The sequence below is a fragment of the Castanea sativa genome, chromosome 10, assembly GCF_040712315.1.
Source record: "Castanea sativa cultivar Marrone di Chiusa Pesio chromosome 10, ASM4071231v1".
Classification (NCBI taxonomy): domain Eukaryota; kingdom Viridiplantae; phylum Streptophyta; class Magnoliopsida; order Fagales; family Fagaceae; genus Castanea; species Castanea sativa.
This window is the reverse complement of record NC_134022.1, coordinates 637,677-709,765: the sequence shown is the minus strand read 5'-3', so window position 1 is coordinate 709,765 and position 72,089 is coordinate 637,677. Positions and strand designations below refer to the sequence as shown.

Sequence of the window (72,089 nt, the reverse complement as noted above, 5' to 3'; positions counted from 1 at the left end):
ATTACATTAAAATTTTTACAATGATTGAGTTGACAAATTATTAATATTAATTATTATTGTAAGAACTCAAAAATTGATGACCTAAGTCCACTGAGAATAGTGAGGCCCATTCCTTCAAATTAAGCCCCAAAAGATAGAATTTGTATAGAGAATGGGAAAATGATTCTGATGTAGGTTTAATTAAGTTTAGGTCTAAGGCCGAAGATTCAAATAAGAAGGGAAGAGATTGATTTGAAGAGTAATTGATATTAATACTTTCCTCAGGTTAGTTCAAGGATGAGTTCTTATACAAAGATCTACATAAGTCTTAAGCTATCACCCTCACCACCGTACCAGTTCTTATCTTTTAATCTTGATCTCTTACAAAAATTACCATCCCTTTAGCTGGGGAGTTCCCATCCCTTATATACTCTTTTTTCTTTGCATCCTAACCCTCCACTTGTATACTTCAAGGTTTTCCTAAGGATACTTGTCCCATCAAAGTTCTGTTAAAGGTGGTAGAAATGGCTATTTAGCTGTAAATCTACTATTTAGGTGTCATTTATTTATTAATGCAACTGATTAGGTTTTTGTTATTTATTCAATGCAGAGGTAGTAGGAAAGCTTATACAGTAAACTTTTTCCAGCTTCCTTGGCCTTCACCCAGAGGGCTACTTTGCCCACTCGGGTGCTTATGTAACATTGTGCACCTTCCTCGTCCTCTTCCCAAGTAACGCCACTTCTCAAATCAAAATTGCTCTACAAATGAATCAATGAAAGAAATATTGCTCCTTATCCTCAGTTATCGAACCCTCACAACTATATAGGCTCATGCACCCGTCACTGACAATATTGTGTTTAACTTATTTTAAAAATGATATAATCAAAATACTTATTATAAAAAATTTAATAAGCATTTTGTCACTTGTGGAGTACTCTAGAAAAGACAACAACTTAAAAAGGCTACAACTTCACGTGGGTGGGGTACTCCGGAAAAAAAAATAATGGAGAGAAAGTTCTTTGTATTTTTTGAAGAAAAAAACAAAGGAGACATTGCAAGCTCTATATTTTTCCCTATTATAGACCATTGATATATAAATTTTTGTATATTTATAAATATTTTATTTAGAGAGTTTTGACTTATAATATCCGCTTCTGGTAATAATTCTTTATCATTAGATAAAAAATCTCAATTTTTAGTGTCATTAAATTAGAGATTTTATTAGTTGATACATGAAATACTAGTAGTATCTCAAGTGTTAACGGATAAAATCTCTTATCATTAAATAAGAGATATTGAAATCAAATCTTATTTACAATAAAAACCAACTACCATGATTCTATTGTGTCTATAAAAAAGTGTTATTAAATTTATAAATATTGATTAAAATTATAAATTTATATCAACCTAATATGGCAATCCCTACTTTAGCGTATTAGCTTATCCAATAATAAAATTATTATTATTATTTTGGTTTTGCGAAGGGAATCATGAAAAGATATTATGAATTATTATTACATTAAAATTATGTTGTGTTTGACTAATACGTCTTTTCATAAAAAATTAAAAAGGCAACAGCTTCACGTGGGTGGTGTACTCCGGATAAAAATAATGGAGAGAAAGTTCTTTTTTTGGAAGAAAAAAACAAAGGAGACATTGCAAGCTCTGTAATTTGGTACCGCCGGTCAGTTTCAACTTTCAATTTATATTGCCTCGTATCTGGAGTGATAAATTTGACAGGGACCCATACAATAAATTCCGATGAGAAAGGCTATAACATTCCACTATGGCGGTGACATTTCACTTTAGCAATAAGGATTTTCAGTACAAACGTACATTTTTAATTTTTAAATAAAATTAAACGTATATTTAAATATTCTTTTATTTATATGTATTTTTACATATATTTTTAAACAACAAAATATATATACTAAATATCCCAAAACACCAAATATATATGCTACAGAAGAAAAAGAAAAAAATAAAACTAAAATTTTTTGAGTCATCGCTACAGCGGACTATAACAATGGCTATTAGCCGATAACAGTTTTGATAACTTTTCCAGAAGTTTGGATTAGGTAGTTTACCATGGTTAGTGGGTAACCTTTACAACAATTTAACGGTTACGTTGTCTTCAAAGTTAAGGTAATTTTTTAAATATTAATTACTATTGTATTTTTTTTTTTTAATTAAGGATATTATAAATCAAAAGGAAGAGAGGGGTAGGGCTCAAACATGCAATAATGTGGACGAAGAAATTAATATGTCTCTTTATAATACAAAAATCCCAACATGCAAGGGTACCTCAAGAAGCCAGAACATTAGGCAGAAAAGACATAAGAAAGTCAGGTGTGTTGGTGGGAGGTTGATGAAGAGTTTAAATATATAACATACTTGGAGTCTCCTTCAAACATATATAACAAAAGAAACTTGATGATGAGCCACTAGTTTTAGGGCAAAAGGAGTGGCCCTTACTTCATGCAATGCATAACTTAATCCAGAATAATATATATCTGAACTAATATTTTTTTACTGCTTTTAGTTAAAAAAGAAATCATATATAAACTAACAAAATTAAATTTTAAGTTATATCATTATATGATGAATGGATATCATCTAAGACCTAGATTTCTTTTTTTTTTTTTTTTTTTGTGTGCGCTGAAAGATTTTACTGAATAAAAGAAAAAAAAAATTACAAAGCTATAGGCAATAGGCCGCCTCCCTGAGAACATCACTCAAACAGAGGGCAACAACCAAAATCAAAAGAGCCTACATGATACCAATGATCTCAAAAGTCTATTAGGTTAAATTGTGGGCTGCTTTTTTTGCTTCTCTCGCAACCCATCTGAAGGGAGGATTGGGAACATGATAATATCAATAATTATGTTCTTAATTTTCCATTGTTGTCATAAATATATATATATATATAATATTATAAAATAGTTTTAAATTAAATAATGTAACTCCTTTATTTTTTTAAATTTTTTGTAATTGAGTTTTAATGGGAGTAGTATTGTAATTTTTATTAGTATTTTTTATTAGAGTTTCGATATTTGAACTAGACAACAATTTTAGTCAAGTTTTCAATTTTGTTCCAATGCCTGTTTCGACTTGTCTATTGAAACACAATATTTTTATATTATTTTAGGATTACGTATACACACAAAAATATATATTCAATGCTCAAATTTACTCATTGTCAAGGAAATAATAAGAATAAAGTCAAAACAACATGCTTTCGGTGTTTTTTTTTTTAATTTTTTTATTTTAGTTTTTTTAAGGAGCAAACCAAATGACAAACTAGAATTAAAGAGATCCTACATTTGATTCTCAAAAAAATAAAAATAAAAAAATAAATAAAAGAGATCCTACATTTCAACACTAATATAGAGATCCCACGTACATTTCAACAAACTTGATGAACTTTAAACAATGAAAATGAGAAGTCGGCTACATACGTAATGCATTTAGTTGACTTTGATGCAATTGCTCCATCGATCAAAAAGCATGTTTTTTAAAAATCGAAATCATACTTGCTTTTCATTCTTTGACTCATGCTGCAATAAAAGCCGTCAAGAAACGTGTAGGGTGTAGATGACCACTACACCTAATAAAGAACCATGCTAGCTGAACTACCATTATTATGTGAGAATTGACTTGTCCTTCAGAACTAGATGTAAACGACATATAACTACCAAAGGTTGATATTTTTAATTAGTTCATTAAAGTATCTCAGTATCGACGTTTTGATTTGTAATGCTGACCTCAGTTGTTTCGGCCTTCTCATTCATGCACACATACAAACATTTTTAAAACCAAAATTATTTTGTTTAATTCTTCGGAGCCAAATTTCAACTTACTTATTTGTGATTTTATTGAAATTTAAGTTCTCTACTTATGATTTAAAATTTGACACTTTATTCCACTTGAAGTTTGACTAAAATGTAAGTTGATTGTCTGTAATTTGAAATTTTATGATGTAAATGTTTTGATTAATAGTTTTTTGATCTTGTATTTTTATGTTTTTTGTGTTTTTAGAGGAAAGACATAAAAGTGAAGCAAAATTACATATTTAGTTCTGTTTTTAATAGATGTAGGTTATACAAATCTAACTAAGCTAACATTAAGTGAGTAGAGTATCAAATTTTAGGTTACATGTAGACAACTTAAATTTAAGTCAAACCACATAACTGGGTAAATTATAATTTCCCCATTCTTTCAAGTTACTAATATGATATATTGATATGAGTTAAGGCCCTAAAGCTGTTTTTATCCCTCTAACCCTAAAGCTGTTTAGGGTTTTTTTTTTTTTTTTTTTTTAAATTTGTTTGAATCGTTCAATCAAACAATCCATTGCCTTATTTCTGATCATACTCCTACATAAGGCAGATTTTCAGTTAAATTTTTTAGTTAATTTTAGACACGTGACGTAGGACTCGAGAAATTATTAGTTTTTAGTTTATTAAGTTTATGCATGATTCCCTTTTACATTTTTATTACATGAATCACTCTTTCTTATTTAAATAATATAATAAGACTTGAAGTCTATTTTCTAATTTAAAAAGGAAATTTTTTGTCAACAAACCAAAACTGAGGTCGACAAAATAGAGCTTTGGACAGTTTCAAAAAAGGACTTTTTTATTAAATTTTTTTTTTTTTTTGGGGTTCAAAGTGGATGATGCGATCATGTATCCATTTGAATATTCACAAATGCGAACAAGCTTCTTCTCTTGCTTTAGAAAGTCAAAAGATACAACCGCTTTTTTGCCACTAGCTATACCATCAATTACTCTTGCAGATTATATGTTCATCACAGAAAGTAAAATACTTTAATTGTATTTTCCTTTTTCTTTTTCTTTTTTTCCTTTAAGAGAATGAGTTAATCCATGTATAAGCTTTACATATCTTTGTAAAAACAACAACAACAACAACCACCTATATATCTTTAGATTGGTTCATACGACATTTGTCAGACCTACAGAATCTTGGTTAGTGTAGCTTCTTTTCTGTCGGAGGCTATGTGCCGGTTATTGAATATATAAATCATGTTAGATTTAGATGGTTGTTGGTGGCAACCCTTACCTTTTAAATTTTGAGAGAAGAGTTATTATTGGAACCACCCAACTTCTTACTATTATTTTATGTGATAGATTGTTTATCACTTAAATATATACTTTTTTTTTTTTTACTACTTATAATCTGTCAAATTAAAGTTATAACAAAATTGTGGCTGTCATGTTAGATTTTCTCTTTGAAGTAAGTATATATTTATTTTTGAAGAAGATTTGAAGAAAGTATATAGAAACAATAATTTCACCCTTTTTTAAATTATTTATAGAATTACACTTTTTTTTTTTTGGAAAAAATTATAGAATTACCATTGTGCTGTGGTGGCAAGATGAAATTATATATGAGGGGGTGTGAAAAATCCGGTGTCTCTACCACCTCTCTTAAACTTGCGAAGGCAACATATATATATATATATATATAGATTTGAAGAAAGTATATAGGAACAATAATTTCACCTTTTTTTAATTATTTATAGAATTACACTTTTTTTTTTTGAAAAAATTATAGAATTACCCTTGTTCTGTGGTGGCAAGATGAAATTATATATGAGGGGGTGTGAAAAATCCGGTGTCTCTAGCACCTCTCTTAAACTTGCGAAGGCAACATATATATATATATATATATATATATATATATATATATATATATATATATATATAATATGTTGTTAGAGGCAATTTTTGGGACAACAAATTAACATGGGTTGAGACCCACAAAATCAGCCCAAAGCACATCAATAAAAAGTAAAAACCCATGTACATCTGAAATTAATTTAATTTGAGCCCTCAAAATGACTCCAAGAAGAACCCTTGAAAGAACCTTGAGTTATGAAGCATGGTCCACAAAGTTAGCCAACAAGGCCCACGAAAAAGCAGCTTCAACCACGCAAGGTGCAAAGCATAACTGAACCAAGAATATTATTACATTTCGTCAAATTTTTCCCTCTCATTGATCACGTGGACCAATCTAACATAAGACTTCTCAAAAGCAAAAAATGCAACCATTATTTCGTCTTTCCCTACACAAAATAAGATGACCAGTGATCCCTTTTTTTTTTTTTTTTTTTCTTTATCACACATTCACTCTCCTCATGGAGAGACACTGCTTTAGAGTAATCATATCAGCATGTGTATAGTCTTCTAAAATAGAAAAAGGTACTCATTTTATATATTTTGAGCAAAAAACACTCACATCAGTAGGTGTAAAATGTGTAAATATACACATTAGTTACCGTAACCGTCTGTGTATTTAATATTTTATTAATATTTTGCTTTTAGTTTTACTTTTCTCTCGCCTCTAAGCAAACCAAGTCTCTCTCTATCCTTTTCTTTGTTCTCTCTTGCTTCTCTTCTCCCTCATTGGTGACCAAGGTCTGGGAGAGCTTGGGCTCATTTGGATTTTTTGGTGGTGGTAAGGAGGTTGTCGAGTAAGAATGGGTGCAAATTTGTTTCAGGTCAAGCCGAAGATGGGTTTCTTTTGGTGGGTTTTGGAAGTTTCGTTGAGATTCATTGATGACTGTATTTGCAAAGGTAGAGGAACAATGGTGGCTAATTGATTTTCTGTTGGGGTTGATCGGTGGTAGGATGGCTGATTTTGGGTAGTCACTTTAGTGGGTTGAATCGAGTTTCTCGTTGATCAATGGGTTTCTTCCTCTCTCTCTTCCTCTAGCTTCCATTCGGGTTGAATGGGGTTGATCAGCGCTCAGTGCTCAGGCCGGAGCACTGATTAGTGGGTTTTGAGACATTTTTTATTGTTGATCATTGTTTGTTTTGATCCATTTTTTATTCTTAGTTTGATTAGTGGGTTTTGGGATTTCATACGGCTGGGTTGATGATGGTGGCTGTGTGGTTTGTGTTGGTTTTGTGAGAGAGATGACAGTATTACAGAAATGAATATTTTATTGAATAAATGTGTAGTATAAATAAACTGATGTGGGTGTTTTGTAAAAATGGACGTGTAAAATAGAAAAAGTATGTTTTTTCTTGCAAAATAGAAGGAAATTTTGCACTAATTGATGTGAATGCTCTTAGTCAAGAAAAGAAGTCGTATCTGCCATGACGATTTTTTTACTTTACTTTATTTCTTTGATGATTAAAATGATAACCACTCTCTCTCTCTCTCTCTCTCTCTCTCTCTCTCTCTCTCTCTCTCTCTCTCTCTCTCTCTCTCTCTCTCTCTCTCTCTCTCTCTCTCTCTCGTTTAGATATAGAGCCGACTCTATGGTATAAGCTAATGAGGTGGTTGTCTAAGGCCCTCAAGTATAAAAAGACCCCAAATTTTACCAATAGGTTTATTTCTTTCATTGTAATAGTATTAATTAAACCCAATTACTAGCTAATAAATAAAATAATACTTTTTATCAAATGAAAAAAAAAGAAAGAGAAATCCTAATATTTATCAAATTGGAATTAGTTACAACTTAACACTTAATATTTATTATGAAAATGTTGTGGATGTAGCATTTCTCAAAAAAAAAAAAAAAAGCAATACACAAAAAATTTTACAACTTTTTTTACAACAATTGAGTTGGCAAACTTTTACTAATTCTCATATAGGTCCACCACTAACATCACATTTTACTTACCACTTCAATTTGGCATATTAAAAGTTGTGAAAAGTTTTGTCAGATTTTTTTTGTTTCTATAAGCTTTTTCAACCCAAAAAAAATCTACATAGTAGTAATTTTGTATCTAAAACAAGATAATAGAATTCAAGTAATATTAAAAAAAATCATATTTAAATATATAAAAAGTCTCTATTTACTTTTCATCTAAGACCCTCAAATAAATCAAACCGTCCCTATTTAGATGGAGATTCCATTCAACCATTACAGCCGAGATTTTAGCAGTTCAGGAATTGGAAGCGTGGATAGATATTTTATAGGAATAATTATAAGACCACATATTATTCCATGTTATTTCACTCTTCATAATTGTTGATATGATAATATCTAGTGTAGTTGTTTTTCAATAAGTCTAATCAATAATCTCCCAACAAATTTCACAATGGTTGATGTGATATATTATGAATGGTGTATAATAGAAGTGATGTAAAGGTGGACTCATGAGAAATTAATGTTGTTTTGATCACAATATGTCACCTCAACAAATTGTAAAATAAAATGCTAAATTTATTGTGTTTGTGTCATTTTCAATTTGTTTTTTTTTTTTTTTGGTGGAATATAAATTATCTAGCACAGTTCTTGGGTTGTTGGATTTACAAAGAAAATTCTTTAAGAGCATTCTCATCATTTTAACATGCCATTTTACAATTTACCATACATCACATCTTCTATTTTTCAATTCTATACATTAAAATAATATATTAAAATAACATTAAAAAACCACCAATATAAAAAAAAAATACAAAACAAAAACCCACCACCCTACACGAATACAAGCATAGAACTGTAACAAACCCACCACCATACACAAGCACAGTCCGCTACCACCACCCATAGGTACAACCCGCCACCACCAACAACAATTGACCAGCTGCCGCTAACACCCAATACTACTTTAAAAAAAAATCCTCAAAATAAACACAAAACTCTCCCAAAAAAAAAAATGAAGAGATGAATCAACTCCATTAATACAACCCAAATCACATGGAATCAACCCAACTCCACCACCACCCACAATCACATGTAATCCACAACTAGAAAGAAAAAAAAAAAAAAAAACCCTACCCAAACTCACATATGATCTCCACCATTTGACCTCATTGGTGAGGCCGAACTCCACAATGATGGCCGATCTCAATGGCATCAGCCTAGGTGGAGAGAGAGAGAGAGAGAGAGAGAGTGGCGCAAAGAAAGTGACAGAAAAAATAAAAATAAAAAGGAAAAAGAAAAAGGGAGAGGTGAAGATTTTGGAGAAGAAAAAAGAAAGAGAGAGAAGAAAGAAAGTCATAAAAGAAGAGAGGAAATAAATAAATTTTTTTAGCATTTTTGTCCATACCGTTTCAAAGATGGAATGTTATTGTTCATGTGTGCCAAATATTATAGCATTTAAAACATCTCATGTGAGGGGTTTTTTGGTGTTTGATGTGCCAAATATTTGACATTACCTAATGAGAATGCTCTAATACTACTCAACTACCAATCAAATATAGAAAGGGACAGGTGGGCAAGAGTGTTTTTTTTTTTTTTTTGTTGATAAGATGTATTTTTTTAATTAAACATGATTAGTTCGAAGAGTGAAATTAAACATTATTAAACCTCATTGCTTAGTTATCCAAGCGTAGACTTTTGATAAATTAATTCACATTTTGTTGAAGAGTGAAACATGCTTAGTTTTGTTAACCCATGCATTATTCTTGATTTTCCACCAATGATATTTAAAATGGATTTAACTAATATATGTTCTAAGGGGTATATCGTTTTTGAAAAAAAAAAAATTATTGAAAATTGGAAAAATTTTACAATTTTTCATAAAATATTTTAAAAAATAAATAGCTTAATATGTGTCCTAAAAACACACATTAATTAGACTCATTTAAAATTTCTGCATATATTAGAGTAGTGACGTATTTATGATTTCTCATAGATTGAAATAAAATAAATAAATAAATTCAACTAACCTTTTTTTTTTTTTTTTTTGAGAATGCAATTCAACTAACTTTGTTTCCAACCAGCAGTTAAAAGTCTGGTTGGTCTTTTCAAAAAGAAGAAAGTCTGGTTATGCTTTTCATATGATTCACCAATTTTTCTACCAATCATAATCAGACATGTAAATAATTACTAGAAAAGTTGTAGATTTATTAATTTGTGGCATTATTAATTCCATTTTGAAACAAGAGATGTTATACGCTAAATCCGGGACCGACTGACAGAACATTACCTACCACGAATGCCGCTGAAACTTGATACGAAAGATAATGTTTTCTCAACTATATATAGCATTTGTCTTCTCAAGAAAACATTTGTCAGAAGCTTCAGCCACCAACTATATCTCTAACTTCTACGGCAAGTCGGTAACCGAAGTCATGCGTTGGGAAAAATAAAAAGAAGACGTTTCATAATTTTTATTTTTATTATTATTGTTTTTTGTGTGAGTATCGCACCAACTCTCGAGTCTCGACCCCTCCATACCTCTATGTTTCTTTTCTAGAAACTTGCTTCAAACAAATTGTTTCTTTTTCAATCAAATCATCCTTTAGATAAATTATTAATTGATAGAAGAAAAAAAAAAACCCTTATATTTAATGATAATGCAACTTGCAATAAGGAATATTGAACTTTCGGAACTTGGCCATTGGTCCCCCACCGTCCTAATCCTAAGCTGAAAATTAAGTCCGAGCATATATCATAGTCTAGGAATTTGAAAATTCAAAGCCAGCTAATTTACTTTCATCTTTCAAAGTTCAAGAGTTGACTCCACAGCCTCGGACTTGCAAAGTGTTGGGATACAAAGGCTTCCTAGTTCCTACCATTAAGCCACTTCCTCAAGTGGTAAGAATGGCTAAATATGTTGTTATAAGGCACTCGAGATCACCCGCATCGATGGTTGGATACAACATGAATATTCAATCAGGAACACTGATTGTACGACTTCATTATTTTCAAAAAAAAAAAAATAGAACTCATTTACCCACACTAGTTTATGGGAATATCCGCAATTGGCATGCAACTATTCACATTTCAAAAAGTGAAATAAAAGTCCACCTTTAAAACATGAAAGTGAGTGTAGAAAAAAAAAAAAATTGTTTAAGTTGGGTTAATTTGGGATCTATTTGTGTTTGGTTTTATGGTATGAGTGGGTCTTCTACCTTTTATCTCAAAATATGGTGTGAGTGGATCTATGGTGGTGTTAGGGCCATTCACGGGTCGAGTCACATCGGGTTTGGAGTTGACCCGTACTCAACCCAATTGAGTCGGGTGACTAAGAATTAGACTTGTACTCGACCAAACAGAAGGGTCGGACCCGGCATTTTGGGTGGGTAGTTTGGCAAGTCGAAATCATCGGTTTGGCGGGTCTGGGCTACAAATTAGGCAAAAAAAAAAAAAAGAATCAAACAAATAATCAATAAAATACAAAATAGATAAACAAAATAAAAAAAGTGTTAGGGTCTCAATTTTTTAAAGTTTGGGTTTCAATTTTTTAAGTTAATGTTTCGAGTTTGATAAGGGAAAACTCAAATTTATAACCAAACAAATCAAACCAATAACTATAGATATTTGCGTTTTAAGTGATTTGATCAAATGATAAACTCATATCTCAAAATAGATCAAACAAAAGATGAGAAAGGAAGAAAATATACTAATACTCAACTCATTTTGACCGTGGTGGGTGGAAAGAAAGTGAGGTAGCGATGTTGGTGGTGATGACTAATGACAGAGGCAACTGGACAGGAGTGTGGAGACTGGAGAGCTTGAAAAGGGAAAAATAAAAACTAAAGAAAGGGAGAGAAAGAGATCCAAATTTTTTATTTTGATTTTGAGTATAAGGCTGCGTTTGGTTGGACAGTAAATGAGTTCCAGAAAATATTTTACGCATTTGTGGGTATTTGGCAACAATTAAAAATTTGGTCAAATTGAAAATCACTTCCCATTGACCATAAAATACCCATTCCCAGACTGAATATCACTTTCGTTTCTATTTTACCTTCAAATAGAATTTTCCATTGGAAAACAGAGAAGGAGAGGGAGAGAGCAACGACCCACACCAGAAGAGAGAGAGAGAGAGAGAGAGAGAGCTAGAGGGAGATCGCCAAATCGGTCAAATCACGCTGGTGAAGCCAAGATCGTCGTCCTCAACCCAAAGCCCGGCCTTGATCTCGCCCAGCGCGAGCTTGAAGGCGCGAGATTGCGCCTCGATCTCTCCCTGCGTGAGCTCGACGGCGCGATCTGGCGTCGTTGAGCTCGCGTCGGGTGAGATTGACGCGCGTGATCGCGCCAGCGAGATCAGTGACCCACCGATCTCTCTCTTCCTCCTCCCTGTCTCACTTCCCTCTCTCAGTTTGACCGAATGATTTGGCCATGGTGTTGTTTTGATTTTTGTTTGTTTAGAAGTTGATGGATTGTAATTTTCTATTATAAAATTTGTTTGGAATATGAGAAAATGACTGAGAAAATATGAGAAATCAGTAAAAAATTTGCATTTTCAGAATGTTACCAAACACATGAAAATATTTTCCAAAGTATTTTTTAAAATGCAACCAAACACCTAAAAATATTTTCCTTTCCCGAAAATATTTTCACTTGAAATTATTTTACACCTAACCAAACGCAGCCTAAGTTTCTGATTTTGCATGTAAAGTCTCATACTTTTAGACTAGTCACCGTAGAGTGCAAGACAAGACAACTGTGTACAACTTCCTAGAAACTGATGAAAAATGAAAAAGTCTCACTTGACCTTTTTGATACCGAGAGAACCTAGCACTCTATAGAGGATAGTATAGCTATAGTTGTTGAAGACTACTACAAAAAAAAAAAAAATTTACCTCAGTAATCCGAATAGAGAGAATATGGATAGAGTTCTAAACTCAGTTGATAAACTTGTCACTCTAGCCATGAACTACCATTTGCTACAAGTTTTATACAACTGATGAAATAAGACAGGCTTTATTCTAGATGCACCCATCGAAATCTCTAAGGTCTGATGGTATGTCCCATTTCTTCTTTCAAAAGTTTTGGCACATTGTTGGTCCTGATGTAGTTGAAGCAAACCTCTTAGTTCTAAATTATGGGCATTTTCTCCATAAAATGAATTTCACTCACATTGTCTTGATTCCAAAGGTGAATGAGCCGAAGCGTATAGTATGACTAATTTTCACCTAATTAGCTTGGGTAATGTGGTGTCTAGAATTTTCTCTAAAGTTCTTGTTAATCGGCTAAAAGTCATTTTACCAAATGTAATATCTAACGCCTAGAGTGCATTTGTTCCTAGCCATTTGATCACTAACAATACAACTGTAGCATTTGAGTTGTTACATTGGATGTGTAATAAAAGAAAGGGGAAGGTGGGACAGATGGCGGTGAAGCTGGATATCAGTAAGGCTTATGATCGAGTTGCATGAGAATTCCTACACGCAATGATAGTCAAACTAGGGTTGGAGGAAAGGTGGGTTATTTTGGCTATGGAAATAGTTTAAACCATCTCATACTTAGTTCTTATCAATGGGGAACCCCAGGGTTTTATTTCCCCTACTCGTGAAATTAAGTAGGGTGATCATCTTTTCCCTTATTTATTTCTCATTTGCGCTGAAGGATTATCATCTCTTCTATAGAAGGCTGAGGAGCATAGGCAATTTCAAGGTATTCAATCTTGCTTTAATGGGGTCCGGATATCCCACCTTTTATTTGCTAACAATAGCCTATTGTTTAGTCAAGCTACGGTGGCACAATGTCAAAATTTGATGTCTGTTTTGGGAACATATGAGGCGGCTTTGGATCAAGCTATTAATAGGCAAAAAACATCATTGTTTTTTTTAGCAAGAATACCAATCCACATATAAAAATAGCCGTACAAGGAATGTTGGGTGCAAGACTTATGACGGATTGTGAGAAGTACCTAGGCTTACCTATGGCCGTGGGTAAATCAAAGGCTAATACTTTTATGGATCTCCAAGAAAAAATTTCAAAGAGGGTGATGAGGTGGAAGGAGAAGTTCATATCAAAAGCAGGCCGGAAAATTTTGATAAAAACAGTGGCACAAACGATCCCTACTTATTCTATAAGCCTCTTCAAGTTACCAAAAACGTTGTGTGATACTATCAATTCTTCACTCACAAAATATTGGTGGGGGAAAACAAAGCAAGCCGGGAAATTTTGATAAAAACAGTGGTACAGGCAATCCCTACTTATTCTATGAGTCTCTTCAAGTTACCAAAGACGTTGTGTGATACTATCAATTCTTCTCTTACAAAATATTGGTGGAGGCAAATAAAGGATGAGAAAAAGATCCACTAGATTAGATGGAAGAAATTGAATTATTCTAAGAGTAAATTAGGAATGGGATTTAGAGACATTAATGCATTTAATCTAGCCATGCTTGCAAAGCAGGCATGGAAATTTATTCATAATATCCATTCCTTATTTTATAAAGTTTACAAGGCTCAATATTTTCCTTGGTGTTCTTTTATGGAGGCAGAGCTTGGAAATAATCCTTCATTTGTGTGGTGGAGCTTACTATCTACAAGGGAGGTTATTGGGGTGGCTACAAAATGGAAAGTTGGGGATAGGAGATCAATAGATGTCACTAATTCAAGATGGTTGCCTCATCCGCCCCCTAGTTTTTCTCAATAATCCTCCACCATCCATGAAGGCATCTGAGATTATAGATTAGGCTACTTTGCAATGGGACTATGAACAGATTTTCGACTTGTTTACTCATAGGACTTGAATGGAGATATTGTCATTACCTTTGTCTTTATTGAACTCTCAGGACAAGCTAATTTGGACAAAGACCAGATCTTAGACATTCTCAGTTAAGTATGCGTATCAGGTAGCCATTCGCCTTTAGTAATCAGATTGTGGAGAGCACTTGTTTGTTGGTGATAAGAGTCCTTTATGGTGAAAGCTCTGGTCCTTAAATGCCCCCCCCCCTCCAAAGGTCCGTACATTTGTCTGGAGAGCTTGTTCTAATATTTAGCCCACTGAGCCAATCTACATAGAAGAAAGGTGAACATTTATCCTAGGTGTGAAATTTGTTGTCAACATACTGAGACTACATGCCATATGATATGGGAGTGTTCTCAATGTGTGGGCTTTGACTAAGGGTTGCCTCCAAAAATGACAGAATCATGCTCAAGATTTCTTCCTTTTGTTTAAGACGCTAGTTGGGAAGCTGGAGAAAAAGGACCTTGAAACATGGGCAATAATCTTATGGGCAATTTGGAATGCTAGAAACAAGTTTTATTTTGAGCAAACTTAAGCTCATCCGAAAAAAATATGTTGGGTTCTAAGATTTTAGGTTTAAATGTATTAGAATTTCAATTTGTAATGTTGACAAACCACGATCAAAACGTTTAGTCTTGTTTTAATTAGACTTGCTCAAAGTATCTTTATGTTGTAAAGTTGGAATTGAGTGTTCTGCAGGATTTACTGTGTAAATTTGCCTAGCTTGATCGATCGAAAATTAGACTCGATCGATCGAAACTCGTGCAGATTGTTTTTATGCAAAATTTTCCAACTTAGCCCAAGTCCTGTTTGACGTATAGGGTTTTATGTTTTGTCCTAGGTATAAAATGGAAAACACTAGCCATGTTTTATGGATGCTCTTTATGCTGTGTGTGTGTGAATTTTTTGTGAGATCTAGAAATATTTGCCTTCATATACACTTAGGGTTATCAAGATCTAGATTGATGTCAAGAGCTTGGTGATCAATTTAGTTGCAGATTCCAGAGCTTAAAGATATACAAGCGGGAGTGCTTGTGCTTGCTGGGAATCCAAGAAAGAAGTAGTCCGTGGACTTGGAGCTGTCACGTGGTCGTGGTAGTAAGTTTCCTACTCGAGGTAGCAATAGGATGTTAGTGATCTAAGTCGCTATTCTGTAAACTTCAATTCTTTTATAGTGGATTCAGTTTACCTTAAGGATAGCTAGGTTAAATCCTCCCAAGATTTTTTACCTGTTTGGTTTTCCTGGGTTATCATATTGTTGTGTTCTTTGTTTTCCGCACTTTACAATGATATGATTTATATGTGTTAACCTAAATCTGCATAATTTACCTAGGTTAATCACTTGGCTAAATAACTAGGTTAATCTGGTTGTATTTAAGGAGTCTAAAAACGTACAAAATCCATGATAGTGCAGTTGACTTTCTCGAAGAATACTAGAGGCATTTGGCTGCTAGCGTCCTTAAAATGGTTGTGTGGCAATCCGAAAAGTGATGAGGGCTGAAAAAAAAAAAATATTAATTTTTGAAGAAAATGTGGTAGATTTTATACCAATGAGAGGAAGACATGTGGGGGAGAGAGAAATTTAAAACCAATTTCAAAATATTTTGGTCGGGTCGGTTTATGCGGGTCTCTTATCCTTTAACCAGCCACCTAAATTGAAGTTTCAGTTTTCAGAGAAAGAAGACTCATATTCGATTGACTAGGCTATTCGGATCGACCCGTTGGGTTTCGATTTGATCGGTCTAGTTGGGTCCTTGGCCCACTAGGTGGTGTTGCCAAGAAAGGAGGGTGAGGAAGGGAAAATTATATTTATCTATAGAGGAAAAAAATATATATAAAAAAAATAGAATAAATAAATATCGAGGTTGACATGTGTAAGGTCACAATTTGTGCCTAAACTCGAAAGATACAATTGGGATAGGCCCAAAAAATCCAATACAATAAATTTGTAGAGAATGGACATGAAATCTAAGTTCTAGTGATTTTTATTAATGAAGATGATGGGCTTAATCATAACATCATACAGATGAGATAGCTTATATAATAAAAATTGTCCTCGGACTCAAGCCGAAGAGGTTAGATCCTATATTTCTTTTCCTTAAGGAAAAGTTACAAGTATTGATCTTAATGTCTATAGTGTTTTCTTTTTTTCTATCTCCCATCCCCTTTCTTGAACGTCTTCTCCTCCTTTTATATCTTCTTTCCTCCTCTCTCCATCTTCCATGTATGGATCAAATTACTGGTTTTGGATCCTTGTCCCATCAGCCCATCTCTGAAGTATTTGGAGATAGCTGTAAGGCTGAACCTTGATACTCAGGCATCACTTCCCTATTAATGCGGTCAGAGGTTTAGTTGTAGAGTATTTAATGCGGTGGTAGCAGCTTTATCTTAGATATTTCATAGCCCTTATTCTTATCCTGTGTACCCTCCATGGTTATCTTTACTTACATGATTTCCTAGAACATCATCTTTGAACATCGGACAACCCTTCCCTATCTTGGCTTTAAATAGCCAAGGTAGGACTCATCCTCGGATAACCTTCAGGGATGACTTTGATTGGCCTTCGTCTCTTTATTTATCAACATTACTTTCTGAGTCCATATTCCTATATCCTCGGACTATTTAGTATCTTCGGATTGGGCCTTTGGCTCAATACATACCCGTGGGCCCATTGACCCTACAACATGAATGTTTATTTATCAAAAAAAATTATTTTAATACTATAAATTTTACTGCACCATTTTCCATAAATGGTAACCGATTACTTATTACTTTCATAAACTCACAATCAATAATGTAATAAGAGCAATCACATCAGTGGTTGCAAAAATTTGTAAAATACAAAAAAAATGCTCAATTTTGCACATTTTAACCCATAAAACACCAACATCAGTACTTGTAAAAAATGTGCAAATATACAAAACATGAATAGCAACAGTGCATATATGTTCAGTTACTGTTCACGTGCAAATGATTTTTTTTTTCTTTTTTTCTCTCTCCCCTTCATCTTGCTCTCTCATATGTCTTCTTCTCACAACAAAAAAAGAGGTGGGTGGGGCCATGTAAATAGTGGTTTGTTTGATATAATAAAAAAATTAAAAAAATATTATTATTTAAATAAAATAAACAATAAAATAAGTAAATTGATATGAATGTTTTATAAAAGCGGGTTTATATAAAAAAAGTATATTTTTTCTTATAAAATAGATAAATTTTACACGAATTGATACGATCGTTCATGGTACAACTTTTTATATTAGTTTAGCTAAAATTGTGCATAGGGTAGCCTATGCGATTGCTTCACGCTTTAATTTATATATTTGCTGACAAGACACATTGTTTGGTCAAACGGGCGGAACATCCTTTCAATCCTTGTTTGATTAGTCAAATAGGCCGCGTCATTCACATAAGAGGAACCTCGACAAGCGCCTATATAATACCGTGCAGTAGTAATAAACTAATAACCCATGATCGAATAATCTGTGTGTTTTTCTGAACTTGTGAGACCAACAATAAGAGTGATTATAATATATATGGCAAAGAGCAAGGTTCTTGTTGTAGGTGGTACTGGGTACATAGGGAAGAGGATTGTGAAGGCAAGCCTAGCACAGGGCCATATAACCTATGTTCTTCAACGCCGAGAGATGGGTCTTGACATTGACAAGATACAAATGCTTTTATCATTTAAGAAGCAAGGTGCCAGACTCATTCAAGGCTCATTTTCCGATCACCAGAGCCTTGTTGATGCTGTGAAACAAGTTGATGTTGTCATTTGCACCATGTCTGGTGTTCATTTTCGGTCTCACAACATTTTGTTGCAGCTCAAGCTTGTTGATGCCATCAAAGAAGCAGGAAACATTAAGGTATCCTTTTTCGATTTTCTTTTAACTCTCCTTTCTTTCTTTCTGTTATATGACAACACAATTAACTGTAGTTCAACTGGTTTGTATCTATTGCATACGACCACAATCTATTTCATAATTATTTTTACAAATATTAAATATGATTAACTGTGATTAATGGAAAAAAAATGTAGCGGAGAAAAATGAGTCAGTCGTCACAATTTTCTACATAAAATAATTGTAAAAAATTATGTGATTAAGCTTGTGGTTTAGAATATTTCAAAGTAAATTTATTTATTTTTCGTTTTTAATGGGGCAGCTCCTCCATATATTATACATACGGTGGGGTTTGGTGCATTAGTTCCGTCAGCGCATGCGCATCTGATGAAGACAAAGTTCATAAAATAATTTCTTCAATGGATAGATCCACGATTCCTTTCTAATCATTGAATAACCTTGTCTTTGCCATTATGGTTAAAGACTTTATTTTATTTTATTTTATTTTAAATTGAAGATGTTTTGCTGGCTGATATGATGTAATCAAAATGTGTGATTGGTAAGCTTATTTATTAGACAAAAATTGATTAGAAAATAAGTTAGTTTATTTGGGGAGAAAAATAAACTTTATTTTATTTATTTATATTTTTAATTCAATAGTTAGGAGTTGGGTGGTTTGAATATGACTGTCTTTGTTAAAAACACTATAAATTGTCAATTATAAGCTACAAGCTTTTTGCAAAAAATTAATTAAACTAATTTGCTTGAAACTACTTTTATTTCACCTTTTAAAAAAAAAATGTTAATAACAAATAAACCTAACCAAACTCACACAAAATTAAATTCTGTGCAACAGGAGCTTTGTGACTTAGCAATACCGTTGACTCTCTCCTCTTGATTGGATCTGGAACCAAAGAGAAAAAAAAAAATGAATTTCTTAATTAAATGGCAACAATTTTAACAAAATAAAATAAAGTCATCCACAGATTTTGTAAAATACTCAAATCAAGAGATCTATAACAACGTTGGATAATTGTAAACACATTATCCACTAAAAAGAATTTTTGGAAGATTTTCATATTAATTCTTTAAAAGTTTCATCTCTTGTTAGATGAAAAGAATAATAAAACCAAAAAGCACATAAACTGTGTAAGTTTTTTTTTTTATATATATAAAAATATTTTTTATAATTAGATAGTTACAATAAAAGATAGAAAATTTGAAGCTAAATGTTTTAGAAATATCAGAAAGTGCCTATTAATTGACTTACAAGACTCTTGATATAAGTTTTTCATGCTTAAACTCAGCGTTTTTTTTCATAATAATGGTCAATACTTATTATTACTCCAAAATACTTGTTAATGGCTCAGTCAAATTACTACACAAAATTAGAAGTCGAAGTCAATTTGATGCAAGTTATCTATCAAAAAAAACTTTGATGCAAGTTGAAATCAGTTTTGTTTATTCATTTTTTGTCAAAGGCAAACTTGAGGCATATATGATCATTAATTCATCATTTGACATGAGAGTTGAGCCGACACCATTAATTCCACTTAGCTATGACGTTTGTTATCAAATGGTTTTTTGACTTTCTCCTTCCTAGATTAAGGCTCTTAAAGTAATACACGCAATTAGGAGACCCTACGGAATAATTAAAGCCAACTAAAAGACTTTACTTTTTTTCTTTATGCAAAAAACTCAACCACAATCTCAAAAGGACAACACGATAAAAGAGTCAAAATGTTAGGATATCTCTCAACAACTGATGGTGCAACTCATGCAGTTGAGTGGTGTCAAAGAAATTAACTTATGGATGTGATAATGTAATGACAATATTAAAAAGGAAAGTATATAACCATGAAATGTGCAATAAAGATGAGGGACATAGTACAATTTCATACAAAACCCACCCATCCAATGAAATCCACATAATCAAAGATATGATTACTGGTATTAAACGAGGCAATGTTTGGTAAGGTTTGCAGCGGAGTTATTGGTGCTAATACAAAATACATGATGCAGCTTGAGAATATTATTAACTAAAACGAAAGAAAATCATTAGTATCGTTCTCAAATATATGTGATGGTTGAATAGTTATCTTAAGTTAAAATAAGATATAAAATTTTCTTTTTCCTTAAAAAAGTAAAATATAAATATAATTACTTATAAATAGTGATGACATAGTGCTTGGTCACAAGTGTACTCTATATGGTAGACATTTCTATGTGGTTCGCATACTAAATTTAGTATCCATTTGGAAACTGCTTATCTAGCTTTTTACTAATAACTTTTTAATGAAACTGTGCTAAAGTATATATGTACTTTGAAAAAATTAAAAAAAAGAAAAGAAAAAATGTGATAAAAAGTGAAGTTTTAAAAAATTGTACATAAAAATTAAAAACTAAACTTTTAAGCTGATGTCAAAGAGACACTTAGTTATCCTAATTAAGTTATTCTATGTGCTTGGCATGTTACTAGTTATTCTAAGTTATAATCTGCTTCTCATAAGTAATATAATTTGCTATATATCTTTCCTTAAAATCAGGGACGGCCCAAGATTGTTTGAGGCCAAAGATGAGAATTTTATAGGGGTCTTTTTACATCTAAATATCACTTAAATAATATTCATTTATTTTTATATAATTTCAAATCAAGTATTAATTCTTACTTATTAATATGGCCAATTCACCCAAAGTGAGCTAATAATAATTACTATATAGATTTTACAAATTGGCATATCACCAAGAAAAGAATAGTTATTCAAACATTCATTCTATTATATTATTTAAGTAACACCAACCATATTCTTATCACATTAGTTTGTAATATTTTTTTTTCCTAAAATTTGTATTAGCTTTAGCATTTTTCATACACTTAATGGTGACTGTGTTGTATTTTTATTAATTCTTTTTTTTTTTGGAGAAAATACTTAACTTATTACAAATTTTACTACAAAAAAACTTACAAACTGATGTAGTAATAAGGTGACACTTCAACAAAATAATAAATGAGTATTGAATTACTTCATTGGTAAAGTATCAATTTATAGGACCTATGTAATAAAACTTGTAATATACTCGCATTAGTTTAATATTTTAGGTCTTCTTAAGATTGAGATAAAATATACACCTAACTCACACTTTTTCTTTAATAATAATAAATAAAAAAAAACTTACTGTCCAATATATGGGGGCTTTTTTATGTTAGGGGGCCTTAGGCCATGGCCTAGATGGCCTAGGCCTAAGGCCGGCCCTGCTTAAAATCTATCACAAATTTTGAGTGGGGTTTGTAGTATGTCATTAAATTAAAGTCTTATTCTTAACTTTTTGTTTCTCAAAAAAAAAAAAAAAAATGCCTTAATCTTTTTCCTTTTGTGTGTGTGCTTGTTTTTCAAAATACATATGAGTCTAGTTAGGGCATATATTAATCATTCATTTAAGAAACTCTTTATGAGACATTGAAAAAAAAATTGTCAAAAAAGTTAGTCGCTTTTTCATTTTTTCATAATAAATTTCCTAAAATTGTCTATTAAAATAAAACCTCTCTTTCTTTCATTTGATATGGTAAGTATGGTAACATTTTGCACCAAATTTTGTAGCGTTTCATACCATCTGAGTTTGGTACGGACCCCTCACGGATGGGACATGCTCTTGAACCTGGAAGAGTGACATTTGATGAGAAAATGAGAGTGAGAAGAGCAATAGAGGACGCTAAAATCCCCTTCACTTACGTAACTGCTAATTGCTTTGCTGGTTACTTTGCTGCCAACCTTTCTCAAATGGAAACACTCTTGCCTCCAAGGGATAAAGTCACCATCTACGGCGATGGCAACGTCAAAGGTGCTCTCTCTCTCTCTCTCTCTCTCTCTCTCTCTCTCTCTCTCTCTCTCTCTCTCTCTCGATAGAAACGAGATTAAGGCAAAAATGCAACAATTTACATAATTACACTGCTAACGACATATTGGACTAAAACAAAATGTGGTGTATTTTTGCTGCAGTGGTTTACATGGATGAAGACGACATCGCATTATACACAATTAAAACAATAGATGATCCTCGAACATTAAACAAAACACTGAACATTCGGCCTCCTGAAAACATTCTTTCCCAAAGGGAATTAGTTGAGAAGTGGGAGAAACTTATTGGGAAGGAACTGCAAAAGATTAGTCTTTCACAAGAAGACTTTCTCGCCTCCATGAAAGGTAATAAAAACCAAGAATTTTCTCTGAACCCCCTCCTTATATGCCTTTTAGTTTACTTGTCCAACACTAAATATTTATTTTCCTATACATATGCAGGACTGGACTTCGCTAGCCAGGTAGGAATTGGGCATTTCTATCACTTTTTCTATGAAGGTTGTTTGACAAACTTTAAAATAGGGGAAGAGGGTGAAGAAGCTTCAGAGCTCTATCCAGACGTGAAATATACACGCATGGATGAATACCTAAAGATCTATCTATAAGTACACACCATGTCCATGTGATGTCTCACTCGCTAGCTAGCTTCCAGTTGTTTCGGTGTGTGAAACAATGTCCTTCCGATCCATCGGTTACCCAATATTAATTGGACTTTTGTCTAAAGATGGCGTTTTGAACTTAGTCAACACCTCCATCCATCAAAGCTTTATTTGCTATGCAGCTTCTCCAGTTACAAGATTGCTTCTTTCCTTTTTTGTGGTTGGCCTTTTTTCGGCTCAGCCGCCTTCTGTTTGTTGTGGCGGTTGTATTTCTCCTTTCTTTTTTGTGGTTTTCTTATTGGGTATGCGTTTGTTCCCTTTCCCTCTAAGGTTGTTATAACATAAATAAATTTTTACTAATTGAACAAAACAATTACATCCACAAAACTACTGTCTAATAATATATATAAGTAGAACACAAAAACCAATTTGTGAAATATTTTATTATTTAATAACTAAATTTAATGTTGATTTATATACAATCATCATAAGTAAATATAAATATTCAACCCGAACCTGTAAATTTTTTACCTAAAGTAAAAACCAATTGACCCGTACTTGACCATATTTTTTGGTCGAGTTGGGTCAACTCATTTGATTCATGACTTGACCCATTTTTTGACTTTATTATTATTATTATTTATTTATTTTTTTTAAATCAAACCAAATAATCTTGCAAAAATCATTCTAAATACTAAACCATGTAAAAATAATATGATGTTAACCATCCAAAGTTAATGACTACATTGAATCAAATAGCAACTAGCTTAAAGTTTTCTTTCTAGTTTGACCACAAAGCAACAAGATTCAAAGAAATTGAGCATTTAATATAAATTTTGAGATCATCAATTAGTTTAGATTGAAACATCTCTATATCCTTTGGGGGGATAAAAGGCTCAGAGCATTGTTCTAAAACCTAAATTTCTACAATAAAACTATAAAATGTTTGCCATTGTAAGTAAACCAACATCCCTTTCACTATTTCCAAGGGGAGCAAAGTATGCATTTGAAATGTCAAGAGTTGAATTAATGTGCCTTTAATTTTATGAATTTATTTAAAAAAAAAAAAACCAAAACTACATCATTTTTGGGCATTTACGGAAAATCACCTAACTTTTATGGTGAAGATATCTTAGCAAACTTTGAATCATGGAAATTTAAGAATTTGTGTTTTATGTAACCTCTTCATTAATGAATCTAATTAATAAAGTTGTTTATTAATGAATGTAACATATCTGTTACATGAATTGTTATAATGATATAAAGGATTTTATGGCTAGTTATGTCCTTTCTGAATATTATAAATGTTATCAAGAAGAGAAAGCTCTTGTTAATCCTGACCAATTAGGAGAGCATTTTGATGACTTGTGAGGTACTTGAATAATATAATTTAGTAAGAAATTTCTAACATCTTATTGTTGATTTTTATTACACATGCACATGATATAATTGTTAATTGATAGATGTATTATATTTGTTTATCTTGAATTACTTTTTAATTAAATAAAATTCCAACAATCGGATGGTTTACATCACTCACTACTATGCCGAGCAAATTGTGATTGTAAATTGTTTTATTTTATTAGTTTAGGTTATTTTTGGATTTAAAAAAAGAGATCAAATTTTTTTATTATAGCTTTTCTAGGCTATTTAATCGATGTTACATAATTAAATGATACGTTTTCATTGGATCAACTATCAATATATCATATGTGAAACATTCTATATACGACAAAATATTAGAATACCTACCACCTCATTCTCAACCCCCTCATTAACCTAGTTTGAAATACATGATCTATAGTTCTATCATTATTATATACTATAACTCCGACAATTCGTTACCAAAAATCAAATGTTACCTACCCCTCATTATTCTAGTTTGAAAATAAACATGATCTATAGTTGATGAATACTATGTCCACGACAATATACATTACCCACCAAACATATCCAGCCCCTGATGTGTTATAAACATGATTTATTTTGGGTTAAGAACTTTGGTTGTCTTATACAGTACTAATGTCTGTACATATCATGTGTATATATATATATACTCACACATTCAAGTGTGGATTGTGGATGGAGGGACCCGTCATGAAAATGATCTCTGAGCTCCCTCTATACATGTGGGGCTCAGAGATTGTGGACTCGAGCAAAAGAAAAGAAAAGAGTGAATATTGACTGATATGGCAAAGAGGAAAGTTCTTGTTGTGGGGGGTACTGGGTACATCGGGAAGAGGATTGTGAGGGCAAGCCTAGCACAGGCGGATCATATAACCACCTATGTTCTTCAACGCTAGGAGATGGGTCTTGACATTGATGAGGTCAAATTGCTATTTTCTTTTTAGAAGCAAGGTGCCCGCCTTATTGAAGCCTCATTTTCCGATCACAACAGCCTCGTAGATGCTGTGAAACAAGTTGATGTTGTCATTTGCACCATGTCTGGGGGTCATTCTGGCTCCCTTTTGTTGCAGCTCAAGCTTGTTGAGGCCATTAAAGAAGCTGGAAACATTAAGGTTAATTATTAATTTTATATCTTCTTTTTATTTTATATCTTTTTTCTTTTTATAAATATATAAAATATAATTTCAATCAATGAATACCATTTCATTCCATTTTTAACTAACTATGTTTACGATAATTAACTACGCACTTAGTATCACATTTAACAATAAGCAACTATATTATTGTAGTTTCATTATCAATTAGCAGTTTTCTCTCCCAAGTAGGAGGCTCTCTCTCTCTTTGAGTAAGAGTACTTTTCTCCCTTAGTTCTCAAGTAGGGGACCCCTTTGGGTATACTACTCTCTGTGAGTGGTTATGGTCAAGAAATAACTTTTAGAATGGAGCAAGCTATGCTAGATGGGCTGCAGAATCTGCAGCTCACTAAGGAGGAGGAGGAATGTATCCAAATCACATCCCAGAGCCAAGCCGAGCTTTTAGAAGAATGCCATCTAAGCCTCTTTGGGAAGCTTTTGTCAACCAGGCAGCAGAACCTACGAGCCCTGAAAAGCATGTTGAGAGCTGCTTGGAAGATGGGATCAGATATGCGAATAGTGGAGGTGGGCAATGGCATTCTACAATTCAAGTTCAACTCAAAGTACCAAATGGAATGGGTGGAGAAGAATGGTCCATGGAATTTTGATAATAATTTGTTGCTATTGTGTCGATGGAGAAAAGGACTATCAGCAGCTAACATTATCTTCACGCACTCACCCTTCTGGTTCAGGTGTGGGGGTTGCCTTTTGAGCTTATGTCTGAAGAAATAGGAAAGGATATTGAAAATAGTATGGGTAACTATGTTGAAACAGGTAGAAGAACATGGCAAACAGACCAAGCGAAATTTATTCGAATCCGTGTTGAGTTGCAAATCGACAAGCCACTTCGAAGAGGGGGGCACTGTGATATAGTATGGGTTAACTTTAAGTATGAGAGGCTACCCACTGTGTGCTGTCTGTGGAAGAATGGGGCATGATAATCAGCACTGTACAAAAGCTAAAATAGAGCAGGAAACTGAGTATCAGTATGGGGAGTGGCTTAAGGCCAATGGAAATTATAGTGGCACTCAACAAAAGGTAAAAACCAAAAAGGATGATAGCGCGGTGTCCAATGATGGAAGCGAAGAAACAAGAACGCAGTCTCCGATGGCGGTGATGGAAGACACACGACTGACAGTGGCGGTGGTATCCGGAAATCCCGCGGTAATCAAGAAAGTGGAAAAGCTAATACTTAAGGTACTCTAGTAATACTGGGGGGTCAGCATGTTAGGCGGCTAGCCCCCCTATTAGATGGGACAAGGCTGAAGGGTGTCTGCCTAATCTAGGGATAGGAGTTGAGGCACGTGAGCAAAGGAAAACATCAGACCTCGCTACAGTAAAAGGTAAGAATAAAATCTGTGTAGACGAAACCTCAGTGATGGGCCTGCAAAAGGGGGGGAAAAAGGGAAGAAACTGAAGTGACAAACCCGTTAAAGCCTAATCAGGTTACAAGTGAAGAGGTGGTAGTGGGCTTTCTAGATGTGGGCCAAAATAAAGAAAAAAAGGGCCAATGGAAGGGGGAGTTTAAAGAAGCTGGCTAAAGCAAAAAACCCAGCTGAAGGTGGTGCGGCTCTAGTCCAAAATGAAGAAGAAGTTGGGGCAAAATGGAGTAGAAAAATAGAAAAGCAAGAAGCAGAGGAGAAGAGGAAAACCAAGAAAATCCATGAGGATACTTACAATGGTGATGTTCTCATGATCGACGAAATGGCGGTGGCTACTAGGCAGCACCGCCGAAAGCCATGATTGCTCTAAGCTAAAACTGCTGGGGGCTTGGGAACCCCTGGTCAGGTGGTGCGTTGCGTGAAATGATGCGACGTTGGGATCCCGCAATTGTCTTCTTATCAGAGACTAATAGGCCAAAAACATATTGACCCTCTTGTGATTGATTAATTGATTAATTAGCCAAGTTATTAATTAATCAAATTAACATGCAAATTTGCGTGGTAGCACAAAAAAATCACCAATTAAACTAAGTATGCAGCGGAAATTAAATGACACGGTGATTTGTTTACGAATGGGGAAAACCTACACGGCAAAAACCCCACCAGATAATTTTGAGGTCATCACTCCCGAAATTCCACTATTATCACAACAAGTGGTTACAAGTAAAGGAATCCCAAGTACTTTACCAAACTACAGTTGAACCCTTACCCCAATACCCAATTGGACTTGTTTTGTAGTGATAATTTCTCCTTTCAATGCACTGCTCCCAGTACGTGACTAACCAATTGCGCAGATCCCAGTACGCGACTTCAATCACCAACTAGAGAAGATTGTTAGCTGCAAAGTTCATCAATTCATCCACATGATGACGATCAAGAAGATGCTTGGTTACAAAACCCTACGGTGCACATTACACAACTTTTTCACAAGAGAGATGAACTAGGGCAAGAACTTTGTCTCAAGTCACAATTTGCTTGAACAAGGATTTTTCAATGCTTGTGCAACTTGTGTACTCTTTGACGGCCCTTAAAATAATCCTTTTATATGTCTAGGGTTAGAAGAAAAGAAAACCCAAAGACACATCTACGGATTAGAATCAAAACAGAACTCAGAATCAGTTTTTCTTAAACCTCGACAGATAGAGGTGTCGAGATGCTGACGAGCAGCTGTCGAGCCACGGGATTGGAAAAGCTCTTTAAACCTCGACACATGCTAGCTGTTGAGCTAGCTGTCGAGCTTTAATAAACTTGCACTTTTCAGCTTGTTTCTTGGACAGACTTGATGACTTCAATACTTGATTTTGAAACACAGTTTCTTGAAGCATAAAAACTCATCCTAAATCTACCCAATTACAAGTAAAGTGCGTTTTGTCAAAGGATTAGCCAATTACATAAAAGAATGACATATGTTCTAAACAAGTAAAACACATATGTCCTAACAGAGACAAAGAAAAAAACATAGGTGTGCAGAGAATAAAAGCGAAAATTGGTTTTGAAAATGGGTTTTATGTCAAAGGAAAAGGAAAATGAAGGGGTGTAGCTATGCTCTGGAGAAGAGAGATTAATTTGGAAATAAAGAGTTTTTCACAACACCATATTGATTCGGTAGTTACAGAGGAGGGGAATGATTTCAAGTGGAGGATAACTGGGTTCTATAGGCACCCAAAAACACATCTCCAAAAGGAATCCTGAAATTTCCTTGATAGTTTGAACAATCAATATTATCTGCCATGGTTATGTTTGGGAGACTTTAATGAGATTCTGTCAAGGGCGGAAAAGAAGGGTGGCGCTCCAAGATCGTGGCAACAGATGGCAGCGTTCAAAAATGTTGTTGACCAATGTGAATTTATGGACATGGGGTATTGTGGCTCAAACTACACTTGGTGCAACCAACAAGAAGGACGAGACAGAATTTATCTAAGGCTGGATCGTGCTCTCACAACTGTGGAGTGGCTGCAACATTTCCATAATATTAAGGTACACCACTTGTTCAATACAACTTCAGATCATTGTCCACTATTACTTGCTGAAACCAATATAGTCAGTCAAAGAAGGAAGCGAAGATTTCATTTTGAGACTATGTGGATGAGAAGGGCAGATTGCAAGAATGTTATTGAGAAGGCTTGGAATGATGGCTCAAGTAGGAGCACTCCAAATGGGTTGGCTGATGGACTCCAACAATGTGCCTCAACACTAACAATTTGGAGCAAATCCACCTTTGGGCAAATTCCGAAAAGAATCAAGGAAAAAAAGGAGGCTATGAGGAGATTAATTAAGAATGATGGTGAAGGGCAGAATGGGGTGGAGATCAACAAGCTAAGGAAGGAAATTAATGAATTGTTGGATGAAGAAGAGTTGTGGTGGCAACAAAGATCAAGGGTACAATGGTTGGGAGAGGGAGACCGAAATACTAAATATTTCCACCATCGTGCCTCAGAAAGAAGGAGGAAGAACACCATCAATGGGTTGTGGAATGAGGAAGGATTATGGTGTAACAACAGGAAAGCATTGCTGCCACAACCATAGCGTATTTTGAAGATATATACACAACCACCCATCCAACCAATGTTGATGAAGTGACAAACTTAATTCCAGCCAGGGTCACTAGGGAGATGAATGATGCTTTAATTCGTGAATTTACCATGGAAGAGGTCAGAGTTGCACTCCAGCAGTTGCACCCCACAAAAGCCCCCGGCCCGGACGGTATGTCAGCTGTTTTCTAACAAAAGTATTAGGACATTGTTGGTTTTGATACTGCAAATATGGTTCTTAATGTGCTTAACTCCTATGCTCCTTTTGCTGAAATAAATAGAAATAACATTACTGTTGTGCCAAAACTTAAGAACCCAACTAAAATGAAAGATTTTCGTCCCATAAGCCTCAGTAATGTGGCGTACAAGCTGATTTCAAAAGTTCTTGCAAACAGCCTCAAGGCAGTTCTCCCTCAGATTATATCATAAAATCAAAGCGCCTTCTTGACAGAGCGCCTAATAATTGATAACATGCTAGTGGCTTTCGAGCTAATGCATTATCTTGATCACAAGAAAAATAGGAAGGATGGTTATATGGCGGTTAAATTGGACATGAGCAAAGCCTACGATAGAGTGGAGTAGACCTTTATAGAAAAAGTGATGTGGAGGTTGGGTTTCCACGAGAGATGGGTTGATTGGATTCTAAGGTGTATAACTACCGTCTCCTATTCTGTTCTAATTAATGGTGAGACTCATGGCGGCATCACCCCATCAAGGGGTTTAAGACAGGGAGGCCCATTATCTTCTTACCTTTTCATGCTATGTACAGAAGCATTTTCAGCCTTGATCTTGGATGCCAATAACAATCATGGGCTTAGTGGCATATCCATTTGCAGGGGAAGTCCAAGGATCACCCATTTATTCTTCGCAGACGATAGTCTTTTATTTTGTAAGGCAGAAAAGCATGAGAGTCAGAAGCTGGTGGAGATCCTAGAGTGATATGAGTTGGCATTTTTGGTAGAAAATTAATGCAGATAAGTCTTCAGTGTTTTTCAGCCAAAATACAACACCTGACACAAGGAATGAGGTTGTGGGCATTCTTGGCCCTATGCAAGACGCAAGGCATGGTAAATACCTCAGCCTCCCTTCCATAATTGGGAAGTCAAAGAACCAAGTCTTTGCGGAAATAAAAGAAAAGGTGGGGAAAAAACTCTCAGGTGGAAGGAAAAAATGCTCTCAATGGGTGGCAAGGAGATTTTAATCAAAGCAGTGGCTTAAGCTACCCTGACATACACGATGAGTTGTTTCTTACTTCCAAAGGGTTTGTGTGAAAACTTGGAAAGGATGATGAGAAACTTTTGGTGGGGGCAAAAGGACCAAGAAACAAAGACATCGTGGGTAGGATGGAAGAAAATGTGTAAATCTAAATTACATGGAGGTATGGGCTTTTGCAATCTTAAGGCTTTCAACTTAGCTATGCTAGCAAAGCAAGGATGACGCCTCCTAACCAACCCAAGATCCTTAGTGGCTCGGCTCTACAGAGCTAAGTATTATCCCACAGGTGATATCCTTGCAGCAAAACTTGGTTGCAACCCCTCATATGCATAGCGAAGTATCTACAATAGCTTGGAAGTAATAAGGAAAGGCACTAGATGGAGGGTAGGGAATGGGGAAACGATACACATATGGGAGGACAAATGGCTCCCCAACCCAACCACCTACAAGGTCTGCTCCCCCCAAAGTGACCTAGATGACTTCCCAATGGTCTCATCTCTCATCGATGAGGACACAAGACGATGGAGAGCTAATAGAGTAAGAGCACTTTTTACCCTTGTGAGGTAGAAACTATACTTAAAATACCTCTGAGCTACAGCTTACCGGATGATAGTATTGCTTGGATGGGCAACAAAAGATGTGTGTTTACAGTTAAGAGTGCTTACTATGTTGCCTTACCTTTAGTTGAGGAACCAGATTTGGGAGAATGCTCAACTAGAGACTATCGAGCCCCACTTTGGAGGAAAATGTGGCACCTAAAGATTCCGGCCAAAGTCAAAATCTTTGCTTGGAGAGCCTGTGTGATTGGGTTGCCAACTCACCTAAACATGGTAATAAGAGGATTTGATGTTGATGCAACCTACCCTCTCTGTGGAAAGGATGGAGAAAGTACAAAACATGCTCTTCTCTATTGTAAAAAAATTTGTGATGTCTGGTGGTGGTGGCAGTCATGCCCAATAAATCTCTTAGTTGAAACAAGTGATGTAGTGGATGTTGCCTTGCGAATTATGGAAGCTAGAACCAATCAGGATTTAGAGATATTTTTTTTCACTGCGTGGTCGATCTAGTACAATCGAAATCAAGTGGCTCATGAGGCTCAAAGCCTCCCTTCAATGCAAATCTGGGGGACTGCGCAACGAACCCATAATGACTATAAAATCGTTGTTGTTGTTACTCTTCTTTGGCAGCAATCATCAGAGGTTGGCTGGAGTGCACCACCCTCAGGTATGTATAAAATAAATGTTGATGGCGCAACATCTGAAGATGGTAGACCCTCAGGTGTTGATGTGGTAATTCGAGACTGCAAAGGCATTGTTGTTGCAGCAAGAGCAAAGCTACTACATGCACAGTACGGCATGGAAGTCACCGAAGCCTTGGCAGTTGAAGAAGGCATCCTCCTAGCCCATTAGAAGAAGCTCACGCTTGTTATTATCGAGTCTGATTCACTCTTGGTAATTCAGGCTATCTCCTCAAACTCGCCCTATGGTGACTTAAGGCCAATCATCCAAGGAATCCTATCTTTGTCCTCTGCTTTTGAGATGTGGAAAGTCAAGCACTTGAAAAGGGATTACAACACTGTGGCTCATAAGTTAGCCAAAATGGCTAGAGAGTCCAGGACATCACAGACCTAGATTGATATCGAGCCTCCAATGCTTCATCATCTTTGCCAAATTGATAGGGCCCAATGTTAGATTTTTTCTTATGTATTCTGCCCTGCTTTATTGTACTTCAATTTCTGGAGTTTTTCTTAAATGAAATCAAGTCAAGTTTCAAAAAAAAAAAAAAAAAAAAGTTTCATTACCAATTGATTGCATTGATCTCATATATTTATGATAATTTGATAAAATATTTTGCGAATAATCTCAATTAATGCTAAAGCCTAAAAGACCCATATATTATGAACAAATTTAAATGTTCATGTTCCACAATAGAGAACATTTTGTCTGTTTTTTAGATCCATCTTATTCCATTGCCAATAAAAACAAAAGAAATGTACAAAAGAAAAGAAATAATAAAAGGGCTTTGTTAACTATTATTCTTATGACATTGGTTAATACATTATTTTAAGGAACTTTTAATACTATTTTTAGGAGTGTCCACACGTTAGGTCAGTCGGGTTTGTGCCCAACCCTCAATTGACCCGCTTACATTAGATGGATAGTTGAACGACCCACCGCCGACCACGGACAACCTCGGGTCAAGTCGAATCGATCTCTAGTGGATGATGGTCGGGTCGGTCGAGCTCGAAACTGAGTTACAACCACCAAATTTTGCTGGATCTTCGTCGAATCTGTGTTACAACCACCGGATTGAAGCAAAAACCACCACATCAAGCCCAGATTTGAGCGAAACTTCTTCAAATCATCGAATCTAAGTAAAAATCGAAGCAAAAACAACCACATCAAGCCCAGATTTGAGCAAAAACTTCATCTCATCACTGGATCTAAGCAAAAAATATATTTATCTATAGAGAGAAAAAAATATATAAATAAAATAGAAAAATAAATATTGAGATTGAAATGAATGTTTGTTTATTAAAACAATTATTTTAATACTATAATCTTTAATACACCATTTTCCGTAAATAGTAAATGGTAACTAATTACTTATTACTTCTATATGCTCGCAATCAACAACATAACAAGAGTACAACCAGTCATGGTCCCGCGCGATGAGCGGATAATGCTTTAAGCTATTCTGTGAAAAACCTATATAGAATATCCAAAATATTTTAAAGTAATAATATGAAGTAATGTTGCAATAACATGAAGAAATTTTTGATAAATGAATGATGTAATACGAAATTAAGGGGATGGAGAATTTAAACTATTGAGAAAAAGTTACATAAATTAGAAATTAGTTATTATGTAGTGTAATATCTTCTCAAAAAAAAAAAAATGTGGTGTGATAAGTTGATTATTTGTTAAATCATTTATTTGTTTGCTGAAATTTTTAATCATAATTTTTATTTCTACATTGGCTTGGAGTTAGCTTAAAAAATTTGTAATTTCATGTAAATGTTTAGTTTTTTTAGTTTTTTTTTAGAAAAATGTAAATATTTAGTTGGCTTATGGAAATATCATCTAAAATTTATGATGTCACATCTATGGTATTGAAGTATAATAGTGGTAAGTTAAACACTCAGTGAAAATAGTGATATCCTATTAAAAGAATTTTATTATAATCCAAATATGTAAAGAAGTTAAGGTGTAAAGCTAAATGAAAAATTACTCTTACAAAGTGCTACATGACAAAATCGTGTGGTCTCTCATGTGATGTTTTTTCTTTCTTATATATATATATATATATATATATATATTTTTAAACAAAACCATATAAAATTCTTATATATATATACACACACACACACACACACACACACACACAATTAGTACATACTTATAGATAATTAATGTATATTCACTTCATTAACACATTCAATGAATTAAAAGTTTTACATAAATGTAAACTTTGATGAGGTGGAAGCCTAAATGAGAGAAGCTCAATGAATGTGCCACTCGGCAAAACCTCATGCTCTCCTACATGAGGTCTCTACTTTTATATATATTGATTTAGCTAAAATTGTGAATGTGGTAGCCTCATGCGATTGCTTCAAGCTTTAACTATATTTTTGCTAACAAGACACATTGGTTACTTAAATGGGGGAACATCTTTTCGAACAAAGTTTCTCCCCAAATTACTTTGGAGATAAACCCTACAAATTCATCATATACAGGGATGGACCCAGGTGGGGGCCTAAGGGGGTCCGGACCCCTCTTGGGCCCAAAAAAAAAATTAATAGGTTAAATTTTTCAAAAAAAAAAAAAAAGGCTTAGGCCCCCCTTGGTTTTTAGCTCAGGTCCCCCCATTCTTGAATTCCAAGCCCAGCCAGCCAGCCCAAGAGGCAAAAGCCCATGACCCATGTAAAAAAAAAAAAAACTCAGTAGTAAACCTAACGGAGAAAGTGGAAGGAAGAAGGAAAAATAAAAAGAAAGGAAACAAAGATAGTGAGGTGAGATAGAGAGTGAGAGAGATAGAGAAGCGAGACAGAGAGACAAAGAGATAGAGACTACACACTCCACGCTGACGCCGCTACAGCAGTACCCACGCCACGTCGACGCCGACGCGAGACGGCGAGAGTCTACCCAGACCCAGTACGGACTGCCCCACACTGACACCGCCATCATCACGCTCAGCTTTCGCTGCCGCCCACGCGAGCCCCATCTTGCCGCTGCCGTTGGTTGCTCGAGCCTTCACAGGTATTTAATCTATGATCCTTTCCTAGTTTCCTTCAAAACCTAAAAAATAAATAAAATGTTTGTGCTTGCTTGTGGAGTGTTCGTGTTTTTATTGAACTGATGATGAGTGATGAAGATGAACTAATTACTGATGTTGGTGATTGTGCTTGTGATTTTGTGAATTGAATCTATGCTGACTGCTGCGGCCTGTGGTGTTTTTTTTTTTTGGGCTTTTTGGCTTTTTGGCTTTGTGACTCTCTGTCACTCTATGTGTTTGTGACTCTCTCTCTTGTATTATATAGATAAAAGAGATAGGGAGAGAGTAGAGTTTGCAGAGTTTACTTTGACTGTTTGTTTACTCTTTCATCTTTGTTGACTGGTGGTTGGGCATAATAAGGACAAGTGACACTGTGATAGAAAAAAAAAAGAGTAAAGTAAAGTAAAGAAAAGTTTTTGTTAGTAGTGCTACGTGTAGAATAAATTTGTAGTGTCGGTAGTGCCGTAGTGGGATTGGGTCAGTGGGTCAATGTCAGAGACAAAAATAAATAAAGGCAAACCAAAGACAAAAAGAAAAAAAAATCATATAATATAGAAAATTGCCACACAAATTTAAGAAAATTGTCACACAAATTTAATATATATGATTCTTATTTTATTTGTAGATCATGAAAAAATCAACTACAATACTTGATTTTTTCAAAAGAAAATATTCAAATTCTTCCGAAGTCAACGTGGGATTACCAACAACTAATGTTGCTATTCCAATTCTGGAAAATGTGGATGTTCCAATTCTAGAAAATGTGGATGTTCCAATTCTAAAAAATATGCATTCCCTAATTCTGAAAAATGTCGATATTCCATTCTCTCAAACACAATTTCAAAGAGTTGATATTGATTCTTTGGATTATGATCCCGGAACACGCGAACAAATATGAGAATATCATGTTAATCATCGTGATGAAATTCGACGGGCTTACATTACAAAAGGTCCGCACCAACCTCCTCTAAAGACATACAAAAAAAGTGGAAAGCACAACGTAGCTTTCAAGCTTCTTGGTTTGAATATAATAAAACATGGCATGAATATATTAAGAAACAATGATTTTGTTTTTGTTGGTAGATGATTGTATCTTAATATATTAAGAAACAACGATTTTTGGATATTTGTCTTGGTTGATAGTTTATTAATACTATATGGATGCATATTTGAAAAAAAAAATTCACTTATCTCTGCCCTTCTAGCTTGAAATCCTAGGTCCGTCCCTGATTATATATATTTATATTGAGTGTGAATTTTGAAAATTTAACCGTTGAATTTCATATTCCTTATGTTCTCAACATGCATATCAAATTTTCGTTCAAATTGGATATTATTTACTATTTGATCAGTTATCTTATTTTTTATATACAACTTTAGATTATAAAAACTTGAAATTATAACATTTATTTGATGACATAGCAATTGATCTTTGATTTTTTTGAAATTTTGTAAGCATTAAGGATGTAATAAAAAGATACAATCTAACAGTTAAATTTTCAAAATTCGCACTCAATATAATTATATATGATGAGTTTGTAAGATTTCTCTCCAAATTAATTTGGAGAGAAACTTTGTTCCATCTTTTCAAACCTTGTTTGATTAGTCAAATAGGGTGCGTCATTCACATAGGAGGAACCTCGGCAGGGACGGAGCCAGGATTTTAAGTTAAGGGGGCGACTTTGACCTCTAGTTTGGCAACTTCTTAGTCGTGGAGGTTTTTTTTTTTTTAATTTTTAATGTGTGCATTTGCTAGGTAAAGACAAAATTATTCTATTTAAAACTTTTTAAAGGGCAATTATTTATTTGAGTAAAATTGGTTAATTAGACTTAATTTTTTTTAGCTTAGCTATTGGTGATTTTTGTTGTTGCACAAATGTTTTTGGGCTAGTATATGTTGTTTTAGATTTTAGATCTATAAAATTTTAAAATGAGAAAAGTGCTAGAAGTATATTGATGATATAGTGAGTGATTATTGATAAGTAAAAAAGTTATGCAAGTAATAAACCCAGATGCGAACCAATAAGAATTTGTACCTCAACAGTTTATAAAAATATTGTAAATAAGTTTGTATCTTTAACGTTACTCTAAAAAGATTCAATAATATTATTAATAGGGTAAAATGTAATTTTATAGAACAAAATTGCTAAAATTAATGTATATATATATATAAATTTTTTTTTTTAAATTAGGGGGGGCCACTGCCCCCCTTGGTCAATGAATGCCTCCGTCCCTGAACCTCGGCAAGCGCCTATATAATACCCTACAGTAGTAATAACTCATGATCGAATAATATGCGTGTTTTTCTGGACTTGTGAGACCAACAATAAGAGTGATTATATATATGGCAAAGAGCAAGGTTCTTGTTGTAGGTGGTACTGGGTACATAGGGAAGAGGATTGTGAAGGCAAGCCTAGCACAGGGCCATATAACCTATGTTCTTCAACGCCGAGAGATGGGTCTTGACATTGACAAGATACAAATGCTTTTATCATTCAAGAAGCAAGGTGCCAGACTCATTCAAGGCTCATTTTCCGATCACCAGAGCCTTGTTGATGCTGTGAAGCAAGTTGATGTTGTCATTTGCACCGTGTCTGGTGTTCATTTTCGGTCTCACAACATTTTGTTGCAGCTCAAGCTTGTTGATGCCATCAAAGAAGCAGGAAACATTAAGGTATCCTTTTTCGATTTTCGTTTTAACTCTCTTTTCTTTCTTTCTGTTAAATGAAAACAAAATTAACTGTAGTTCAACTGGTTTGTATTTATTGTATACGACCACAATCTATTCCACAGCTATTTTTACAAATATTATATATGACTAATTGTCAGTAGTGGTTAAAAATGAGTAAGCCGTCACAATTTACTATATAAAATAATTTGTCAAAAATTGTGTGATAAAAGGTTGTGGTCTAGAATAATTCAAAGTAAATTTTTTATTTTTCGTTTTTAATGGGCGGCTCCTCCATATATCATACGCACATATGATGGGCACATATGATGGGGTTTGGTGCATTCCATCAGCGCATCTGATGAAGAGAAAGTGTTCATAAAATAATTTCTTCAACTGATGGATCCACGATTCCTTTCTCATCGTTGAATAACCTTGTCTTTGCCATTATGGTTAAAGACTTTTTTAAAAAAAAAAATTTACTTTAAATTGAAGATGTTTTGCTGGCTGATACGATATAATCAAAATGTGTGACTGGTAAGCTTATTTATTAGACAAAAATTGATTAGAAAATAAGTTAGTTTATTTGGGGGGAAAAATAAACTTTATTTTATTTATTAATATTTTTAATTCAATAGTTAAAAGTGGGGTGATTTAAAACACTATAAATTGTCAATTAAGCTACAAGCTTTTTGCAAAAAATTAAACTAATTTGCTTGAAACTACTTCTATTTCACCTTTTGAAAAAATATGTTAATAACAAATAAACTTCACCAAACACAGAATTAAATTCAGTTTTTTTGGTGTTTTTTTTTTATAAAAAATATTTTTTTATAATTAGATAGTTACAATAGAAGATAGAAAATTTGAAACCTAAATGTTTTAGAAATATCAGGAAGTGCCAATTAATTGACTTACAAAATTCTTGACATAAGTTTTCATGCTTAAACTCAACGTTTTTTCATAATAATGGTTAATACTTATTATTACTCCAAAATACTTGTTAATGGTTCAGTCAAATTACTGCACAAAATTAGAAGTCAAAGTCAATTTGATGCAAGTTATCTATCAAAAAAAACTTTGATGCAAGTTGAAATCAGTTTTGTTTATTCCTTTTTCGCCAAAGGCAAACTTGAGGCATATATGATCATTAATTCACCATTTTTTTAATTACTCAATAGTTGACGGCGGGTAATTTGAACATGTCTTGAACATTTCTATTGAAAATATCAAGAAGTACTAACTAATTGAGCTGCAAAACTCTTGACCTAATCTATTCATCATTTGACATGAGAGTTGAGCCGATACCATTAATTCCACTTAGCTAAGACGTTTGTTATCAAATGGTTTTTTGACTTTTTCCTTCTTAAATTACAGGTATGTTTGGATACCGCTTATTACTGAAAACACTATAGCAAAATAATTTTTAAATGTGTGAATAGTACTGTGGGACACAGTTTTAAAGTTAAAAAAAAAAAAAAAAAAAAAAAAAAAGTAGTTTGCGGGTCCTATATATGAACAGTGCGTGGGACTTACAAAAAATGCTTGACGTAGACGTAAGTGAGTGTTTCAGCTAAATCCAAACACTCACTAAGACTCTTAAACTAATACACGCAATTAGGAGACCCTACGGAATAATTATTGCCAACTAAACGACATTACTTTTTTTATTTATGCAAAAAACTCAACCACAAACTCAAAAGGACAACACGATAAAAGTGTCAAAATGCTAGGATATCACTCAACAACTGATGGTGCAACTCAGTTGAGTAGTGTTAAAGAAATTAACTTATGGATGTGATGATATAATGACAATATAAGAAAGGAAAAGTATATAACCATGAAACATGCAATAAAGATGAGGGACATAGTACACTTTTATACAAAACCCACTCATATAATGAAATCCACATAATCAAAGATATGATTACTGAAATAAAACGAGGCAATGTTTGGTAAGGTTTGCAGCGGAGTTCTTGGTGTGTGTGTGTTTGTTTCTAAAAAAAACAGGGTAATTATCCCACATTACTTAAGAGAGTGTGTTGTGTGTAGTATAACTTGCCTCACCTTCCCTTAAAGTTACCGTGGCTTTTGAGTATGTTGTGGTGTGCCTTTGTGTTAGAATCTCTTTCCCTCTCCCTTGTGTGTGTGTGTGTGTGTTTGTTTCTCAAAAAAAAAAAAAAAAAAGAAAGAAAATCATTAGTATTGTTCTAAAATATATGAGATGGTTGAACAGTTATCTTAAGCTAAAATAAAATATAAAATTTTCTTTTTCCTTAAAAAAGTAAAATATAAATATAATTACTTATAATTTGTGATGGCATAGTGCTTGGTCACGAGTGCACTATATATGTTGTAGACATTGCTATGTGCTTGGCATGCTAGATTCAGTATCTGTTTGGGAACTGCTTATCTAACTTTTTGCTAAAACCTTTTTAATGAAAGTGCATTAAAAGTATACTTGTACCTTGAAAAAATTTGAAAAAATGAGAAAATGCGATAAAAATTGAGCTTTTAAAAAGCAGTACATAAAAACTAAAAACTGAACTTTTAAGCTGATGTCAAACAGACACATATGGTCCATTTGGATTGAGGGGGAGGAATGAGGAGTAGAGTAGAGTAGAGTAGAGTGGATTTAGCACAAAATTAGCTTATTTTCAGCCAACTCTACTCTACTCCCTTTCACTCTCCCTCATTCCCCCATCCATCCAAGCAAACCATTAGTTATCCTAATTAAGTCATTCTATGTGCTTGGCATGTTACTAGTTATTCTAAGTTATAGTCTGTGCTTGTTATAAGTAATATAATTAGCTATATATCTTTCCTTAAAATCTATCACAAATTTTGAGTGGGGTTTGTAATGTGTTGTTGCATTAAAGCCTTATTCTTAACTTTTTGTTTCTAAAAAAAAAAAACAAAAAAAAAAAAAAACAAAGCCTTATTCTATTTCCTTTGTGTGTGTGTGTGTGTGTGTGTGTTTGTTTCTCAAAATACGTATGAGTCCAGTTAGAACATACATTAATCATTCATTTAAGAAACTCTATGAGAAATTGAAAAAAAAAAAAAAAAAAAAAAGTCAAAAAAGTTAGTCATTTTTTTCATTTTTCCATAAAAAGATTCTTAAAATTGTTTATTAAAATAAAACCGATCTCTTTCTTTCATTTGATATGGCAAGTATACTCGCCGCTGCTTGATATATAGTAGTAACATTTTGCAACAAATTTTGTAGCGTTTCATACCATCTGAGTTTGGTACGGACCATTCACGAATGGGACATGCTCTTGAACCTGGAAGAGTGTCATTTGATGAGAAAATGAGAGTGAGAAGAGCAATAGAGGATGCTAAAATCCCCTTCACTTATGTAACTGCTAATTGCTTTGCTGGTTACTTTGCTGCCAACCTTTCTCAAATGGAAACACTCTTGCCTCCAAGGGATAAAGTCACCATCTATGGCGATGGCAACATCAAAGGTGCTCTCTCTCTCTCTCGATAGAAAAGAAATTAAGGCCAAAATGCAATAATTTACATAATTACACTGTTAATGATATTTTGGACTAAAACAAAATGTGGTGTATTTTTGCTGCAGTGGTTTACATGGATGAAGACGACATCGCATTATACACAATTAAAACAATAGATGATCCTCGAACATTAAACAAAACACTGAACATTCGGCCTCCTGAAAACATTCTTTCCCAAAGGGAATTAGTTGAGAAGTGGGAGAAACTTCTTGGGAAGGAACTGCAAAAGATTAGTCTTTCACAAGAAGACTTTCTCGCCTCCATGAAAGGTAATAAAAACCAAGAATTTTCTCTGAACCCCTTCCTTATATGCCTTTTAGTTTACTTGTCCAACACTAAATATTTATTTTCCTATACATATGCAGGACTGGACTTTGCTAGCCAGGTAGGAGTTGGGCATTTCTATCACTTTTTCTATGAAGGTTGTTTGACAAACTTTAAAATAGGGGAAGAGGGTGAAGAAGCTTCAGAGCTCTATCCAGATGTGAAATATACACGCATGGATGAATACCTAAAGATCTATCTATAAGTACACACCATGTCCATGTGATGTCTCGCTCGCTAGCTAGCTTCCAGTTGTTTCGGTGTGTGAAACAAGGTCCTTCCGATCCATCGGTTACCCAATATTAATTAGACTTTTGTCTAAAGATGGCGTTTTGAACTTAGTCAACCCCTCCATCCATCAAAGCTTTATTTGCTATGCAGCTTCTCCAGTTACAAGATTGCTTCTTTCTTTTTTTGTGGCTAGCCTTTTTTCGGCTCAGCCGCCTTCTGTTTGTTGTGGCGGTTGTATTTCTCGTTTCTTTTTTGTGGTTTTCTTATTCGATATGCGTTTGTTCCCTTTCCCTCTAAGGTTGTTATAACATAAATAAATTTTTACTAATTGAACAAAACAATTACATCCACAAAACTACTGTCTAATAATATATATAAGTAGAACACAAAAACCAATTTGTGAAATATTTTATTATTTAATAACTAAATTTCATGTTGATTTATATACAATCATCATAAGTAAATATAAATATTCAATCCGAACCTGTAAATTTTTTACCTGAAGTAAAAACCAATTGACCCATACTTGACCATATTTTTTGGTCGAGTTGGGTCAACTCATTTGATTCATGACTTGACCCATTTATTAGACTTTATGATTATTATTATTATTATTATTATTATTATTATTATTATTATTATTATTTATTTTTTAAATCAAACCAAATAATCTTGCAAAAATCATTCTAAATACTAAACCATGTAAAAATAATATGATGTTAACCATCCAAAGTTAATGACTACATTGAATCAAATAGCAACTAGCTTAAAGTTTTCTAGTTTGACCACAAAGCAACAAGATTCAAAGAAATTGAGCATTTAATATAAATTTTGAGATCATCAATTAGTTTAGATTGAAACATCTCTATATCCTCTGGGGGGGATAAAAGGCTCAGAGCATTGGTCTAAAACCTAAATTTCTACAATAAAACTATAAAAATTTTGCCATTGTAAGTAAACCAACATCCCTTTCACTATTTCCAAGGGATGCAAAGTATGCATTTGAAATTTCGAGAGTTGAATTAATGTGCCTTTAATTTTATGAATTTATTTTTTTAAAAAAAAACCAAAACTACATCATTTTTGGGCATTTACGGAAAATCACCTAACTTTTATGGTGATGATATCTTAGCAAACTTTGAATCATGTAAATTTAAGAATTGGTGTTTTATGTAACCTCTTCATTAATGAATCTAATTAATAAAGTTGTTTATTAAAAATGTAACATATCTGTTACATGAATTGTTATAATGATATAAAGGATTTTATGGCTAGTTATGTCCTTTTTGAATATTATAAATATTATCAAGAGGAGAAAGCTCTTGTTAATTCTGACCAGTTGGGAGAGCATTTTGATTACTTGTGAGGTACTTGAATAATATAATTTAGTAAGAAATTTCTAACATCTTATTGTTGATTTTTATTACACATGCACATGATATAATTGTTAATTGATAGATGTATTATATTTGTTTCTCTTGAATTACTTTTTAAATAAAATTCCAACAATCGGATGGTTTACATCACTCACTACTATGCCGAGCAAATTGTGATTGTAAATTGTTTTATTTTATTAGTTTAGGTTATTTTTGGATTTAAAAAAAGAGATCAAATTTTTTTTAATTTTTTTTATTATAGCTTTTCTAGGCTATTTAATCGATGTTACATAATTAAATGATACGTTTTCATTGGATCAACTATCAATATATCATATGTGAAACATTCTATATACGACAAAATATTAGAAAACCTACCACCTCATTCTCAACCCCCTCATTATCCTAGTTTGAAATACATGATCTATAGTTCTATCATTATTATATACTATAACTCCGACACTTCGTTACCAAAAATCAAATGTTACCTACCCCTCATTATTCTAGTTTGAAAATAAACATGATCTATAGTTGATGAATACTATGTCCACGACAATATACATTACCCACCACACATATCCAGCCCCTGATGTGTTATAAACATGATTTATTTTGGGTTAAGAACTTTGGTTGTCTTATACAGTACTAATGTCTGTACATATCATGTGTATATATATGTACTCACACATTCAAGTGTGGATTGTGGATGGAGGGACCCGTCGTGAAAATGATGTCTGAGCTCCCTCTATACACGTGGGGCTCAGAGATTGTGGACTCGAGCAAAAGAAAAGAAAAGAGTGAATATTGACTGATATGGCAAAGCGGAAAGTTCTTGTTGTGGGGGGTACTGGGTACATCGGGAAGAGGATTGTGAGGGCAAGCCTAGCACAGGCGGATCATATAACCACCTATGTTCTTCAACGCTAGGAGATGGGTCTTGACATTGATAAGGTCCAATTGCTATTTTCTTTTTAGAAGCAAGGTGCCCGCCTTATTGAAGCCTCATTTTCCGATCACAGCAGCCTCGTAGATGCTGTGAAACAAGTTGATGTTGTCATTTGCACCATGTCTGGGGGTCATTCTGGCTCTCTTTTGTTGCAGCTCAAGCTTGTTGAGGCCATTAAAGAAGCTGGAAACATCAAGGTTAATTATTAATTTTATATCTTTTTCTTTTTATAAATATATAAAATATAATTTCAATCAATGAAGTCCATTTCATTCCATTTTTAACTATGTTTACGATAATTAACTACGCACTTAGTATCACATTTAACAATAAGCAACTATATTATTGTAGTTTCATTACCAATTAGCATTTTTCTCTCCCAAGTAGGAGTTCTCTCTCTCTTTGAGTAAGAGTACTTTTCTCCCTTAGTTCTCAAGTAGGGGACCCCTTTGGGTATACTACTCTCTGTGAGTGGTTATGCTCAAGAAATAACTTTTAGAATGGAGCAAGCTATGCTAGATGGGCTGCAGAATCTGCAGCTCACTGAGGAGGAGGAGTGTATTCAAATCACATCCTAGAGCCGAGCCGAGCTTTTAGAAGAATGCCATCTAAGCCTCTTTGGGAAGCTTTAGTCAACCAGGCAGCAGAACCTACGAGCCCTGAAAAGCATGTTGAGAGCTGCTTGGAAGATGGGATTAGATATGCGAATAGTGGAGGTGGGCAATGGCGTTCTACAATTCAAATTCAACTCAAAGTACTAAATGGAATGGGTGGAGAAGAATGGTCCATGGAATTTTGATAATAATTTGTTGCTATTGTGTCGATGGCGAAAAGAACTATTAGCAGCTATCATTATCTTCACGCACTCACCCTTCTAGGTTCAGGTGTGGGGGCTGCCTTTTGAGCTTATGTCTGAAGAAACAGGAAAGGATATTGAAAATAGTATGGGTAACTATGTTGAAACATATAGAAGAACATGGCAAACAGGCCAAGCGAAATTTATGCGAATCCGTGTTGAGTTGCAAATCGACAAGCCGCTTCGAAGAGGGGGGCACTGTGATATAGTATGGGTTAACTTTAAGTATGAGAGGCTACCCACTGTGTGCTTTGTCTGTGGAAGAATGGGGCATGATAATCGGCACTGTACACAAGCTAAAACAGAGCAGGAAACCGAGTATCAGTATGGGGAGTGGCTTAAGGCCAATGGAAATTATAGTGGCACTCAACAAAAGGTAAAAACCAGAAAGGATGATAGTGCGGTGTCCAATGATGGAAGCGAAGAAACAAGAACGCAGTCTCCGATGGCGGTGATGGAAGACACGGAGATTGATAGTGGCGGTAGTATCTAAAAATCCCGCGGTAATCAAGAAAGTGGAAAAGCTAATACTTAGGGTACTCTAGTGATAATGGGGGGTCAGCATGTTAGGCAGCTCGCACCCTATTAGATGGGACAAGACTAAAGGGTGTCTGCCTAATCTAGGGATAGGAGTTGAGGCACGTGAGCAAAGGAAAACATCAGACCTTGCTACAGTAAAAGGTAAGAATAAAATTTGTGTAAACGAAACCTCAGTGATGGGCCTGCAAAAGGGGGGGAAAAGGGAAGAAACTGAAGTGACAAGCTCGTTAAAGCCCAATTAGGTTACAAGTGAAGAGGTGGAAGTGGGCTTTCTAGATGTGGGCCAAAATAAAGAAAAGAAGGGCCAATGGAAGGGGGAGTTTAAAGAAGCTGGCTAGAGCAAAAAGCCCAGCTGAAGGTGGTGCGGCTCTAGTCCAAAATGAAGAAGAAGTTGGGGCAAAAAGGAGTAGAAAAATAGAAAAATAAGAAGCAGAGGAGGAGAGGAAAACCAAGAAAAGCTGTGAGGATACTTACAATGGTGATGTTCTCATGATCGACGAAATGGTGGTGGCTACTAGGCAGCATCGTCGAAAGCCATGATTGCTCTAATCTGGAACTGCTGGGGGCTTGGGAACCCCTGGTCAGGTGGTGCGACGTTGGGATCCCGCAATTATCTTCTTATCGGAGACTAATAGGCCAAAAACATATTGACCCCTTGTGATGGATTAATTGATTAATTAGCCAAGTTATTAATTAATCAAATTAACATGCAAATTTGTGTGGTAGCACAAACAAATCACCAATTAAACTAAGTATGCAGCGGAAATTAAATGACACGGTGATTTGTTTACGAATGTGGAAAACCTACACGGTGAAAACCCTACTGGGTGATTTTAAGATCACCACTCTCGAAATTCCACTATTATCACAACAAGCGGTTACAAGTAAAGGGATCCCAAGTATCTTACCAAACTACAGTTGAACCCTTACCCCAATACCCAATTAGACTTGTTCTGTAGTGACAATTTCTCCTTTCAATGCACGGTTCCCAATACGTGACTAACCAATTACGTGGATCCCAGTACGCAACTTCAATCACCAACTAGAGAAAATTGTTGGCTACAAAGTTCTTCAATTCATCCACATGATGACGATCAAGAAGATGCTTGGTTACAAAACCCTACGATGCACATTACACAGCAACTTTTTCACAAGAGAGATGAACTAGGGCAAGAACTTTGTCTCAAGTCACAATTTGCGCAAACAAGGATTTCTCAATGCTTGTGCAACTTGTGTACTTTTTCACAGCCCTTAAAATAATCATTTTATATGTATAGGGTTAGAAGAAAAGAAAACCCAAAGACACATCCACGGATTGGAATCAAAACAGAACTCAGAATTTGTTTTACTTAAACCTCGACAGATAGAGGTGTTGAGATGCTGTTGAGCAGCTGTCGAGCCACGAGGTTAGAAAAGCTCTTTAAACCTCGACACATGCTAGCTGTTGAGCTAGCTGTCGAGTTTTAATGAACTTGCACTTTTCAGCTTGTTTCTTGGACAGACTTGATAACTTCAATACTTGATCTTGAAACACAGTTTCTTGAAGCATAAAAACTCATCCTAAATCTACCAAATTACAAGTAAAGTGCATTTTGTCAAAAGATTAGCCAATTACATAAAAGAATGACATATGTTCTAAACAAGTGAAACACATATGTCCTAACAGAGACGAAGAAAAAAAACATAGGTGTGCAGAGAATAAAAGCAAAATTTGGTTTTGAAAATGGGTTTTATGTCAAAGGAAAAGGAAAATGAGGGGGTTTAGCTATGCTTTGGAGAAGAGAGATTGATTTGGAAATAAAGAGTTTTTCACAGCACCATATTGATGCGGTAGTTACAGAGGAGGCGAATGATTTCAAGTGGAGGATAACTGGGTTCTATGGGCACCCAAAAACACGTCTCCAAAAGGAATCTTGAAATTTCCTTGATACTTTGAACGATCAATATTATCTGCCATGGTTATGTTTGGGAGACTTTAATGAGATTCTGTCAAGGGCGGAAAAGAAGGGTGGCGCTCCAAGATCATGGCAACAGATGGCAGCTATCAAAAATGTTGTTGACCAATGTGAATTTATGGACATGGGGTATTGTGGCTCAAACTACACTTGGTGCAACCAACAAGAAGGATGAGATAGAATTTATCTAAGGCTGGATCGTGCTCTCGCAACTGTGGAGTGGCTGCAACATTTCCATAATATTAAGGTACACCACTTGTTCAATACAACTTCAGATCATTGTCCACTATTACTTGCTGAAACCAGTATAGTCAGTCAACGAAGGAAGCGAAGATTTCATTTTAAGACTATGTGGATGAGAAAGGCAGATTGCAAGAATGTTATTGAGGAGGCTTGGAATGATGGCTCAAGTAGGATCACTCCAAATTGGCTGGTTGATGGACTCCAACAATGTGCCTCAACACTAACAATTTGGAGCAAATCCACCTTTGGGCAAATTCTAAAACGAATCAAGGAAAAAAAGGAGGCTATGGGGAGATTAATTAAGAATAATGGTGAAGGGCATAATGGGGTGGAGATCAACAAGCTAAGGAAGGAAATTAATGAATTGTTGGATGAAGAAGAGTTATGGTGGCAACAAAGATCAAGGGTACAGTGGTTGGGAGAGGGAGACCGAAATACTAAATATTTTCACCATCGTGCCTCAGAAAGGAGGAGGAAGAACACCATCAATCGGCTGTGGAATGAGGAAGGATTATGGCGTAACAACAAGGAAAGCATTGCTGCCACAACCATAGCGTATTTTGAAGATATATACACAACCACCCATCCAACCAATGTTGATGAAGTGACAAACTTAATTCCAGCCAAGGTCACTAGGGAGATGAATAATGCTTTAATTCGTGAATTTACCATGGAAGAGGTCAGAGTTGCACTCCAGCAGATGCACCCCACAAAAGCCCCCGGCCCGAACGGCATGTCAGCTGTTTTCTATCAAAAGTATTGGGACATTGTTGGCTTTGATACTGCAAATATGGTTCTTCATGTGCTTAACTCCTATGCTCCTTTTACTGAAATAAATAGAACTAACATTACTCTTATGCCAAAACTTAAGAACCCAACTAAAATGAAAGATTTTCATCCCATAAGCCTCAGATGTGGCGTACAAGCTGATTTCAAAAGTTCTTGCAAATCGCCTCAAGGCAGTTCTCCCTCAAATTATATCATAAAATCAAAGCGCCTTCTTGACAGAGCGCCTAATAATTGATAACATACTGCTGGCTTTCGAGCTAATGCATTATCTTGATCACAAGAAAAATAGGAAGGATGGTTATATGGCGGTTAAATTGGACATGAGCAAAGCCTACGATAGAGTGGAGTCGACCTTTATAAAAAAAGTGATGTGGAGGTTGGGTTTCCATGAGAGATGGGTTGATTGGATTCTAAGGTGTATAACTACTGCCTCCTATTCTGTTCTAATTAATGGTGAGACTCATGGCTGCATCACCCCATCAAGGGGTTTAAGACAGCGAGACCCATTATCTTCCTACCTTTTCCTGCTGTGTACGGAGGCATTTTCAGCCCTGATCGTGGATGCCAATAACAATCATGGGCTTAATGGCATATCCATTTGCAGGGGAAGTCCAAGGATCACCCATTTATTCTTCGCAGACGATAGTCTTTTATTTTGTAAGGCTGAAAAGCATGAGAGTCAGAAGTTGGTGGAGATCCTAGAGTGATATGAGTTGGCATCCGGGCAGAAAATTAATACGAATAAGTCTTCAGTGTTTTTCAGCCAAAATACAACACTTGACACAAGGAATGAGGTTGTGGGCATTCTTGGCCCTATGCAAGACACAAGGCATGGTAAATACCTCAGCCTCCCTTCCATAATTGGGAAGTCAAAGAACCAAGCCTTTGCGAAAATAAAAGAAAAGGTGGGGAAAAAACTCTCAAGTGGAAGGAAAAAATGCTCTCAATGGGTGGCAAGGAGATTTTAATCAAAGTAGTGGCTCAAGCTATCCTGACATACACGATGAGTTGTTTCTTACTTCCAAAGGGTTTGTGTGAAAACTTGGAAAGGATGATGAGAAACTTTTGGTGGGGGCAAAATGACCAAGAAACAAAGACATCGTAGGTAGGATGGAAGAAAATGTGTAAATTTAAATTACATGTAGGTATGGGTTTTTGCAATCTTAAGGCTTTCAACTTAGCTATGCTAGCAAAGTAAGGATGACGCCTCCTAACCAACCCAAGATCCTTAGTGGCTCGGCTCTACAGAGCTAAGCATTATCCCACAGGTGATGTCCTTGCAGCAAAACTTGGTTGCAACCCCTCGTATGCCTAGCGAAGTATCTACAATAGCTTGGAAGTAATAAGGAAAGGCACTAGATGGAGGTTAGGGAATGGGAAAACAATACACATATTGGAGGACAAATGGCTCCCCCAACCCAACCACCTACAAGGTTTGCTCCCCCCAAAGTGACCTAGATGACTTCCCAATGGTCTCATCTCTCATCGATGAGGACACAAGACGATAGAGAGCTAATAGAGTAAGAGCACTTTTTTACCCTTGTGAGGTAGAAACTATACTTAAAATACCTCCGAGCTATAGCTTACCGGATGATAGTATTGCTTGGATGGGCAACAAAAGATGTGTGTTTACAGTTAAGAGTGCTTACTATGTTGCCTTACCTTTAGTTGAGGAACCAGATTTGGGAGAATGCTCAACTGGAGACTATCAAGCCACACTTTGGAGGAAAATGTGGCACCTAAATATTCCGGCCAAAGTCAAAATCTTTGCTTGGAGAGCCTATGTGAATGGGTTGCCGACTCACCTAAACATGGTAACAAGAGGATTTGATGTTGCTGCAACCTGCCCTCTCTGTGGAAATGATGGAGAAAGTACAAAACATGCTCTTCTCTATTGTAAAAAAATTTGTGATGTCTGGTGGTGGTGGCAGTCCTGCCCAATAAATCTCTTAGCTGAAACAAGTGATGTAGTAGATGTTGCCTTACGAATTATGGAAGCTAGAACCAATCAGGATTTAGAGATTTTTTTTTTTCATTGCGTGGTCGATCTGGTACAATCGAAATCAAGTGGCTCATGAGGCTCAAAGCCTCCCTTCAATGCAAATCTGGGGGACTGCGCAACAAACCCATAATGACTATAAAGTCGTTGCTACTGTTACTCTTCTTTGGCAGCAATCATCAGAGGTTGGCTGGAGTGCACCACCCTCGGGTATGTATAAAATAAATGTTGATGGCGCAACGTCTGAAGATGGTAGACCCTTAGGTGTTGGTGTGGTAATTCAAGACTGCAGAGGCATTGTTGTTGCAGCAAGAGCAAAGCTACTACATGCACAGTATGGCGTGGACGTCACCGAAGCCTTGGCAGTTGAAGAAGGCATCCTCCTAGCCCATCAGAATAAGCTCACGCATGTTATTATCGAGTCTAATTCACTCTTGGTAATTCAGGCTATCTCCTCAAACTCGCCCCATGGTGACTTAAGGCCAATCATCCAAGGAATCCTATCTTTGTCCTCTGCTTTTGAGATGTGGAAAGTCAAGCACTTGAAAAGGGATTACAACACTGTGGCTCATAAGTTAGCCAAAATGGCTAGAGAGTCCAGGACATCACAGACCTGGATTGATAAGGAGCCTCCAATGCTTCATCATCTCTGCCAAATTGATAGGGCCCAATGTTAGATTTTTTCTTATGTATTCTACCCTGCTCTGTTGTACTTCAATTTCTAGAGTTTTTCTTAAATGAAATCAAGTCAAGTTTCAAAAAAAAAAAAAGTTTCATTACCAATTGATTGCATTGATCTCATATATTTATGATAATTTGATAAAATACTTTGCGAATAATCTCAATTAATGCTAAAGCCTAAAAGACCCATATGTTATGAACAAATTTAAATGTTCATGTTCCACAATAGAGAACATTTTGTCTGTTTTTTAGATCCATCTTATTCCATTGCCAATAAAAACAAAAGAAATGTACAAAAGAAAAGAAATAATAAAAGGGCTTTGTTAACTGTTATTCTTATGACATTGGTTAATACATTATTTTAAGGAACTTTTAATACTATTTTTAGGAGTGTCCACAGGTTAGGTCAGTCGGGTTTGTGCCCAACCCGCAATTGACCTGCTTACATTAGATGGATAGTTGAACAACCCACCGCCGACCACGAACAACCTCGGGTCAAGTCGAATCGATCTCTAGTGGACGATGGTCGGGTCGGTCGAGCTCAAAACTGAGTTACAACCACCAAATTTCATTGGATCTTCGCCAAATCTATGTTACAACCACTGGATTGAAGCAAAAACCACCACATCAGGCCCAGATTTGAGTGAAAACTTCTTCAAATTATTGAATCTAAGTAAAAATCGAAGCAAAAATAACCACATCAAGCCGAGATTTGAGCAAAAACTTCATCTCATCACTGGATCTAAGCAAAAAAAATATTTATCTATAGAGAGAAAAAAAAATATAAATAAAATAGAAAAATAAATATTGAGATTGAAATGGATGTTTGTTTATTAAAAAAACAATTATTTTAATACTATAATCTTTAATACACCATTTTCCGCAAATAGTAAATGGTAACTAATTACTTATTACTTCTATATGCTCGCAATCAACAACATAACAAGAGTACAACTTTTTATATTAACTAGCCATGGTCCCGCGCGATGAGCGGATAATGCTTTAAGCTGTTTAGTGAAAAACCTATATAGAATATCCAAAATATTTTAAAGTAATAGCACGAAGTAATGTTGCAATAACATGAAGAGATTTTTGATAAATGAATGATGTAATTCGAAATTAAGGGGATGGAGAATTTAAACTATTGACGAAAAGTTACATAAATTAGAAATTAGTTATTATGTGGTGTAATATCTTCTCAAAAAAAAAAAAAAGTGGTGTGATAAGTCGATTGTTTGTTAAATCATTTATTTGTTTGCTGAAATTTTTAATCATAATTTTTATTTCTACATTGGCTTGGAGTTAGCTTAAAAAATTTGTAATTTCATGAAAATGTTTAGCTTTTTTAGTTTTTTTTTTTTTTTTAGAAAAATGTAAATATTTAGTTGGCTTATGGAAATATCATCTAAAATTTATGATGTCACATTTATGGTATTGAAGTATGATAGTGGTAAGTTAAACACTTAGTGAAAATAGTGATATCTTATTAAAAGAATTTTATTATAATCAAAATATGTAAAGAAGTTAAGGTGTAAAGCTAAATGAAAAATTACTCTTACAAAGTGCTACATGACAAAATCACATGGTTTCTCATGTGATGGTTTTTCTTTCTTATATATATATATATATATTTTTTTTTTTTTTAAAACGAAACCATATAAAATTCTTATACACACACACACACACACACAATTAGTGCATACTTATAGATAATTAATGTGTATTCACTTCATTGACACATTCAATGAATTAAAAGTTTTACATAAATGTAAACTTTGATGAGGTGGAAGCCTAAATGAGAGAAGCTCAATGAATGTGCCACTTGGTAGAACCTCATGCTCTTCTACATAAGGTCTCTGCTTTTATATATATTGATTTAGCTAAAATTGTGAATGGGGTAGCCTCATGCGATTGCTTCAAGCTTTAACTATATTTTTGTTGACAAGACACATTGATTACTTAAATAGGGGGAACATCTTTTTGAACAAAGTTTCTCTCCAAACTAGTTTGGAGATAAACCCTACAAACTCATCATATATAGGGACGGACCCAAGTAAGGGCCTAAGAGGGTCCGGGCCCCCCTTGGGCCAAAAAAAAAAATTAACAAGTTAAATTTTTCAACAAAAAAAAAATGCTTGTGCCCCCCTTGGTTTTTAGCTCAGGTCCCCCCATTCTTGAATTCCAAGCCTAGCCGGCCAGCCCAAGAGGCAAGAGCCCATGACCCATGTAAAAAAACAAAAACCTCAGTAGTAAACCTAACAGAGAAAGTGGAAAGAAGAAGGTAAAATAAAAAGAAAGGAAACAGAGATAGTGAGGCGAGACAGAGAGTGAGAGAGATAGAGAAGCAAGACAAAGAGATAGAGACTCCGCACTCCACGTTGACACTGCTATAGCAGTACCCACGACACGCCAACGCCGATGCTAGACGGCGAGAGTCTACCCAGACCCAGTACGGACTGCCCCACACCGACACCGCCATCATCACGCTCAGCTGTCGTTGCCGCCCACGCGAGCCCCATCTTGCCGTTGCCGTCGATTGCTTGAGCCTTCATAGGTATTTAATCTATGATCCTTTCCTAGTTTCCTTCAAAACCTAAAAAATAAATAAAATGTTTGTGCTTGCATGTGGAGTGTTCGTGTTTTTATTGAACTGATGATGAGTGATGAAGATGAACTGATTACTGATGTTGGTGATTGTGCTTGTGATTTTGTGAATTGAATCTGTGCTAACTGCTGCGGCTTGTGGTGTTTTTTTTTTTTTTTGGCTTTTTGGTTTTTTGGCTTTGTGACTCTCTCTCTTGTATTATATAGATAAGAGAGATAGAGAGAGAGAGTAGAGTTTGCAGAGTTTACTTTGACAGTTTGTTTGCTCTTTCATCTTTGTTGATTGGTGGTTGGGCATAATAGGGACAAGTGACACTGCGATAGAAAAAAAAAGTAAAGTGAAGAAATTTTTTTGTTAGTAGTGCTACGTGCAGAATAAATTTGTAGTGTCGGTAGTGTCGTAGTGGGATTGGGTCAGTGGGTCAATGTCAAAGACAAAAATAAATAAAGGCAAATTAAAGACAAAAAGAAAAAAAAATCATATAATATAGAAAATTGTCACACAAATTTAAGAAAATTGTCACACAAATTTAATATATATGATTCTTATTTTATTTGTAGATCATGAAAAAATCAACTACAATGCTTGATTTTTTCAAAAGAAAATATTCAAATTCTTCCGAAGTCAACGTGAGATTGCCAACAACTAATGTTGCTATTCCAATTTTGGAAAATGTGGATAATCTAATTCTAGAAAATGTGGATAATCTAATTCTAGAAAATGTGGATGTTCCAATTCTAGAAAATATGCTTTCCCCAATTTCGGAAAATGTCGATATTCCATTCTCTTAAACACAATTTCAAAGAGTTGATATTGATTCTATGGATTATGATCCCAGAACACGCAAACAAATATGAGAATATCATGTTAATCATCATGATGAAATTCGACGGGCTTACATTACAAAAGGTCGGCACCAACCTCCTCTAAAGACATACAAAAAAAGCAGAAAGCACAACGTAGCTTTCAAGCTTCTTGGATTGAATATAATAAAACATGGAATGAATATACTAAGAAACAATGATTTTATTTTTGTTGGTAGATGATTGTATCTTAATATATTAAGAAACAATGATTTTTGGATATTTGTCTTGGTTGATTGTTTATTAATACTATATGGATGCATATTTGAAAAAAAAAAAAATTCGCTTATCTCCGCCCCTCTAGCTTGAAATCCTAGGTCCGTCCTTGATCATATATATTTATATTGAGTGTGAATTTTGAAAATTTAACCGTTGAATTTCATATTCTTTACATTCTCAACATGCATATCAAATTTCGTTCAAATTGGATATTATTTACTATTTGATCAGTTATCTTATTTTTTATATACAACTTTAGATTATAAAAACTTGACATTATAACATTTATTTGATGATATAGCAATTGATCTTTGATTTTTTTGAAATTTTGTAAGCATTAAGGATGTAATAAGAAAATACAATTTACCGGTTAGATTTTCAAAATTCGCGTTCAATATAATTATATATGATGAGTTTATACGATTTCTCTCCAAACTAATTTGGAGAGAAACTTTGTTCCATCTTTTCAAACCTTGTTTGATTAGTCAAATAGGGTGCGTCATTCACATAGGGGGAACCTCGGCAAGCGCCTATATAATATCCTGCAGTAGTAATAACTCATGATCAAATAATCTGCGTGTTTTTCTGGACCTGTGAGACCAACAATAAGAGCGATTATATATATGGCAAAGAGCAAGGTTCTTGTTTTAGGTGGTACTAGGTACATAGGGAAGAGGATTGTGAAGGCAAGCCTAGCACAGGGCCATATAACCTATGTTCTTCAACGCCGAGAGATGGGTCTTGACATTGACAAGATACAAATGCTTTTATCATTCAAGAAGCAAGGTGCCAAACTCATTCAAGGCTCATTTTCCGATCACCAAAGCCTTGTTGATGCTATGAAGCAAGTTGATGTTGTCATTTGCACCATGTCTAGTGTTCATTTTCGGTCTCACAACATTTTGTTGCAGCTCAAGCTTGTTGATGCCATCAAAGAAGCAGGAAACATTAAGGTATCCTTTTTTGATTTTCTTTTTAACTCTCTTTTCTTTCTTTTTGTTAAATGAAAACAAAATTAACTATAGTTCAACTGGTTTGTATTTATTGTATACGACCACAATCTATTCCACAACTATTTTTACAAATATTATATATGACTAATTGTTAGTAGTGGATAAAAATGAGTAAGCCATCACAATTTGCTATATAAAATAATTTGTTAAAAATTGTGTGATAAAAGGTTGTGGTTTAGAATAATTCTAAGTAAATTTTTTACTTTTTGTTTTTAATGGGGCGGCTCCTCCATATATCATATGCACATATGATGGGGTTTGGCGCATTCCATCAGCGCATCTGATGAAGAGAAAGTGTTCATAAAATAATGGCGTAAATGTACTTTTAGTCCTTACATTTTGGCTCTATTTCTATTTTGGTCCCTACATTTTCATTTCACCACTTTTAGTCCCCAAACCAATTAACGTGTGTTATTTAGTCCTTTCCGTCAGTCAACAAACGGAAATGGCTGAGGTGGCAAACGGAAGGATTAAAATATTATTAAAAATTTACTGTAGCATGCCACATCAGAATACTGTAGCCTGCCACATCAGATTATAATTTAAAATATTTATTTTTCAAGTTTAACAAAAGAAAAAATATGAGTTAAAAATTTAAAAAGAAAAAAAAAAGAAAAAAGAACACACTAGAAATGTAAGAACAAGAACAGACTGTGGAGAAGGGAATCTGGTCGAGCATGTTCCATTCGGGTTGGATGTCGACGGAGGATTTCAGTGGCTCTCAGCGCATCATGTTGTTGTGCGCCCAAACCCTAAACTCTTCACAACCCAATTCCGACATGTACCGGAAGTCTCTTTCCACTTTCAAGGCTCGTGGTTATAGTTCATGGTGATGACTTCGCCCCCGACTTTCACCGCTTGTCATTGAAGTCTCTCAAGAAAATAGAGTATTTTAATTTCATCACCACCGCGATCGAGTACATCGCCGACTTGAACCACAGTCGTTGACCTGCCGGTCCAGTCGCTGGAGTTGTTTATCAACTCAGCGAGTCATAACGCTTGCTTCGACTTCTCCAAATCGCCGTGGAGATCGCCGATCGCGACGAGTCGACCCGGCAGAGAAGGATACCGAGTTTTGAACTTTCCAAGGGTATCTCGTCATTTTGGTGACTTACAAGTAACAGGGGTATTAGAGTCAGGGGTGTTTTGGTAATTTGGTAAGAAGAGGCCGCCATTGACAGAGAAATTGATGAAAATGCCGACGAAAGTGGAAAGAAGATTTAGGACTTGTTGACATGTTGAGCTTGTTGTGGGTTTTTCCATTGTGAGATTTTTTTGTAGTTTAGGTGTTTGTGTTTTTGTCTGTGAGAGATTTGGGTGCGAGAGAGACTACGGAGACGAAAGAGTAGGGAGATTGAATGGACTTTGATGGTGTTTTTATGTTGAATTTTCTGGGTTTATGAATTTGGTTTCTGGGTTTATGAATTTTATTTGCTGGAGGTTTCGTTGTTGGTTGAAAGATGAGAAAATCTGGGTTTGAGTTGAGATATTGTATATCTGGGTTTTGTGGTTTGAGAAAATCTGAGAAGATCTGCTGCTAGGTTTGTGTTTGTGTTCTTGCTGGAGATCGATTTGTGTTTGTGTTTGGTTGAAAAGAAAGAGCAAGAAAATTTGGGCATGTATTCTTATGTTTAAAATATGAGTTTGTGTTCTTTAATGTTCTTTGTTGAAGATGAACATATCTCTTAATATATTTTTGGATTTTAATTTTGTTTTTTTCAATTTTAAATCTGTTCTTAAAATTATAGATTTTTTTTAATTATTTTATCTGATGTGGCATGCTACAGCAAAATTTTAATAATATTTTAATCCTTCCGTTTGCCACCTCAGCTATTTCCGTCTGTTGACTGACGGAAAGGACTAAAATAACACGCGTTAATTGATTTGGAGACTAAAAGTGGTGAAATGAAAATGTAAGGACCCAAATAGAAATATAGGGTCAAAATGTAGGGACTAAAAGTGCATTTACGCCTAAAATAATTTCTTCAACTGATGGATCCACGATTCCTTTCTCATCATTGAATAACCTTGTCTTTGCCATTATGGTTAAAGACTTTTTTTTTTTAATTATTTTAAATTGAAGATGTTTTGCTGGCTGATACGATATAATCAAAATGTGTGATTGGTAAGCTTATTTATTAGACAAAAATTGATTAGAAAATAAGTTAGTTTATTTGGGGGGAAAAATAAACTTTATTTTATTTATTAATATTTTTAAATTGAGGCATATATGATCATTAATTCACCATTTTTTTAATTACTCAATAGTTGACAGCGGGTAATTTGAACATGTCTTGAACGTTTCTATTGAAAATATCAAGAAGTACTAACTAATTGAGTTACAAAACTCTTAACCTAATCTATTCATCATTTGACATGAGAGTTGAGCCGATACCATTAATTCCACTTAGCTAAGACGTTTGTTATCAAATGGTTTTTTGATTTTTTCCTTCTTAAATTACAGATATGTTTGGATACCGCTTATTACTGAAAACATTATAGCAAAATAATTTTTGAATGTGTGAATAGTATCGTGGGACCCAGTTTTAAAGTTAAAAAAAAAATAGTTTGCGGGTCCTATGAACAGTGCACGGGACCTACAAAAAATGCTTGACGTAGACGTAAGTGAGTGTTTTAGCTAAATCCAAACACTCACTAAGACTCTTAGACTAATACACGCAATTAGGAGACCCTACGGAATAATTATTGCCAACTAAACGACATTACTTTTTTTATTTATGCAAAAAACTCAACCACAAACTCAAAAGGACAACACGATAAAAGAGTCAAAATGCTAGGATATCACTCAACAACTGATGCTGCAACTCAGTTGAGTAGTGTTAAAGAAATTAACTTATGGATGTGAAGATATAATGACAATATAAAAAAGGAAAAGTATATAACCATGAAACTTGCAATAAAGATGAAGGACATAGTACACTTTTATACAAAACCCACTCATCCAATGAAATCCACATAATCAAAGATATGATTACTGAAATAAAACGAGGCGATGTTTGGTAAGGTTTGCAGCGGAGTTCTTGGTGCTAATACAAAATACATGATGTAGGTTGAGAATATTATTAACTAAAAGGAAAGAAAGAGATGGTGGGACAAGTTATACTACACACAACACACTCTCTTAAGTAATGTCGGACAATTATCTTTTTCTTTTTCTTTTTTTGAGAAACAAACACACACACACACACACACACAAGGGAGAGGGAAAGGGGTTCTAACACAAAAGCACACCACAACTCCACTCAAAAGCCATGGTAACTTTTAAGGGAGGGTGGGGCAAGTTATACTACACACAACACACTCTCTTAAGTAATGTTGGATCTATTTGTGTTTGGTTTTATGGTTTGAGTGGGTCTTCTACCTTTTATCTCAAAATATGGTGTGAGTGGATTTATGGTGTTGTTAGGGTTGTTCACGGGTCGAGTCACATCGGGTTTGGAGTTGACCCGTACTCAACCCAATTAAGTCGGGTGACTAAGAATTAGAGTCGTACTCGACCGAACAGAAGGGTCGGACCCGGCATTTCGGGTGGTCAGTTTGGCAAGTCGAAATCATCGGTTTGGCAGGTCTGGGCTACAAATTAGGCAAAAAGAAAGAAAGAAATGAATCAAACAAATTATCAATAAAATACAAAATAGATAAACGAAATAAAAAAGTGATAGGGTCTCAATTTTTTAAAGTTTGGGTTTCAGTTTTTTAAGTTAATGTTCCGAGTTTGATAAGGGAAAACTCAAACTTATAACCAAACAAATCAAATCAATAACTATAGATATTTGAGTTTTAAGTGATTTGATCAAATGATAAACTCATATCTCAAAATAGATCAAACAAAAGATGAGAAAGGAAGAAAATATACTAAGAATCAACTCATTTTGACCACGGTGGGTGGAAAGAAAGTGAGGTAGCGATGTTGGTGGTGATGGCTAATGACAGAGGCAACTGGAAAGGAGTGTGGAGACTGGAGAGCTTGAAAAGGTAAAAATAAAAACTAAAGAAAGGGAGAGAAAGAGATCCAAATTTTTTATTTTGAGTTTGAGTATAAGTTTCTGATTTTGCATGGAAAGTCTCATACTTTCAGACTGGTCTCTGTAGAGTGCAAGACAAGACAACTGTGTACAACTTCCTAGAAACTGATGAAAAATGAAAAAGTCTCACTTGACCTTTTTGATACCGTGAGAACCTAGCACTCTATAGAGGATGGTATAGCTACAGTTGTTGAAGACTACTACAAAAAAATTTTTTACCTCAGTAATCCGAATAGAGAGAATATGGACAGAGTTCTAAACTCGGTTGATAAGCTTGTCACTCTAGCCATGCACTACCATTTGCTACAAGTTTTATACAGCTGATGAGATAAGACAGGCTCTATTCTAGATGCACCCATCGAAATCCCCAAGGCCTGATGGTATGTCCCATTTTTTCTTTCAAAAGTTTTGGCACATTGTTGGTCTTGATGTAGTTGAAGCAAAACTCTTAGTTCTAAATTCTGGGCATTTTCTCCATAAAATGAATTTCACTCACATTGTCTTGATTCCAAAGGTGAATGAGCCGAAGCGTATAGTATGACTAATTTTTGCCTACTTAGCTTGGGTAATGTGGTGTCTAGAATTTTCTCTAAAGTTCTTGTTAATCGGCTAAAAGTCATTTTACCCAATGTAATATCTGATGCCTAGAGTGCATTTGTTCCTAGCCGTTTGATCACTAACAATACAACTGTAGCATTTGAGTTGTTACACAGGATGTGTAATAAAAGAAAGGGGAAGGTGGGACAGATGGCGGTGAAGCTGGATATCAGTAAGGCTTATGATGGAGTTGCATGAGAATTCCTACATGCAATGATGGTCAAGCTAGGGTTGGAGGAAAGGTGGGTTATTTTGGCTATGGAAATAGTTTAAACCGTCTCATACTTAGTTCTTATCAATGGGGAACCCCGTGGTTTTATTTCCCCTACTTGTGAAATTAAGTAGGGTGATCATCTTTTCCCTTATTTATTTCTCATTTGCGCTGAAGGATTATCATCCCTTCTATAGAAGGCTGAGGAGCATAGGCAATTTCAAGGTATTCAATCTTGCTTTAATGGGGTCCAAATATCCCACCTTTTATTTGCTAACAATAGCCTATTGTTTAGTCAAGCTACGGTGGCACAATGTCAAAATTTGATGTCTGTTTTGGGTACTTATAAGGCGGCTTTGGATCAAGCTATTAACAGGCAAAAAACATCATTGTTTTTTTTAGCAAGAATACCAATCCACATATAAAAATAGTTGTACAAGGAATGTTGGGTGCAAGACTTATGACGGATTGTGAGAAGTACCGAGGCTTACCTATGGCCGTGGGTAAATCAAAGGCTAATACTTTTATGGATCTCCAAGAAAAAATTTCAAAGAGGGTGATGAGGTGGAAGGAGAAGTTCATATCAAAAGCAGGCCGGAAAATTTTGATAAAAACAGTGGCACAAGCGATCCCTACTTATTCTATGAGCCTCTTCAAGTTACCAAAAACGTTGTGTGATACTATCAATTCTTCACTCACAAAATATTGGTGGGGGCAAACAAAGCAAGCCAGGAAATTTTGATAAAAACAGTGGCACAGGCGATCCCTACTTATTCTATGAGTCTCTTCAAGTTACCAAAGACGTTGTGTGATACTATCAATTCTTCTCTTACAAAATATTGGTGGAGGCAAATAAAGGATGAGAAAAAGATCCACTAGATTAGTTGGAAGAAATTGAATTATTCTAAGAGTAAAGGAGGAATGGGATTTAGAGACATTAATGCATTTAATCTAGCTTCCCCATTAATGCGGTCAGATGTTTAGTTGCAGAGTATTTAATGCGGTGGTAGCAGCTTTATCTTAGATACTTCATAGCCCTTATTCTTATCCTGTGTACCCTCCATGGTTATCTTTACTTACAGGATTTCCTGCCGTCGATTGCTCGAGCCTTCACAGGTATTTAATCTATGATCCTTTCCTAGTTTCCTTCAAAACCTAAAAAATAAATAAAATGTTTGTGCTTGCTTGTGGAGTGTTCGTGATTTTATTGAACTGATGATGAGTGATGAAGATGAACTGATTACTGATGTTGGTGATTGTGCTTGTGATTCTGTGAATTGAATCTATGCTGACTACTATGGCCTGTGGTGTTTTTTTTTTTTTTTTTGGCTTTTTGGCTTTGTGACTCTCTGTCACTATGTGTGTTTGTGACTCTCTTTCTTGTATTATATAGATAAATGAGATTAAGAGAGAGTAGAGTTTGCAGAGTTTACATTGACTGTTTGTTTGCTCTTTCATCTTTGTTGACTGGTGGTTGGGCGTAATAAGGACAAGTGACGCTGTGATAGAAAAAAAAAGTAAAGTAAAGAAAAGATTTTGTTAGTAGTGCTACGTGCAAAATAAATTTGTAGTGTCGGTAGTACCGTAATGGGATTGGGTCAGTGGGTCAATGTCAGAGACAAAAATAAATAAAGGCAAACCAAAGACAAAAAGAAAAAAAAAATATATAATATAGAAAATTGTCACACAAATTTAAGAAAATTGTCACACAAATTTAATTTATATGATTCTTATTTTATTTGTAGATCATGAAAAAATCAACTACAATGCTTGATTTTTTTCAAAAGAAAATATTCAAATTCTTCCGAAGTCAACATGGGATTGCCAACAACTAATGTTGCTATTCCAATTCTGGAAAATGTGAATGTTCCAATTCTAGAAAATGTGGATGTTCCAATTCTAGAAAATATGCATTCCCCAATTCTGGAAAATGTCGATATTCCATTCTCTTAAACACAATTTCAAAGAGTTGATATTGATTCTTTGGATTATCATCCAGGAACACGCAAACAAATATGAGAATATCATGTTAATCATCGTGATGAAATTCGACAGGCTTACATTACAAAAGGTCCGCACCAACCTCCTCTAAAGACATACAAAAAAAGCGGAAAGCACAACATAGCTTTCAAGCTTCTTGGTTTGAATATAATGAAACATGGCATGAATATACTAAGAAACAATGATTTTGTTTTTGTTGGTAGATGATTGTATTTTAATATATTAAGAAACAATGATTTTTGGATATTTGTCTTGGTTGATAGTTTATTAATACTATATGGATGCATATTTGAAAAAAAAAATTCGCTTATCTCCGCCCCTCTAGCTTGAAATCCTAGGTTCGTCCCTGATCATATGTATTTATATTGAGTGTGAATTTTGAAAATTTAACCGTTGAATTTCATATTCTTTACGTTCTCAACATGCATATCAAATTTCGTTCAAATTGGATATTATTTACTATTTGATCAGTTATCTTATTTTTTATATACAACTTTAGATTATAAAAACTTGAAATTATAACATTTATTTGATGACATAGCAATTGATTTTTTATTTTTTTTGAAATTTTGTAAGCATTAAGGATGTAATAAGAAGATACAATCTAATGGTTAGATTTTCAAAATTTGCACTCAATATAATTATATATGATGAGTTTGTACGATTTTTCTCCAAACTAATTTAGAGAGAAATTTTGTTCCATCTTTTCAAACCTTGTTTGATTAGTCAAATAGGGTGCGTCATTCACATAGGAGGAACCTCAGCAAGCGCCTATATAATACCCTGCAGTAGTAATAACTCATGATCGAATAATCTGCGTGTTTTTCTGGACTTGTGAGACCAACAATAAGAGTGATTATATATATGGCAAAGAGCAAGGTTCTTGTTGTGGGTGGTACTGGGTACATAGGGAAGAGGATTGTGAAGGCAAGCCTAGCACAGGGCCATATAACCTATGTTCTTCAACGCCGAGAGATGGGTCTTGACATTGACAAGATACAAATGCTTTTATCATTCAAGAAGCAAGGTGCCAGACTCATTCAAGGCTCATTTTCCGATCACCAGAGCCTTGTTGATGCTGTGAAACAAGTTGATGTTGTCATTTGCACCATGTCTGGTGTTCATTTTCGGTCTCACAACATTTTGTTGCAGCTCAAGCTTGTTGATGCCATCAAAGAAGCAGGAAACATTAAGGTATCCTTTTTCGATTTTCTTTTAACTCTCCTTTCTTTCTTTCTGTTATATGACAACACAATTAACTGTAGTTCAACTGGTTTGTATTTATTGCATACGACCACAATCTATTTCATAATTATTTCATAAAATAATTGTAAAAAATTATGTGATTAAGGTTGTGGTTTAGAATAATTCAAAGTAAATTTATTTATTTTTCGTTTTTAATGGGGCAGCTCCTCCATATATTATACATACGGTGGGGTTTGGTGCATTAGTTCCGTCAGCGCATGCGCATCTGATGAAGACAAAGTTCATAAAATAATTTATTCAACGGATAGATCCATGATTCCTTTCTCATCATTGAATAACCTTGTCTTTGCCATTATGGTTATAGACTTTTTTTTTTTTAATATTTTATTTTAAATTGAAGATGTTTTGCTGGCTGATATGATATAATCAAAATGTGGGACAAATATTAAGTAAAAGGAAAGAAATAGAAGGTGGAGTAAGTTATACTACACACAACACACTCTTTTAAGTAATGTGGGACAATTCTCTTTCTTTTTCTTTTTTTTTTTGAAAAACAAACACACACACACACAAACACAAGGGAGAGGGAAAGGGGTTCTAACACAAAAGAGGGTGGGACAAGTCATACTACACACAACACACTTTCTTAAGCAATGTGGGATAATTACCCCTTTTTTTTTTTATAGAAACAAACACACACACACACAAAAGAGAGGGAAAGGGGTTTTAACACAAAGACACACCACAACTCCACTCAAAAGCCATGGCTTTGTGTTAGAACCCTTTTCCCTCTTCCTTTTGTGTGTGTGTGTGTGTGTGTGTGTGTGTTTGTTTCTATATAAAAAAAAAAAAAAGGGTAATTATCCCACATTATTTAAAAGAGTGTGTTGTGTGTAGTATAATTTGCCCCACCCTTCCTTAAAGTTACCATGGCTTTTGAGTGTGTTGTGGTGTGCCTTTGTGTTAGAATCTCTTTCCCTCTCCCTTGTGTGTGTGTGTGTGTGTGTTTGTTTCTCAAAAAAAAAAAAAAAGGAAAGAAAATCATTAGTATTGTTCTAAAATATATGAGATGGTTGAATAGTTATCTTAAGCTAAAATAAAATATAAAATTTTCTTTTTCCTTAAAAAAGTAAAATATAAATATAATTACTTATAATTAGTGATGGCATAGTGCTTGGTCACGAGTGCACTATATATGTTGTAGACATTGCTATGTGCTTGGCATGCTAGATTCAGTATCTGTTTGGGAACTGCTTATCTAGCTTTTTGCTAAAACTTTTTTAATGAAAGTGCGTTAAAAGTATACTTGTACCTTGAAAAAATGAGAAACTGCAATAAGAAGTGAGCTTTTAAAAAGTAGTACATAAAAACTAAAAACTGAACTTTTAAGCTGATGTCAAACAGACATATATGGTTCGTTTGGATTGAGGGGGGGGGGGGGGAATGAGGAGTAGAATAGAGTAGAGTAAAGTGGATTTAAGACAAAATTAGCTTATTTTCAGCCAACTCTACTCGACTCCCTTTCACTCTCCCTCATTCCCCCATCCATCCAAGCAAACCATTAGTTATCCTAATTAAGTCATTCTATGTGCTTGGCATGTTACTAGTTATTCTAAGTTATAGTCTGTGCTTGTCATAAGTAATATAATTAGCTATATATCGTTCCTTAAAATCTGTCATAAATTTTGAGTGGGGTTTGTAATGTGTTGTTGTATTAAAGCCTTATTCTTAACTTTTTGTTTCTCAAAAAAAAAAAAAAACCAAAGCCTTATTCTATTTCCTTTGTGTGTGTGTGTTTGTTTCTCAAAATTCGTATGAGTCCAATTAAGACATACATTAATCATTCATTTAAGAAACTCTATAAGAAATTTAAAAAAAAAAAAAAAAAAAACTGTCAAAAAAATTAGTCACTTTTTTCATTTTTCCATAAGAAGATTCCTAAAATTGTTTATTAAAATAAAACCTCTCTCTTTCTTTCATTTGATATGGCAAGTATACTCGCCGCTGCTTGATATATAGTAGTAACATTTTGCACCAAATTTTGTAGCGTTTCATACCATCTGAGTTTGGTACGGACCCCTCACGAATGGGACATGCTCTTGAACCTGGAAGAGTGTCATTTGATGACAAAATGAGAGTGAGAAGAGCAATAGAGGATGCTAAAATCCCCTTCACTTATGTAACTGCTAATTGCTTTGCCGGTTACTTTGCTGCCAACCTTTCTCAAATGGAAACACTCTTGCCTCCAAGGGATAAAGTCACCATCTACGGCGATGGCAACGTCAAAGGTGCTCTCTCTCTCTCTCGATAGAAAAGAAATTAAGGCAAAAATGCAATAATTTACATAATTACACTGTTAATGATATTTTGGACTAAAACAAAATGTGGTGTATTTTTGCTGCAGTGGTTTACATGGATGAAGACGACATCGCATTATACACAATTAAAACAATAGATGATCCTCGAACATTAAACAAAACACTGAACATTCGGCCTCCTGAAAACATTCTTTCCCAAAGGGAATTAGTTGAGAAGTGGGAGAAACTTATTGGGAAGGAACTGCAAAAGATTAGTCTTTCACAAGAAGACTTTCTCGCCTCCATGAAAGGTAATAAAAACCAAGAATTTTCTCTGAACCCCTTCCTTATATGCCTTTTAGTTTACTTGCCCAACACTAAATATTTATTTTCCTATACATATGCAGGACTGGACTTTGCTAGCCAGGTAGGAGTTGGGCATTTCTATCACCTTTTCTATGAAGGTTGTTTGACAAACTTTGAAATAGGGGAAGAGGGTGAAGAAGCTTCAGAGCTCTATCCAGATGTGAAATATACACGCATGGATGAATACCTAAAGATCTATCTATAAGTACACACCATGTCCATGTGATGTCTCGCTCGCTAGCTAGCTTCCAGTTGTTTCGGTGTGTGAAACAAGGTCCTTCCGATCCGTCGGTTACCCAATATTAATTGGACTTTTGTCTAAAGATGGCGTTTTGAACGTAGTCAACACCTCCATCCATCAAACCCTTATTTTCTTTGCAGCTTCTCCAATTACAAGATTGCTTCTTTTGTCTTTTTTTTTTTTTTTGGCTGACCTTTTTTCGTCCCAGCCGCCTTCTGTTTGTTGTGGCAGTTGTAATTCTCCTTTCTTTGTGGTTTTCTTATAGGGTATGTGTTTGTTCCCTTTCCCTCTAAGGTTGTTATAATATATATAAATATTTACTAATTGAACAAAAAAATTACATCCACAAAACTACTATGTAATTATATATATATATATATATATAAGTAGTACACAAAAACCAATTTGTGAAATATATTATTATTTAATAACTAAATTTTATGTTGATTTATATACAATCATCATAAGTAAATATAAATATTCAACCCAAACCTGTAAATTTTTACTTGAAGTAAAAACCAATTGGCCCGTACTTTACCATTTTTTTGGTCGAGTTGGGTCAACTCATCTAGTTCATGACTTGACCCTTTTCTTAGACTTTATCATTATTATTATTATTATTATTATTATTATTATTATTATCAAACCAAATAATCTTGCAAAAATCATTCTAAATACTAAACCATGTCAAGGTAACTGTAGAGAGGGAAAATTTCCGACCTATCACAAGCTGACACATCATACTACTAAGTCTATAAAATACAACCAATTACAAAGCGCCACGTACTGTTGCTAGGTTTTGCTATCACTATTCAGAAACCAATAGAAATTTGCCAAGTGTCATTGAAATAGAGGCATTAAACGCATCAGTATACGTAAGCGATAACACAAACAGCCCTGCACGTGTAAGTGATGACACAAGCAATCCAGCACGTGTAAGCGATGACATAAGCAAACCAATCAGGCTGTGACATGTGTCACCAATCAGACTCCGCCACGTGTTGCTCACCTATCCCCAAACTCCTATAAATAGAAGCCTTCCTAAGGCATTTGGACAAACCAAGACATCTGGGGAAGAACTGGGAAGAGATCTTAAGTTCAGAAATCTAGAAGCTCTGCTGGAATCAAGCCCTAAAGCCTCCAGGAACTTCAAGAACTTCAACTTCGAATACGAAGAACATTCAAAGAGAAATCATCCAAATCATCTTCCTAAATCTCAAAGGTCACTGGAATCAAGCTCAAAAGCCTCCAGAAAACTCCAAGAGACCAAACCATCTAGAGCACCAGTAGCATCAAAGAAGATTCAGAAGTATAGAAACTCTGCCGGAATCAAGCCCTGAAGCCTCTAGGAACTTCAAGAACTTCAACCTCGAATACAAACAACATTCGAAGCAAGATCATCCTAACTACTTGTCTAGATCTCAAAGGTCACTGGAATCAAGCTCAAAAGCCTCCAGAAACCTCAACAAACTACAAATCAGCGAAGCTCTAAGGATTCAAGCCTCTACAGCCCCGAAGAAGTTCCACCACAAACCTTTAGAAAAGAAGAACTTATGAAGAACACGAAGAACGCAAAGAACAAAGAATTTCTAGCAAGCTTATAGCTAGAGATTCATTGTAATTCCGTTTCAAAGATCTTCAATCCTTTCCTCAACCAAATTGAAGGATATTTTGTGTTCGAATCAAAATCACATCACCACAATTCCAATCAACAAATCTTTTAAGGAGATTGAATCAGAGGGTCACTCTTTTGTAATCACAGAGAATTGTACCACACATTTATCAATACATATTCACATTTGTGAAACTATTTTACTCGTTTGACTTATTTCAAACTAAGAAATTTAGTCGTCCACAAATTCTGGCACGCCCAATGGGACATCTCTGCCTCTCATCTCATTCTCCTTCAAAGAAAGAAATTTTCATCATCTTGCTACCAACTTCAATGGCCTCTAGCAAGAACATTCAAGCTTCAAGAATAGCTACTTCAGTTAGATTTGGTATGTCTACCACCAACAACTACATTGGTGCAATCAATTGTAGCCAACCTAAAGCTCATAATCAGCTTCAATCTCAATCAACCAAGGAAGCCAAGGTCCAAACAATCATCTCCTTATACCCTCTTACAAGAAACAAGGTCATCAACAAGGACATCTCCACCTTGGAACACCTCAAGTATGGGGGCAAATCCCCTTCTTCCTTCACAAGAAGTTGGTCACACAATTTCTCTCCCATCAAAGGGAACCCAAAAAATGAGATTTCACCTGCTCACTCCAATTCACTTCCTTCTCCATCATCTTGGGAAGTTGTGTCAGTCATGATGACTAACACCTCTACCATGGAAGACAAGATGGCTGAAATGGAGTAAAGGGTCGTCCTTCTCACAAAAGCACTTGAAGATAAGCACCTCCAAATTGCAACTCTAATGAATAAACTTGAAATACAAGATCTTGGTGAATCAAACAATGATCCTAAGTTCCCATTTGGCTTCACTTCTACAAAAGATGACAAAGGGAAAGATAATCAAGACACTCCTCAACAACAACAATCTACTTCGGTTGCTTCGTTATCAGTTCAAAAATTACAAGACATGATAACAAATACCATCCGAGCACAATATGGAGGTTCTTCTACAAGTTCTCTCACATATTCAAAACCCTATACAAAACGCATCGACAATATGAGAATGCCAAATGGGTATCAACCCCCCAAGTTCTTGCAATTTGATGGCAAAGGAATCCCTAAGCAACACGTTGCTCACTTTGTAGAAACTTGTGAGAATGCAGGGACTCAAGGAGGCCTCCTTGTAAAGCAGTTTATCCGTTCACTCAAGGGGAATGCTTTTGATTGGTATACGAACTTAGAACCCAAGTCAATCGATAGTTGGGAACAACTTGAAAGAGGGTTTCTTGACCAATTCTATAGCATGCGTCGCACGGTAAGCATGATGGAGCTTACTAATACCAGGCAATGGGAAAATGAGCCAGTGGTCGATTATATCAATCGATGGCGTTCTTTGAGTTTGGATTGCAAGGATAGACTTTCTAAAATGAGCTAGTGTAGAGATGTGCATCCAAGGCATGCATTGGGGACTTCTTTACATCCTTCAAGGGATAAAGCCTTGAACATTTGAAGAGTTAGCAACTCGTGCGCATGACATGGAACTGAGCATTGTTAGCCATGGGAATACAAACCCTCCCATACTTGAAGAAAGGAGAAAGGAAGTAAGGATGAATGACAGGAATGCAAAAAGCAATCTCAAAGACCCAATGGCTGTTAGCACTGCCGTAGTTAAGGTTCCAAGAAGAGGAGCAAAGGCAAATGAAAAACAGCTTGAAGGCTGGCAAAAGAACGAAGTGCGTCGTCTGACCTTTAAGGAACGTGAGAAAAAAGCATATCTGTTCCCTGATGAAGATGTGTTAAACATCTTAGAACAACTATTGCAATTGCAGCAGATTGAATTGCCAGAATGCAAGCGACCAGAAGACATGGGGAAAGTTGATGACCCTAACTACTGCAAATATCATCGCATCATTGGCCACCCAATCCAAAAATGTTTCGTCTTCAAAGAGCAAATCATGAAGCTTGCCAAAGAAAACAAGATTGATCTAGACCTTGAGGAAGATGTCGGGTCAAACTATGTGACCGTTGCTTGTGATGTACTTCCAACTCTTAGGCAGGGGCAAACACCAACGAAGCTTACAAATTGATTGACAATAATGACATAAGGATCGGCCCCCTCAATGGGAAGTTCACTGAGGATTGCTCCTCGGTAAGAGTTTAAACTGCCTACTGCAACGCTACAAAGGTACATGATGTCTTCCCATTACCTTTGATAGCATACAAATAAAGATAAATTAATCCCACTCTATGTCACCATTTGCTAGTGTGGCGTAGTGGCTGGATGCCATTGTCGCCCTTGAGGCCGAGGTCTCAGGTTCGATTAGTGGTGATACCCATTATTGCGCAATTGGTACCCATGAAACGCCGTGGGTGTGGGGCAAGGATTACACATGTGAGCCCTCCCTTTTTGTAAAAAACAAAAAATAAAAAAAATCATCAAAAAAAAAATCTTTTGAACTACGTAATGACTTGATCCCTCTTCGGGGTACGTAGGCAGCTTAGTACTCTTTACTAAGTTCAGTCACACAAAAAGAAGAAGGATTGCCAGTCTAGCTTGAGGAGTTTTTCAAAGATCGTTGTAGTAGAAAATGAAGACTGTAAGGAGCTGACGTTGCTTAGCTTTCCTTGAAATGATGATAAATATAAGTTGTTTCTTGGTTGTGGAGTAAAATAAAATCTTCAACTTCTTTTGCAAGAAATGAAGTCTGCATGGCATTCCCCATCTTCTATGGACATTCTCCCACGTTTATGAAGTATGCTTTGCATCACTTATCTCTTGGGGGCATCTTCTTGTACCTTGCAAGTCTAAGCTACATCATCTCTCTTCAAGGTTATGCCACTTCATAGCTTCGAAAAATGAACCACATCATCTCCCTTCTGAGTGGTGCTGTTTCACATCATGTCTTTGAAATCTAGACAATATCACCTTCCTCCAACATCTGAAGTTGGTGTTGCATCATCTCTCCTCTAAGGGCATGTTCGTGCAATGTCAAAATCATGGCGGCATTCTTCTCACATCTTCAAGGTTTTGTTGGCATCTCTTTGCATCCCCAAAGTCTTGGTGGGAGCTTCTTGAAACTTCAAGCTTTATTATAAAGGCCAATATTAGTGCAACTTCAATGCCAATGCAAGTGCCAATGTAGAATGTTGACGAGGCTTCATGGAAAAGATGAGTATTGACATGACTTCAGTGCAAATGAAGTGTTGACGTAGCTTCATGGCAATGATGAGTATTGGCATGGCTTCAGTGCAAATGAAGTGTTGACGTAGCTTCATGGCAAAGATGAATGTTGGCACGACTTCAAAGCAAATGAAGTGTTGACATAGCTTTATGGAAAAGATGGATGTCGGCTTGGCTTCGGTGCAAATAAAGTGCCGGCGTGGCTTCATGGCAAAGACTCTGGATGTGGCTACGTTGCAAAGATTCTCGATATGGTTGCATTGCAAATAAAAGTGTTGGTGCGGCTTAATTGCCAACACCAGAGCCAATACGACTTCAATAACGAGTACTAGCTATAGCATTTTTGCCTAGCTGAATATCCTTATGGAAATGTTGTTGCATAGAAAAATATTTTTAGAAGATCGTTAATGCAAGAAAAGAATGTAACAACATGAAGGCATACATCACTGCAAGAACGTTGCTATCAATGAAGTACAAAGACACCAAATAAATGCAAACACTTCTATGAGAACGGCAGAGTAAAGTTCGATGTCAAAACCCAAAGATCAAGGAAATTGTGCTGCAAAACAAAAACAAGCAACAACAAAAAAAAAAAAATGTCAAAAGAAAATCTCATGGCATGTCTAAACAAAGGAAAAATGTTTTAAAAAAAAAATCTTGAAAGCTAGAGAAGAAGACTAAAGGCTAAGAATGGCCAAATCAATGAAGCCAATCCCACGTCTTATATAGAGAACTTTTGCTAAACCAACAGACAAGAAAAATGAAGAAAGTCAGCAAACCATTAAATGGTTCCACTAACAGGC

General features: G+C 35.0%; 4 protein-coding genes across 4 annotated transcripts; all 4 read left to right on the top strand.

Moving 5' to 3' along the window:
- The first annotated feature begins 17,820 nt into the window (after positions 1-17,820).
- Positions 17,821-23,072, top strand: LOC142612562 (isoflavone reductase homolog). The gene is made up of 4 exons (XM_075784652.1): positions 17,821-18,253; positions 21,829-22,069; positions 22,228-22,431; positions 22,528-23,072. The coding sequence occupies exons 1-4, from the start codon at positions 17,924-17,926 to the stop codon at positions 22,689-22,691; spliced, it is 939 nt and encodes a 312-aa protein (XP_075640767.1). The 5' UTR covers positions 17,821-17,923; the 3' UTR covers positions 22,692-23,072.
- A 13,903-nt stretch (positions 23,073-36,975) lies between these two features.
- Positions 36,976-41,707, top strand: LOC142611613 (isoflavone reductase homolog). Its single transcript, XM_075783701.1, has 4 exons — positions 36,976-37,362; positions 40,586-40,826; positions 40,943-41,146; positions 41,243-41,707. Exons 1-4 carry the CDS (start codon positions 37,033-37,035, stop codon positions 41,404-41,406), a joined length of 939 nt encoding a protein of 312 aa, XP_075639816.1. The 5' UTR covers positions 36,976-37,032; the 3' UTR covers positions 41,407-41,707.
- Positions 41,708-55,127: 13,420 nt separating this feature from the next.
- LOC142613446 (isoflavone reductase homolog) lies at positions 55,128-59,682 on the top strand. The gene is made up of 2 exons (XM_075785808.1): positions 55,128-55,457; positions 59,617-59,682. The coding sequence occupies exons 1-2, from the start codon at positions 55,128-55,130 to the stop codon at positions 59,680-59,682; spliced, it is 396 nt and encodes a 131-aa protein (XP_075641923.1).
- Positions 59,683-63,154: 3,472 nt separating this feature from the next.
- Positions 63,155-66,775, top strand: LOC142612845 (isoflavone reductase homolog). Its single transcript, XM_075785010.1, has 4 exons — positions 63,155-63,566; positions 65,626-65,866; positions 65,983-66,186; positions 66,283-66,775. Exons 1-4 carry the CDS (start codon positions 63,237-63,239, stop codon positions 66,444-66,446), a joined length of 939 nt encoding a protein of 312 aa, XP_075641125.1. The 5' UTR covers positions 63,155-63,236; the 3' UTR covers positions 66,447-66,775.
- The last annotated feature ends 5,314 nt before the right edge of the window (positions 66,776-72,089 follow it).

Excerpts from the sequence above, each read along its gene's own strand:
- LOC142612562 (XM_075784652.1), top strand. The coding sequence starts at position 17,924 with ATGGCAAAGAGCAAGGTTCTTGTTGTAGGTGGTACTGGGTACATAGGG. Across the intron at positions 18,254-21,828 it reads AAGAAGCAGGAAACATTAAG|CGTTTCATACCATCTGAGTT; the intron begins GTATCCTTTTTC and ends CAAATTTTGTAG. Across the intron at positions 22,070-22,227 it reads CGGCGATGGCAACGTCAAAG|TGGTTTACATGGATGAAGAC; the intron begins GTGCTCTCTCTC and ends TTTTTGCTGCAG.
- LOC142611613 (XM_075783701.1), top strand. The coding sequence starts at position 37,033 with ATGGCAAAGAGCAAGGTTCTTGTTGTAGGTGGTACTGGGTACATAGGG. Across the intron at positions 40,827-40,942 it reads TGGCGATGGCAACATCAAAG|TGGTTTACATGGATGAAGAC; the intron begins GTGCTCTCTCTC and ends TTTTTGCTGCAG. Across the intron at positions 41,147-41,242 it reads CTTTCTCGCCTCCATGAAAG|GACTGGACTTTGCTAGCCAG; the intron begins GTAATAAAAACC and ends ATACATATGCAG.
- LOC142613446 (XM_075785808.1), top strand. The coding sequence starts at position 55,128 with ATGGCAAAGAGCAAGGTTCTTGTTTTAGGTGGTACTAGGTACATAGGG. Across the intron at positions 55,458-59,616 it reads AAGAAGCAGGAAACATTAAG|ACTGGTCTCTGTAGAGTGCA; the intron begins GTATCCTTTTTT and ends TCATACTTTCAG.
- LOC142612845 (XM_075785010.1), top strand. The coding sequence starts at position 63,237 with ATGGCAAAGAGCAAGGTTCTTGTTGTGGGTGGTACTGGGTACATAGGG. Across the intron at positions 65,867-65,982 it reads CGGCGATGGCAACGTCAAAG|TGGTTTACATGGATGAAGAC; the intron begins GTGCTCTCTCTC and ends TTTTTGCTGCAG. Across the intron at positions 66,187-66,282 it reads CTTTCTCGCCTCCATGAAAG|GACTGGACTTTGCTAGCCAG; the intron begins GTAATAAAAACC and ends ATACATATGCAG.